Source organism: Eschscholzia californica, unplaced genomic scaffold (genome assembly GCF_041429995.1).
Source record: "Eschscholzia californica isolate CP2 unplaced genomic scaffold, dmEscCali1.0.p SCAF_5, whole genome shotgun sequence".
Lineage (NCBI taxonomy): Eukaryota > Viridiplantae > Streptophyta > Magnoliopsida > Ranunculales > Papaveraceae > Eschscholzia > Eschscholzia californica.
This window is the reverse complement of record NW_028238472.1, coordinates 31,591,983-31,664,071: the sequence shown is the minus strand read 5'-3', so window position 1 is coordinate 31,664,071 and position 72,089 is coordinate 31,591,983. Positions and strand designations below refer to the sequence as shown.

General features: G+C 38.5%; 2 protein-coding genes and 1 pseudogene across 2 annotated transcripts; all 3 read right to left on the bottom strand.

Moving 5' to 3' along the window:
• Positions 1-48,153: 48,153 nt before the first annotated feature.
• LOC147538603 (uncharacterized) lies at positions 48,154-48,672 on the bottom strand. Its single transcript, XM_086642981.1, has one exon. The coding sequence runs from the start codon at positions 48,670-48,672 to the stop codon at positions 48,154-48,156; it is 519 nt and encodes a 172-aa protein (XP_086499107.1).
• A 2,772-nt stretch (positions 48,673-51,444) lies between these two features.
• On the bottom strand, positions 51,445-53,076 carry LOC147538602 (uncharacterized). Its single transcript, XM_086642980.1, has one exon. The coding sequence runs from the start codon at positions 53,074-53,076 to the stop codon at positions 51,445-51,447; it is 1,632 nt and encodes a 543-aa protein (XP_086499106.1).
• A 14,453-nt stretch (positions 53,077-67,529) lies between these two features.
• LOC147538601 (auxin-induced protein 10A5 pseudogene) lies at positions 67,530-68,606 on the bottom strand (annotated as a pseudogene).
• Between the last annotated feature and the right edge of the window lie 3,483 nt (positions 68,607-72,089).

The window sequence follows — 72,089 nt, the reverse complement described above, 5'->3', positions numbered from 1 at the left end:
TGCTGGTAGACCTATGGCAGAGGTCTGCACGTCTAAATGGTTTTACTCAAAGAATCATCAAAAGAGTTTTTGATTTTGAGCCAAAAGGTGGATCGACACATAACGTGTGATTCATCAACCAAGAATCATAAGAGTATGATCAATAAAGGTGTTACTTACCCATAACAACGGGTTACGGGTGTGGCCTTAGTTCGCTTAACTTCAAAGGAATGCGATCTTGGAATCATATTATTCAACCAAAGACGGTTTTCATTGAATAATGTGGTGAAAAATTGGTTTTCGCATTGATAACAAGTTTTACAATTTTGCATCTTTTTTTAATGTATTGTTTGTATGATTATATGTTAGACATTTGTTTTTCCAACCTTCTTTTGATCCTTTAGAAGTAGTTGAGCGAAAGTAATTTCCTTAATTGGAAAAGAAATCCGAGAAAGGTTCTCGGATTCAAATTAAAGAAATCGTCCGAGAACGCTCAATCATAGTATTCACTGCTACCTCTCTAGCCGATGGTAAAAACAGGATATGACTAGTCGAGAAAAGGTCAAGTTACGCCTTTTGTAAGCAATCATAGATTTTTCTTAAGAGATATGAAAATGGATGCATAACAACCATTCAACAACTAAGGAATAGGTTTCTGTAAAAGTCGTGAATGGAGAGGTATGAAACCTCTAAGCGATTCTAAGAGTCGTCTTGAAAACATGGAGCAACTCGAATGGTCCCATTATCAAGATAAGACGACTCGAATGATGATACACAAAATAGTCAACCGTTGACTAACGTCAAGAAGTCAAGAAAAGACCAGAAGCCCAACGGGTCAACCCATCTCAAGGCAACATGACCGCTTGGCCCGAAGGATCCGCCACCTAATCCCAGAATTGGGAGGTCGGCAAGATCAACTAAGGAGCTCTAGCCCTGTTCTGCCTAAAACACAATCAGGTATGCCCTGGGATTCCTAAGAAGTATAGGGGGTCTACGTAAGCAAGGCCGATGCCTTACACCCGGAACATGGAAAGGCATAATCGCGCCGCTCGCTTACCAACTTAATCCTGAATCTTCCTTAAGATCTCAGTCGCCTAAATTTCTTAAATATTTAATCAACTTGGGCTTCAAGAGTCTAAGGAGGAAATATCTCCTCAAAGATCTATCAACTCGGCAGGATATCTACGAAATATCCTTGAACAGAGGAACTTATAATTATCCTAGATATGAGATAAACTCAAAAGGAAACCTTAACAACGAAATACTTGTTTCACTACAACACGGTGGATCTCAACCGCCTCAATCTCACCATCTATCATAGTCGGTCTAAAGCAGCCTATAAAAAGGCACCTCATCGCCTTCCCAAAGGTAAGCTCAATACGTTCCACAAGGATCACTCAATACTGAATACTTTAACTGCAAAGGGCAATCTTGCTGTCTTGAGCGTCAAAGAGGTTTCCGAACTCTTTTCAGGTTTTCCCCCAGGTTTCCAAGAACAAAGAGCGGGGATCGAAGGAAGAAATTGAAGGAGATATCTTTCGACCAAAGATGCAATGGGAGCAATTTGTCGGATAGGACAATGGATTAAGAAGATCATCAAGTCAGGCCGATTTAGGGATCGTAATGTTTAGCTAGAAACCAACTACGATCGTCGAATCACGGGATGATTTGCGGCTAACTTCAACCGGATCCTGCATCGGGTTACACCAAAGAGTATCTACTTAATCCGAATATATGACTAGAGGGATGAGACATATAAGCATCGGTTAGACCCATAAATACATCCAAAAGGCCAAAGGAAAGCTAAGACATAGAAAAAAAACGGCCGGAACAAAAGGGGAGTTTTGGGCCGGTCTTAAAGCCCATTAGTGGGCCAGCCACACTAAACGGGCCGTCTAGACCTAGCCCATTAGGGCATAGGGTGGTCGACTAGAGTAAAGGAAGAAATAGAAAGCAGTTTCAATTTTTTTGTGAAATCTATATTCTGCTTCTATTTTGGTTTCTAGGAAACCTAATTAGGTTTGGACTGTAACTTTGGGATTCTATATAAGGCCCCCATTAGAACAGAATAAGATGTGGAAAATTCTGAAAGAGATTTCTGACTATACAACATCAAGTAGAAAAAGAAAGAGAGAATAGTTTCCAACTATCTATCTAGTCTAAAGAAGAAGACGTTTTTCATCTAACAACCATAAAGTATTAGCTAACTTGAATGTGGGAGATAAAGTTGATTACTCGGGTGTCTCAAGTAGAGGAGCTACAATTGCAACTCTTGATCTTCTTATATTCAACCGTTTAAGTACGTGGGTAATAACGATTAAGGTAATCTCTAAACTACTTGTTTCATCTTTAGCTTATGCATGAGATCTCGGAGATACTAATGTTAGACATTAGATGTTTAAGATTCCGCTTAGAACACTAGGAGACACCATAATCCAACAGTGGCGTCAAAGCCTCTTGCACCTAGCTAATTATGACTAAGTTTCAGACTAAATTTATGTTTGTTTAGATATTAAGATGAGTCTAAAAAGAGTTTTAGACATCAATTTGTTTAGTTTTTAATTAGATTTATAAGTTATTCAAATTGATTTCAAGATTGATGATTGAAAATAGTTTCAAAAGAGTTCGATTTTGAAAATTTTCGGTTTTCAAAAGTATCAAAAGATGGTGATTTTAATGATTTTAGGAGATTTTTTGAAAACCAAAATTTCGGTTTTGGAAGTTTCTAGAAGGTTAGGGGACAGCAGCCCGAAAGAAAAAAAGAGGAAGTTTGGAATTTTAGAAGTTCCTGAACGCGTGTGCTGGACTTCCTGGACGCGTCTGGGACACGTCCCAGAAAATCTGAGTGCGTCTAGAACTTGGTCCGAGACGCATGGGACTTCACCAGACGCGTCTGGGATGTCCTAGGCATCTCGGTGGATCATGTCCAAGCGTCTCCGTTTAGGAAACCGAAACAACCTAGGACGTGCCCTAGGCTAGACGCGTGTCTAGCACGGGCCAAGTTGCTGGTCTAGAGCCGAGTTATTCTTGGCCCATGCCGAGGCACTTCCATGCCCTTTGGTCGGATCAAGCCCATGGGCCTTGGCAGAGTGGGTCTTGGGCCTTGGCAGAGGCTTGTCGCGGGCAATTCCGAGATAGGTCTTGGACCGCGGGCTGAGATTTTTTGGGCCTTGAACCGAGTTGGACTTTTTCCGTCTACAATCCAGTTTTTCTCCCGATTCCACCCAAATTTTACCGAAATTGTTCCGGGCAACCCGGAGGCCCAAAACAAGTTTTCGTTAAGATTAATTTTGGAAATCATTAAAAGTCAAACCAATTTTTTTCGAAATTGACCCAGGGCATCCGAAGGCCTAAACAGAGTTTTCTTAAAAATTGATTTTGGAAATCATTAAAGATAAAACAGAAACGGACCATTAGTCAAAATTCTTCGAATATAGACTTAAGGTCCGTGTGTGACGCAGAGATGTCAACAAAGTATCTCCCGCATTAGTCATGCATATATAATTATTGCTTTGAATATTATATGAATGGATGTGACGTGAATGCGGAAACTAGTATGGCCATAGAAAGTATTTTTCTTTCATTCTTGTTTTAAGCACGAGTGAGTGCACATTGTAATAATTTTAGTTTCAAGTTTATACGATCTGCGTATCGTTCGAGTCTTGTAATTAGAGTTTAGGGTCTATGAGTCCATTGAAGAAGCTCAAGGATGGGATCCTGATTCGAGTGGGAGAATTCAATGCAGATTCAAGGATGGCGATCCAGGCGAACTAAGGCAAAAACAAGAAGAATCCTGAGAAGATTAGATCTTTTAAGACTAGAGGGCATATTAGGATCCATATGTACTTGATTTACTTTCTTGCGCACATTTACTTATTAATTTAGTTTTTCTGTCGTGGATGGTTAGTTTAAAAGTTCACTATAATGCATACTAGACAAAACGTAAAAGTCCTTACAAGTAATTTTGAGTAAAATGCCTACCCAGACTAAGATACCCCTTGCGCCCTTAATCATCAATGGTGGGTCTGCCTCCGCAGAGTGCCGTCTTTTATCTTGGGACAATGCAAGTAGACCTACGGCAGAGATCTACGCGTCTAAATGGTTTTACTCAAGGAGATCAGCAAAAGATATTTGGATTCTCGAGGCAAAAGGATGGATGTGGCATTTATTAATGCAATCCATCAACCAAGAGTCATAAGAGTATGATCAATGAAGGAGTTCACTCACCCAGGCCGAAGGGGTTAAGGGCAAGGGCCCTAGTCCGCTTAACTCCGAAAAAAGTGGGATCTTGGAATCACGTTATTCAATTAGGGATGATTTTATATTGAATAATGTGGGGAAACTGAATTTTTCCAAAAGGATAACAAGTTTTAACTTTGCAATTCTTTCATATAGTTTTAAAATGACAAAAAAATAGCATTTTCAACTTTCTTTCACTCTTGGACAAGGATAAGCCGAATGAGAACAACTTGCTCGAATGAGAGAGGAATCTCGAAATAGTTCTTAGATTAGAAAAAAAAGGTGAATGTCCTAGACACTCCAATTCTGAAATTGGATGCTACTTCTTGTGCTGAAGAAAAAGAACATGAAAAGTCCGTTCGGGAAGAGGTAGAACTTGTAACGTGTTTGATGTTGGCACCCACGGAACCTACTCTTCAGGAGCAGTTCATTGACATGTATGCCTACACCAAGATTTGAAAACATTGGGAATTGTTCCAAAAGAAGTCGAGATTGCAGAGGTTTGAGACCTCAAAGACATGACTAAGCTTGCGCCTCGAGAAAGGAAAACCGGTAGGACCTCATGTTCGGCTAGTGCTTAGACTCTTTGCGAAATTGGAGAAGCTGGGTTTTCCATATAGCCAAGAGTCGGCTACCGACACTATCCTTCATCCCTTCATAGTGGTTTCAATCAGTTCAAGATGAACTACAACATGAATGGATGGGATAAAACCTTGGATGAACTTCATTAGATGCTTTAGACAACCGAACATAATGTAGCAATAGTGGAACCAAAGAAGGAGGTTTTTATGGTGCAGGATGACAAGGGGCTCAAGAAGGCTGGAAAACAGAAGAAGAAACCATTGTCCAAAGGAAAAGGCAAACGAGTTGTCAAAGCCAAGGACAAAGGTCCTCATTCTGATACCAAATGTTTCTACTGCGATGGCAAGGGCCATTGAAAAAGAAACTGCCTTAAGTTCCAGGAGGACAAGAAGAACGGAATAGTGGTTTCCGGTTCAGGTGTACACATCGGCTGTAAATTTAACAAATATTATGAATTCCCTTTTCGGTATTGGATACCTAATGCTCTTATCATCGTGAATGAACAGAAGTGGCTGGGAACTGGGTATTTGGCTGAAGGAGAAAAGATCCAAGAGGGAGCAGAGGCAATGGTTGCTGAGGATGTTGAAAAGGATCGAAGTCTTCTTTAGGCACTAATCTAGATTAACTTTTTTTTTCTAGTAAACATCATCTCTGTAATAGTATTATCAGAGAATCAATAAAGAAGTTTAGTTCTATATCGAGATGTTATAATAGTGTTAAATTAACGAATCAACAGTACCAACTGATTCCAAACATGGATTATCCCTATAAGATGAGACACATTAATAAATCAAATGATTTATAATCATGAGATACATGTGGCTCATAAAAAATCATCCCCAATAAAAAGGGATGAGGGATTAAGTGTCCAGAATAACCAAGATTGCGTCACAGATGAAATGGATGAACTACCAGTTTTCACAACCGAAATAGAGAATCATATTGACAAGAAAGTAGAATCATCCAGAAGGATCGATGACAATTGAGTCAAACACAGAGGTTGATCGTCATGAAATTTTATAACTGCGCTTCAGATCTGTCTAGTTGGAACTGTCCAATAGGATAAAATTGAAGACTGTTAGACAAAATTTAGTGAAATCATACCATGTCCTCCAAACCACTATTAAAAGATGTCTAGATACAACTTCCCACATAAAACCTATTCCGTCTAAAGTTGAAAAGGCTACATATGGATAAGTTATTGGAAGAATTCCAATGTTGTTCCTTTATAGCGTCCGAGAAAGCCGAACCTATGTAAAATAGTTTACATGGCACAAAATTAGCAAGTGTGACACAATTTCCTTCAGAAGAAACTTGAGGCTTCTCCACAACCAATTAGAGAACAAAGTTGTTGTTGGTCTTGGTGGTATCCTCCTTATAATTGGATTTATTCAAGGAGGTTAAGTGGGAGAAAAGTGCACATCGAATAACTCGATGAAGAGCAACAAAACTGTTCGGAATAGTAAATTGTGATTCTTAGAGGGAGGAATAAATTCCAAGAAGGAATAAAAGGTAAAGTTAGACTAAATCTAAATACCTAACGCACCAGACGAATTTGATTCACAAGAAATGGAGAACTTTCAAGTAGTTGAGAAAATCCCTTAGTTGTTACAACCCCTCTTAAGTCATAGTGGCTTATCTATCTATCTCAGAAGAATGAGATCTTGCTGATAAAAGATAAAAGCCATAGACCTGGACAGAGCTATGACGGAACCCAACTCTAAAATTGGATTGGAGCCAGTAGATCAGAAATGGAATCCATATCTCATCAAGTTTGGAACTTAAAATTTTGGTCAATGGAGTAAAACCTAATAGACGCAAATTAGTTTTCTAAAGATGAAAACAGAAAAGGATGGAATCATTAATATTTCCTAACGAGTCATAAAAATGTCCCATCTAAGTCTCTTAACTTGGCCTAGTTAGCCAATTTTGAGCAGTTACTCTGATGAATTGCTTGTTTATCCTATAGAGGTGTCTTCTACAGAATTGAGCACGAAAAATAGATAAAAATCGGAGAAAGACACACAAAATGGAATTTTGGTTTTGTGGAGATTCTGGTGATTCTGAAAAATATTGATATTCAGATGAAAAGTAGAGGCCAAGACGAACACAACGGCGAAAGCGAAAGTCAAATCGGAGTCAAGATGGGGAAAATGGAGAGGGTCAAAGTTTTGGTCCAAGGCGGTTGATTAAAGAGCATCTAGAGGCACGTGGCGTGCAAGTGGAGGAGGATCTGACGGGTTAGATGGGGTTCGGGCTAGTCTCAGTCACATGAAGTTGTACTTTGGGATGACCAATATCTCAAGATCCCTTGTACCTGAGCGCAATATATTACCGTGAACCCGGGGTTCATCTGGAAAACCCAACGGCTAGACGTGTTTCTAGCCCCACATCAGGGAGCGCGTTGCAATATCTTTCACTCACCCGCATTGCACTATAACAGTATCACTTGAACGGCCAAAAAGATTTAAGAGATTCGTGGAAATTATATTCCTTCCTTCTTCATCTCTCTATCTGGTTTTAAACAGTAGAGAGAGCGGGAAAGGAAAGAAAGAGAGCTGGAGATTTGTAGAGAGAGAATGAAGGTGCGATGAGATTGTCATTAGCTATTACAAGGAAATGATTTTCGTTTTAAAGAAACAAAGAGAAAGAAGGAAAGAAAGAGAGTTGGAGATGTTATTTACTTATTTTAGGAAAGAGAGAGAGGCTCGACTTCATTTTCTCACCATAGTCAAAGGGATCGTGAGAGGGATGGATGGAATCAACTGGTTGTTGCTTATAAAATAACAGTGACACCTTCTCATTCATCATCTCACCTTGGACAGGAACAAAGGGAGTTCAACTAAAACAAAAAGTAAATGAGGCTTTGTTCTTTTTCTTCTCGGGCTTCAGTACAATATTAGAGATAGGGGAAGGAGAAGAACAGAAAGAGATTCTCTGGTCTTTATCATCATCATCATCATCTGTCTTTTCTTCTTCCTCTATTTTCTTTTCTTTTTACGAGAGAAAGTGAGAGACATAGTAGAGAGTGGGAGAAATTGAGAGGGCAACAGAGAGTATTTGTAAGGAGAGAGAGATAAAAGGAATAAATAGAGATCATTATTTATCATTCAATTCTGATTTTTTTCTTTTGAGATAAACCAGAGCTTTCATTCATTTGTAGGAATTAGATCCAATACATTACATGGTTTGGAGACTTTTGACTCCTTTGAGTACAACATGGATTTACTGTCGTAAATTACAACACGAAACTTACAAAAGTAAAGACAACATGAAGGTAAAGGAGTACAATATTGCAAAAACAAAATAAAAAGACCCTAAAGGTCGCAAAATAAAAAGATCCTAAAGATCACAGATGAGAGAACCCTAAAGGTCGTGAACTTTATTATACTTAATTATATGAAATCAGGATGAAACAAGTAGAGAGGAATTATGGTTTCATCAAGAACACCACAAGGTTTCTCGGAGAAGAATTTATGAATGTCACCGGACACATTGACATTTGATTTCAAAGATGAAGGTTGAGTGATTCCATAACTTTATCTTCTTGTTGTTTATGTAAAATCTTCCTTCCTCCATTGATAGAAACTTCTTATCATCTCCCATTATGTTATTTTCTTCTATTTCTTCCTCGATGTTTGTCGATCCCATTTTTTCGCACCGATCCTTCTTCTGTTTCTATCTTTACTCTCTTGCTCTCTTCTAGTTTCATCTCCTTCTTTCACGTTGTCTTGAAATTCTTTTCAAAACTACTAACGGAGTCCGCCATTCTCTTCTTTATTTATCTCCCAGAATCGCTCTTGCTTGAAACTGCCGTTTACCTAATATCTATAATTATTCCCTCAAAATCTGGTTTATCTAATTTCCCAAATCATTATAGATCAGTAGTGTAGGCATGGGTTGTAATTGAAAGAGGCCGCTTAGAGATATGTGATCTCATTACAGAGAGAAGAAGAAGAAGAGATGATGAAAATCGAAGAACTGAAAAACTAATTGCTCTCTATTCCCAAAATGATTATTATAGAATAAAATAAAAATATATACATAACAAAAGGAAATTCCAGAGAAAGACACCCTCCTCCGGAATATATGAAATTAAACTAAAACAGTAGAGATAGAGAGAAGGATAAAGAGCTGAGAAGAAGACCCTGTTTGGTTCGGAAGTGCTGCTAGAAAATAATTTGGGAGATTTTGACATAGACCCCCACTCTTATATCAATATTAGGACTACACCCCCGTTTTTAAAAAACTTTTGATTTACACCCCCAAGTCGACGGAAACTGTTAACTCGAAGTTAAAATTCAAGTGTGTGAATTGCACATGCGACTAAATACAAATCTGTCCTTGTTAAATTACAATTTCCACTCAAATCCATCTTCTTCTTTCTTAACCATCTGTACTCACCTCCATCACCAAGAACCAAGGGTGGTGATAATGACGATGAGGATAATGATTGTGTAGTATCCTTGAACCTCGTCAGAAGAAGGTAAGTATTAGTAGTAACAAAATGACCCGACTCTTTTCAAGTAACAAGGGAACGCAAAATCATCAAACCTTCCTCTGTCTCTTCTTTTTCGTTACAATGGATTTTAGCTAAAATGGATGTGAAGAAGAAGAAGAAAAAGAAGAGACGGAGGAAGGTTTGATGATTTTGCGTTCCTTGTTACTTGAAAGGAGTCGGGTCATTTTGTTACTACTAATACTTACCTTTTGATGATGAGGTTCAAGGATACTACACAATCATTATCATCATCGTCATCATCACCACCCTTGGTTCTTGGTGATGGAGGTGAGTACAGATGGTTAAGAAAGAAGAAGATGGATTTGAGTGAAATTGTAATTTAACAAGGACAGATTTGTATTTAGTCGCATGTGCAATTCACACACTTGAATTTTAACTTCGAGTTAACAGTTTCCGTCGACTTGGGGGTGTAAATCAAAAGTTTTAAAAAAACGGGGGTGTAGTCCTAATATTGATATAAGAGTGGGGCTTTATGTCAAAATCTCCCAAATAATTTTCTACTATTGGTGGAAAACTATTTTCTCCAGGGGAGCGTTTGGCGGCTAGAGGGAAAATCAGTGAAAAAAGTTTAGTTCTTCTTCCTTTTTTCTCTCTTGTTCTTCATACTTATTAGTTTAATCTCGTTCATTATGAGTAGCTAATTTTTCTGAGTTTAGAGTTTTGATGGTACTATAATTTCACATGAGGTATTGACTTAATATCTTACTAGTTTGATAAGCATCTCATATGCATTGATTTTCGATATTATTCGTGATTTCTTCATGTATTATTTCCGAGTTGATTTGTCATATTTAGAATATCATCTTTAATGGCCAATACTTCTTAGTTAATAGTCGAATGTTGAGATGTGTTTAGTCTTTTATTACTTATGCTTCTTGAATCTTATCGACCATGTTTAGGTTAGATTCCTTAATGGTGGATAATTGATAGTTGATAGGAAATTGTTAGAGTCATTAGAAATTGATCATAGTGAGTCAGAAAAGATATGAGATTTGAGTCGATCCTTATGCATGTTTAGAGTGGATTCGAAACCCTAGACTTAGTGCTTATTAATCCTTTAACCATTATTATTCATCTCCGTTATTTGTTTTCCATAATTTTAATATTTTATTATTTTATCACCAAAACCACTTTTAAAGAAAAATCATACTAGTTCTAAATTTACTAACAAGTTTGACTAAGTCTTTGGGGATCGATCCTGGTCTCACCAGATCTTACTACTTGACGTACGTATACCTGCGGTCGAGACCTTTTAGGGTGTTATGCCAATCGAGGTTTAATGTGATCAATACGAGTAATCCAAGACAAGCAATAGGAATAGTAAAGAACAATCAAGAACAGAACACAAAGATTTACGTGGTTCGGTTGGTGAGACCTACTCCACGGCGACCACGGCGACAACGGCGCGATGATTTCCACTATGATAAGCAAACAAGTTTATACAAGAGATTCGTGAGATTGTGCTACTGATATCTCTTTAGGGTTTAGTTTATATAGCCACTAAACTCTAATCCCACCGCCTCACCGACTCTCTACAATCGACTCTCTACAGCCGACATTATACACGGATACGTTAATACTAATAACCGACATAAGCCTAGCTTCGTATTCCAGCTCTACCTCGGACTCCAGCCCCGCCTCAGAGCACTGCTTCGCATACCAGCCCTGTCTCAGCAATCAGCTCCGCTAACGGGTCCAAAATTTGGCTTGTAAGCGGGTTGGCGGGTCGTAAACCGGGTTCGATACCAATCCATATTCGAGTCACTTCTAACTTAAGGTAACCTTTTAGGTCCATCAAGTTTTTGACGCCGCTGTCGGGGACTAAGTTAAAAATTTGTTCTGATCTTGAATTAGGTAGTTTTTGGGTTTTTTATTTTTGGTAATTTTTGACAACTTTGACTTGTTTTTCTATTTTTGGTGTGTAGACCACTAAGGAGCAAAGGACAAGGCGTAACAAGAAGGAGGAGTCGAAAAGATGAAATTTACATTTTTATTTTATCTTATTTTATTTTTGGTGAGAGAGAGACTTTAAATTTTTTAATACTTTGTTCTGTTTTAAGTTTTGACCCTAATTTAAAGGGCTTAATTGTAATCGAAACGAAAAAAGAAGCCTCGGGTTCGATTACTTGAGGGAAGAGTGGCCCGAGTCGTCTGCAAAGGTGTGTGTTTTGTGTGCCTAATTGATTTGACGAATTGTTTAGTTTAATCGTCTTTAGTGAGGGCACTAACCCCATTATAAGATAGGAGAAGGATTTCATCATCGGTCTCTTGCCCATCAAGGAAACAACATAGCGATCTTAAACCTCAAATATTAAAATTTGGCTTAGACATTGACCCTGGGGATCGAACTCATAGGACCTTTGCAACAACTCTAGAACTTGATTATTATTTGGGCATTCCCAGAAGGAACTTGTCGAGCATGTAATTCTTTTCAAAGGCCGCCTCCAGAAGAAGGAAACGTTGCCCAAGGTTTGACGGTTATTTACAGCTTTCATAACTAGCTATCTTCTGGAGAATTGCTAGACCGTTGTACTTTGACGTAGTAACCCTCATAACAATCATAGTTAAGTTTTGGTACGAAGTAGGAGCTGTCTAGACTTTTAAGTGAAATTGACCAGTCTGTATGTCGTCTAAACCTTGTTTAGGTTGCTTCTTGGTTAATTCATCTTGATTATGGTTATTTTCCTTCCATCTATGATCTTCGTAGTGCTTCCTTTTTAAAAAAAAAATGAAAGAGAGATGGATAGATTGTGGTCCCAAAATAATGATAGAAGGGACGAGAGTTATTCAAATCTACCATGGTGGTACTTAGCAAATGGTCAAAATCGTGATAATCAGTCTTTCTACAGTTTGCATAATGATCGTAGGGATTATTGTCAACCTCAAGAAGGTTATGAGCCACATTATAGATATCCTGATAGATCATCTTACATGCATTATAATGGAGAGTTTTATGCTCCAAACGTGTCCCAACCTCAATGGGATAACGGTGAAATAGTCGACTCTTCATCTTTATTGCACGGAGCTATTAGTATGCTAGCTGGGAGTAATTAAGAGTCTTATACGCCACACGTGTCTCAACCTTAATGGGATAGCGGTGAAACTGTTGTCTCTTCATCTTTATTGGCCCAAACTATTAGTATGCTAGTAAACATTAATTTAGAGTTTGGTCTGGTAAGTGAACGTATTGAAGAAAATGAAGAGCTCCACACAAAATACTAGGTAGGAGAACTAGTATTATAGAAGAGGATTACCATGAGAATGTAGAGTACGGTACACAATATCATGTGTATGATGATGATGATGATGATATGATTCCAGAGGAGTATAGTTCTCCTGCAAACATCGTTATTGAAACTAAAATCTTAAGAACGATGGAGCCCAATATCGAGATACCCTCTCATTGTACCGAACTTGAAATCCCTTCAGAACAAAATGAAGAGTGTTTTAGAGTTTTAGATGTTGAGAAGTCTAAACTCCCAACTGAGGATAATGAATCATGGTTGACCAGTTTGTTAAATGAGAGCGGTAACTCGCCAGACTTAGGCGAAGATTTAGAATTCTTTAAGGACGCCGATGATAATATGATAAAAGAGATTATAGAAGGACTATCTAAACCAACTTCTAGGGAGTGTGAGTGTTATAGCAGGGTTACTTCATTGAAGGAACCCGAAATACCTGTTAAAGATACTTCTAATTTAAGTCTGGTTATCTCTGATAGTCCTCTAGATAATTTTGCATTTTTATCCCTCTGATACATGTGTAGATTTTGAAGCACTCTCTCCCTCTGTCTATCACCCATATAAAGACCCATTATATGCGGTATGTACTCTATCTGGTGCATTTCCAAACTTAATGACCTTATTGTCGTCTAAGTTTGGGGATTGCCCTTCTTTCTTGATAATCTCATCTACAATATCACCGAATTACTCAAGTGTGAGACTATCGTTCACTGAAAATTTTGTTTTTTGTGTGGACCCACATATGTTTTAATTATTGGTTTACAGTTAGTCACACATCCGTAATCTAGTAGGTATAATTCTTTCTATTTTTTCAAGTCATCTGTTTTGTCTGGCTGAAGACGATAAACTTAGCGTTTTTTGGGGAGGCAACCCACGCTTAGGATGTTGGAATCTAGTAATATCTTTCCCTTCACCCTATTACTTTTTCGCATAGTCTTCAGATCATTGAACACAATGTTTGGTTTAAGTTTGGGGATATGGGATTGCACGAGATCTTTACATCTGTCTGAGTTTAAGTTCATAAAGATCAAACAAACACATGGAGGTCAAAAACCATCATCCCTATTCTGGAAGAAGATATGTACTAGACACAGTCCGATGGATTGAAGCAAGCAAGTAAGAGTTGGAATCTTCGATTCAACAAGGTAACCAAAGGTGTTTGATTCCTAAAAGAATGAAGAAAACTCTTGAATCTCGGGAATTTTAAGAAGGTTAGTGTGGATGACCCAGTTTACTATGTCTGGTACGTAAAGGACATACTGAAGTTTGAGAACAACATTAGATGTTGAAAACAGTTCAGAACTAACTCAATAAGGGATCACACAAAAGCGTGAAATGCTTTCTAGGCATCAAAGATCTATGGGAGTAGATTGAATGGTTGTCAAAGGTCATGTATTGCAAACTTCAAGACATGGAAGAAGAGTAGGTCGAGTTGAGTTACAGGCTGGGTACTGTTGCAAACTCTACAAACGAAAAAAAATAAATAAAGCTTTAGAAGCCTTAATTTAGGATGGAAAAACTAAAGATTATCGTAAAAAGATTTAAGGAGGCGTCCTCCGATCTGGATGTTAATCAACAAATTCACGCAGATTGGATCCATGAACTGAACTGTCACCTTAGACAAGGTATGAAAAGTCATACAAGGTTCATAAGAATTAAGCACGTTTGAGGATGTCTTATACTCGTAAAATTTAGTGCGTAGAGAAGTTTACATGGGAAACCTCAAGATTTACAAACTCTTGTTATCAGAAATAAAAGTTTTATTTCGTCGTTAAAATCTTGGTTTAGTATTTAAACGATAGTCCATATATAATGAAATATTCCAAATAGGTATATCGGATGCGTGATCTGATAAATGAAACCTATATTAAATGAATTTGGAATTGTTTCATTTTCAGCTCCTTAGTCCAAGTCATTAAATGGACAATAATGACTTATGAAGACTAGCATGTGAGATCGACTGATAGCGTTGTTTCATGGGCTATTGGAATATAAGTATTCAAGTCAACTACATGGGTCTATCATTGGGAATATAAACTGGATAATCCACCATCGGAGTACTTCCAAGCATTGAACGTCAGAATTCTCATTGACAAGATTGAAGAGATTCCTTAAAACATGAGTGCTCCACTCATCTTATGTAAGGAATGCCTTGTTAGTTATGTTAAACACTGCACCATAAAAGGAGGTTGTAAATGCAGATATTAAGTAAGGCAGGCATGTTTGACATGAAGTTGAGTGAGAGGCTAGAATTGATTATGTCCTATTAAGTTAGGAATAGTATTTCCTACCCACTTGATAAGTAGCAACTAGAAAATGCATGGTCATGCTCAAATGGATTAAATTATATTTAGTCATTTGGTTGACAGTTCAACTCAAGATCAAGAAAGTCTGAAAGAGTTGTCGTATCAGGTGAGATACGAAGCGACATGGGAAACGAGCATTGCACTTGTTCTAGGACAAGTGGGAGATTGAAAGAGGTATCATTTGATCAAGCTACCAATGCGATCAATTTGTCGGATAGGAAAAATGGCGACGAAGATCATCAAGACTGGTCAATTAGGGATTGTGACATTTAGCTGGAAATCAACCACGACCGACAAATCGCTTAAGTAATTCACGACTAATTACGATTGGATCCTAAAACTGGTTACACCAAAGAGTTTCTATTCGATCGGTAGATAAGACTAGAGGGATATGGGCTACTTGTATGGATTAGATCCATAAATATGGCCAAAAGGTCTGGCGAGAAGCCAGAACAAAGATAGCATAAGCCTGAACCGGGTGGGAATGGACCGGGCATAAGGCCTGCCACGGGAGGGTCAGCATGGCCTACCATACTAATGGGTTCTGCCAGGCCCAACCCATTAAGGGAAGATCTAGCCAGCTGCACTATTATCTTCAATGGTTCAAATTAAGAGAAAAATAAATGATGGAGAAATTGGATGAAAAATGTAGAGACTTAAAACGAAATTTTGTTTAAGTTAACTTTGGTCATTTTTTATTGCCTCGTAAATATGACCCCTAAATGAATATTTCTTAGTTACAAGTACGTTTGCTAAATGTTCATTTGCTTATTCCATGTACAATATGTACTGGAAGGAAATAGAAATAAAACAGGAATGTCATTGAATCGCCTTTTTTTGACCTTGAAGTTGATGCATAAGAGTCTTATAATCTCCTTCTATGATCAGATTATTGAAGTTATAATGTCTTGTCCATTGTATTTCATTGAGAATAACTTTTGCTTTACTTTCTTCACCATTCGGCTTTATCACAAAGGATTTAAATCGCAAAGGTTCTAAACACCGTGAAATCAGAGTTTGGATCATGTACAATAATACCTATTTGATATCCTTTACCAGAGAGGTTAATGAAGCATTAATATTTAGTTCATAAAAAAAATAAGGTGGCAGAGCCTACTGATTTTGAACTTAAAGAGATAAAATAAAGGCATATCCAATTAATAGTATCCTAGGGTTACTGTACTATTGAACGAAAACATCTGTGACACTTAGCGTTCCAAATGAACCATAATAGTACCAAAGAAAGAGATATGGTCAACAGAAGATCTCTGTAGCTTTCTCCATTGAAGTAACCAATGAGATGGAGAGTCAATAGAAGTAGAGATAATATTGAAGTAAACCAGATATTACTTTCAAAAATACAATGCAGAAGAGTACGTTCAATAGATTTTGTTTTTAAAAGTAGGGTCTAACGTTGATAAATATCAAAGACATTAGAATTTAACTACTGAAAATGACTATTTGGGAATAAAAAGTTATCATAAAGCTATAAAAGCCAACAACTTTTACTATTAGTTATTAGTTATCAAAATATTAGGGTTAATAACAGGTTAAGGTTAAAATAGTTTAGTTAATTATTATTAAGGTCAAAATCATAAAAGAATATTTATTGTTATTCCAAGAATACCCTTTTATATTTCTTTCCTTTATCTCCCTCTCTACCTTAGTTCGATAGAAACCCTAGGGGATTTCTCCTAGATGAAGATTGGCAGCTGAGAAGATGATGTTGTCCATCGTGGTATCATCCTCCACTGATTCGTATGTTATTCTAGGTTTTCGTCTTCTCTTGTTATTTTATACCAAGAGTTAGAGTTTTTTTAGACTGCCGAAGTTCTGTCGATTCCTCTCCCTTATTCGTCGTTCATCATCTAACCGTCATATTAACATTCGTTTCACATGCACCTTCTTTACCGTTAACCTAGTAAGTTAGTTTTCTTCATCTTTAACCTGGCTTTATTTATGTAATTGATTATTATTCATCCTGATGTTGTTGTCAGTTTATTATTCCTAGATTTAATTGATGAATCTTCAAACCGAAACCTAAATTGATTATTTAATGTTAATCTAGCTTTATGTTTTTGTTTTGATGAATTTTTGTACATGTTTATTTGGTTCTGATGAATGTATTATTTTTAGTTTCTGATGAATGTGTTATTTTTTATTTCTCATGAATGTGTTCTGCAAATTGTTTTTGCAAAGTTGGTTGAAAATTGTGTTTGTACTTGTATCATTCTTAACAAATCTTTTTTAATGTTTAGGAAATGGATTTAGTCGAGTCGTCTAGTGCTTCATCATATTTTACTCAAGTTAGTTCTTCATCTAAGTTATTCCAACATCTTCTTTGGTCTGAATCTTGGGGATCTGTTTTACTGGTGTTGGTCAGAAGTTTGAAGGAGGTGATGATGAATTCAGGAATGCATCGAATGGGTATACAATTTGGTTTTCGTTATCGAATGAAGAGGAATCATGTTCATCGGGTCGTAGCAGTATGTCTGATTGACGGTTGTGGGTAGAAGGTTCATGGTTTCAAAGTTTAGTATTTCATCGTTATTTTATCTAAAGAGTATGTTCCTGAGCACACTTGCGATGGGGTTTTACTGATTTAAATAAGCCAACAATATATTCGAAGGTTGTATCTAATTTGATAGAAAGTGAAGTAAAGGTTGATCAGAAAAAAGAAAAACAAAGCTATTAAGACTTCTTTTCAGTCAGATTATGATATTGAACTCCCGTACCATATTGTTTACAAGACAAAGCGAAGAGCGTTTGATTCTGCATTTAGTGACGATGAATATAGATTAGCTAAACTTGATTGGTATACTAGGTCCATTCTGAAGTGGAATCCTAGTAATTATGTGCAGCTTGTATTCATGGCTATAAGTATGTGACACTTATCAGTATCTTTTATAAATAGTTGTTTGTTTTTGCAAACTTCAATTTGCAATCTTATATGTAACTACATTAGTTTGCTATCTTTTCATGATTTTTTACTATTGCGTTAGCTATTGTTAGTGTTGAAAATAACTCAAATTAGAGTTGGTTTTTGGAGAGTTTATCTCGTGTCATCAATCGAAGTCGTATATATACTATCATGTCTGATCGTCATCCTAGTATTCTTAAAGGAGTTAGAGATGTCTTTTCAGATGCACACCATAGTTACAATGTGTGGCATATCAGGAATAACTTAATCATTGTTACTGGTTATGTCTCTCAAAGAGCTGATTATATTGAGTCATTATTATATCGATTTGTCCGTGCATTGACTAAGGAAGAATTTTTGTTTCATTTTAAAGAGATGGAATTAGTCGGTGGTAGACGGTTAACTGAATACTCTAAGAATTGCCCAGCTGAAAAATGGGCAAACTTTTACTTTGTTGGTAGAAGATACAGTAAAGTTTGTTCATCATTATATGAGAGTTACAATACATGGATTAGTGAGAAAAGGGGGTATGTCTGTAATCTTAATGTTGGAAATGATTCGTATTCGAATGATGGAGATGATGCAAACCAGATTAGAACTAGCTGAAAAGTAGAGTAGTGTGGTGTGTCCAGAGATTAATAAAATAATAAAAGATCATTGTAAGTTTGCTTGTACATAGAAAGCTATTAAATCATCGAAGTTTGTATATGAAACATTTTCTACAACAACTCAGTTAGTTGATTTGAATTCATTTTATTGTTCTTGTTTGAGATGGAAAGTTGAGTGTATGCTATGTGAGCATACTGTTATTGCTATACATTATGATGGACAATCAATGGTTGAATTTTTTGAACCATATTTTATACTGAGAGCTTTAAGAATACTTACGCACATGGCATTATCCTCATCCCAAATAGTGATGAACCGAAAGAGTTTTCCGTAAATGAACTAATCAATCAATCCGCCATGAAATAAGAGACAACCTTGCAGGCGAAGGAGTTTGAGAATTGAAAGTGCTGGCAAAACCAAGTGTAAGAAAAAGAGAAAGTGTGGACGTCGTGGAAAGTTATCGTACCACAACGAGAGAGCATGCACAAAATATTGAGTTTAGTTTAATATCTACATCTCTTTACTTTATTGTTACTCGATAAACGATTATTTGATATTATATTGAACATTTTTTATGGTTAAATGTATACGAAGATACTATTTGCAAGAAACTATTGGAGGGATTCACATTTTGTTCTGAATGTTTTGCAAATCCCTGTTTGCAACAATGTGTTCTGCATACTAGTTTGCAGACAATATTTTGCAATTGGTTGTTTGCAACAATTGTTCGCAAACAGGTGTTTGCATCAAATATTTTGCAAATTGTGTTTGCATAAACATTTTGTTTCATAAATTTTGATGGGGTTCGGGTGCGTAGCCTCCTTTTTTTTCGCAAGTTCAATAATTTTGACGGGGTTCGGGGTCGTACCCCATTTTTTAAAAACATTTTTATTAAGTTCTCAAATATTGATTTTGGTTTGGGGTATATCCTTAATTTTATGAACATTTCCTTAGTAAGTTCAATAATAATAACAGGGGTTCGGGGGCGTAACCCCCGATTTTATAAACATTTTTCTTAATAAGTTCACGAATTTTTATTGTGGTTTGGAGGCGTAGCGCCTAGTTTTAACATTTTTTTAACTTGCTAAAGAAAATGTTTATAAAATCAAGCTATATACCAGATTACTTTTTATGCATACAGAATTCAGTTACATAATAATTTTTCAAAACAAAGTGTCAGTTGTATGTTTTGCAAACGAAGTTTCAGTTGCATGTTTTGCAAACTGAGTTTGGATCATTTGTTCTACAACGTAGTTTTCAATGTATGTTCTGCAATCGTTGTTTGCAAAGTAGTTCAGTAGCTTGTATTATTTTTGTTAGCAATTCATGGTTGCAGTGTTGTTCTCAGTTCACTATCTATAAACATCAGTCAAACTAAGATAATATATACTACAATTAGTATTAAAATTCTGTTGTTCACATACATAACGATCATCATTTAAACGTAACTCTTGAAATGAAAATGGATGATTTGATTTAAAAGTTAAAAATATTAAGCAGTTTTTCATCATCACTAATGGTTCCTTCAGCCCAAGGTTTCTGGGAAGAATCATTCAAAATGGAAGATGCGATTTCAACTCTCTTTCTTGATGCCTTCTCTACCATTTCTTAAGGCCAATCCAACTTCACCAATGGATAATCTCCATTTTTTACATTATAAACTAATTAGCATTCATCATTTTTATGCCAAGCACAAGGAAATCAGAACAAATCTATAGGCAAGCTTCTACGAGTCAACTCTCTCCGATCAAGCTACCACTCTTTGGTGTAACCTGTTGTAGGATCTGGTGTATGTTAGTCGCAGATTACTGAAGTGATCCGACGATCGTAAGCGGCTTCTAGCTAAGCATTACGATCCTTAATTGGACCAGCCTAGACGATCTTCCGGATAAAGTCATCGTCATCCTAACTGACAAATTGTACGTATTGCCACCTTGGTTGAAGGACACTCTTTCAGAAGGACATCTCCTTCAGACCGTAGGACAATATCCTTCAACACTTGTGCTTAAAAACAAGAATAGAAACTTCAATAGGCATACTAGTCTCCGCATTCACATTCATACATACACAATAATATGGCATTCATTAATATGATAAATCATGTAGGAGATCCGTCTTTTAAGTTTGAATCTAGATTCGATATGATCTAGATAGCTATTCGGGAGACAATATTGGCATCTCTATGCCAAACGGGCCCTTAGGTTTATTTTCGTAAAATTTGGACTAATGGCGCATTTAGGTTTCTTCCTTAATGCTTTCTAAAATCGTTTCAGGAAAATCTTTGTTTGGGCTCACAGTTGGGCCGGGTCAGTTTCGAAAAAACTTCTGTAGAACCGGGAGAAAAATCAGAAAAGGACGAAAAACTCCCACTCGGGTCAAGGCCCGAGTCAAACTCTAAATACACAAGTCAAACCTTGGTCAAAGCTCATGGACCAGTCTCAGGCAAGCCCAAGACATATCACGGCATGACCTGGTCATAGGCCGGACAAGGGACAGCACGTTCCAAACGTGCTCAGTCCCTTGGTCCAGACACTTCCTAGCCCTAGCTTGGACGCGTCCTACTGTTCCAGACGCGTCCTAGACGTGTCTGACCAAGGGCAGTATCATAGGCCATCTCGGACATGGAGTCTGAGATGCCTTGGAGCGTGCCAGGCGCGTCCATACGCGTCCTCAGGACAGGCATATGCCATCTCTGACATAAAGTCCGAGATGCGTTGGGACGTGCCAGAGGCATCTCATACACGTCTGGACTCTCTATCTAAGTCTCGGCCCTAGGTCGAGACGTGTTGGGATCCCAAACGCGTCCGGATGCGTCTGGTATGTCCGAGACCTACATGTCTCAGACTGGGATTCCCAGTCGCGTCTCGGACTCTTAGTCCAACTTGGACTAGGAACTCTAGTTTGATTCGGACTAGGATATCCCCTGATCGCTACTCCCGCGTCTCGGGATATACCCGAGATATGCTAGCTGGACCGGTCCAGACGCGTCCTGGCCGGTCCGGGCAGTTCCTAAAACTGTTTTAGAAGCAGTCGACCGCCCTTGTCTCTTTTACCCCCTTTTTTTTATTGTTCGAGCTGTTGTTTTTGATGATTCAATCATAAAAAACTGTTGATTTTAAAATCTCTTTTCAAAATCAAAACCCTATAAATCTTGTTTTCAAAAAACCGAAAAACTAAGGTTTTAAACAATTGAAACTCTTTAAATTTCTATTTGATTAAGCCTAAATCAAATTCAAACTAATCAAATATATGTCTGAATCTATATTTAAACTAATCTATCTAATAAATCAAGTCCGAATCTAATTCTTCTAGTCAAAGTTAGTTTGTGCAATAGGCTCTGGCGCCACTATTGAGTTTAGGTGTCACCTAGTGTTGTTAGCGAAATCACAAACATGTAGTATGTCTAACATTAGTTTCCAAGATCAGATACATGAATTAATGATGAATTATAATGAGAAGAAGAATACCTTATTCGCTTTCCCTCTAACTTAGATTTTGACGCCTTTTCGGAAGATAAAATGCTCCAGAAAGTAGTTCCTCTACTTGAGACATCGAGTAAGTTGACTTGAACTCCCTTCCTTCAGTCAGCTAGGACCTTGATGAAGGTTAAGATGAAGAACTCCTTCTTCTTGACTAGATAGATAGACCGAAAGCTTTTTCTCTAAAATCCCTTTCGCTCTCTCTCTCTCTCTCTAGTTGTCAGATAGATTGATTTTCTCTTGAGAAAATTTCACATTTTTTCTGTTCTCCAATTGGTCTTTAAATAGAAAGCCTAGAACCAGAGTTGTACTCAAACTAGGATTCAATATGGGCCACAGAAAAGATATTACTCTAAATACCCTTTTAAGAGTAATCAGAGTTTCCTTCTTAAGTGGCCGCCCAGATTAACCCATTAATGGATTTGGCTTGGCCAGCCCAATACCCTTACGTGGCCGGCTAGATCAACCCATTATTGGGCTTGGTCTGACTGGCCCAAAGCTTCCCTTTTTAGCCTTTTCGGGCCCGGTTCTTTTTATCTTTTGGGCCTATCAAACTGGATCTAATTCATCTATTGCCAAGCTCCGACTAGTCAAATTCTCTTCGTTCAAGCCAACACTCTTCGTTCAAGCCACCCACAGGCCTCTTAGTAGTGTCACCACTAATTGTGAACCTGTCATGTACGAATAAAAGGGTTTTAGGTCCAATAAGACGATCGTAAAAGTCTTTATATGATATCAACAATTTACAATGTGTTTGATAATTGCAATTATAGGGTGTATTCAATTCATGATGTATCTACATATTATATATTCGCAGCATATCTATACCACGTAATAATGTACTGGAGTCCATGTCAAAATAAAATGAACGCGTCTTTAGATATTAAAGTTCTTAATGTCTCCAAAAAGACAAATTTTCATATTCAGATATCTGACGGATTAAAGTCGCGGTTACTTGTTTTATGGTTTCGTTCTCTTTCTTCAACTTGGAAAATTTGAACTTTTTCCTAAAAATAAAAGAACCAATAACGAAGAAGACAAATGAAAGAACTAGCAATATAAACGAATAATTATCCAAATATTTTACGTATTAATTTCGTTTTGGCCCACAATTTGTGATCAACTGACCGATTTGGCTCCTAATTGTGTTTGGGCTTCCTGTTTTGCCTCAAATTTTGTCAAGCCTTCTAATTAAACCCTCATATCACAAAGTGTGTCCGAACATGAATTAATCCATATTTTAACGTCACCGAAAAGACAAATTGTCACATTCGGATGTCCGACTGGTTGGAGGTGGGGCTACTTATGGTGTGCTTTCTTCAACTTGGAATTTTGAAAAAGTCACAATCAATCTATTCGCCTTTTTCTTGAAAAATGAAAGAACCAGTAACGAAGAAGACATATAAAAGAATTAACAATGTAAACTGATATGAACAATAGGGAATGGTTAAACTTGAATTCAAAATTCTCCCAGCAGGGCCAACCCAGACATTTGGGAGGCTCCAAGCAGAGTTCAAACTTGAGGGTCTGTATGATGCATATCTATATAACAAATGGCATAGGTTTATTTTTCATGTCATAACTTGCATCTATAAATCTCGGGCGTTCATTTCTTATTTATGAATCTTAACTATTAGTCTTTAAAAGATAGATAATTCAAAGTCCAAATAACTGCCCACTTCTTATAACTTCTCACATTATTCTCTCTCTCTTAAAAAGTAAGATTATATTTCTCTTTCTTTTTCTCTTCAAACAACTCAATATAATCTCTATTATTATCCTTTTAAAAATTACAATTTATTACTTCTAATATCAGGACCGTGTCGGGCCCGTGCGGGCAAGGCGCTCGCACAGGACCCCCCCCCCCCCCCCCCCCCCACCGCTAAGGGCCCATTTTTAGTAATGGTATGAAACTAACGTTATATATATACGTTTAGAAACATAATTAAACATAAATTGTCCCTCAGCTCAGATGGCAAGGAGTTCAGGATTCCAACTGGGTGGCAGCATATCTTTTCTTCTCTGGTTTTGGGTGATGTTGGCAGTACCATTGCTAAATAAATCCCTATTTCTGCTCCGCTACACTTTTTCTTGCCCATTTTGTTATTTTGGGTAAATTTCTTTCCTCTTTTGAAATGTTTTTCAGAAATAAAATTTTTGAAGTTGTAAAAAGAATTCAAAAATATGTAATTACATATGTGAAAACCATCACACAAATTCAAAAACTCGTTTTTAGATTCTAAACAATACTTTCACGAAGAAATCATACCTTGTTGAATTCTTATGTGTAATTTTTTTAATTCTTCAAAAAAACCAAATTCAAATTTCGCACGGGAGCCCCAGATTCTCAGTCACGGCCCTGTCTAATATATATTTCCACTACTTGAATATATGTAAATAACCAAAGTATTCGACGATAACCGCGTAACATGCATCTAGAAATTTTTGTGCCCTAACGGGTTATACCCTAATTAATATAAATATTTGTAGGTTAGAACAAATTACTGAAGGTGAGAGAGTAACTCAAGTCTTTTTAGATATTACTTCTTATCATGTCAAAGGAACAAATAAGATACTAGTTCAAGTCCTTTTCAAACTTATTTGTTTTCACAAACAGTTCATATTGTATGACCACCAAAGAAAGACAAATTCGTGGCATTCCACCATTCTTATCCATACGCACTATTTGGAAAAAGTTCAGGTGGAACCATTCATAATGCACCCTCTTAAAAGTTTGAAAGTGACCGAGCTGATTTCTTTACCAAAAATGGCTCCATATACTATTATTTAGAAAGAGATGATAGTTCCTTTTGTAGGGTAAAGGAAAACAAAAAGCAACAGGAAAACAAAAAGCAACAGCAACGTAGATAAGAAAACGATATAGCTCGAACGTAAGAAATACTATTAGTAATAGATATATGTGAACTTCAATCAGCCGGGAAATGTTTATTTGGTCTAAAAATAACTTGGTTCATTGGCATAAAAACGGTTAAAATTTCACAGAAACGAAAATAATTGGAGGGCCAAACTATTATTCTGGTGAAGTTTAAAGACTAAACAACTATTCTGGATTTAAGGATAAAGAGATGTATTATAGTAATGGATATGGATCGGCCACCCAATCATATGCCACACACGACCGACCCGGTCAGACCAAGAGAAGACCGGTCCCACCGGTTCCAACCTCCAGAAGACTTCTTCTTTGTATTTAGATTACGTCAATCTTTTGTATCTTTATCTTAGATTTACCCTAAACTGTATTTCCTCATACTATAAATACATGTAAACCTCAATATAATCAATACAAAAGAACAATTAATCTGTATATCTCTCTTTCCCTCTTTACTAATTCGGCATCTCTCTCTTTGTTTCTCACGTTCGATTTTATCGAACTATCAATTTTTTTGGACTAAGCTTCCATCAATTTTTAAATAATCCACTACGGATCAGCCAAAATAGGTGAAATTTTTCGAGAAAATTAAGCACAAAATATCTTCTTCACTTTTTATTGAAACTGTTCGCTTTCAAGAAAAAAATAGTACGCCATTTATTTTTAATTAATGACATTGTTTTTTCGTAGAAAACATAACAAAACGGCGGATACAAAATCTCTATCATTAATATAGGAGAATAGTGATTTTCTCTTTGATTGTCCACATGCCTTTAAATATTTCAAATATTTAAAGGTCAGCAAAAACTAAGTTTAAAATACTCCATCTTATTTTGTTTATCTCTATCTCAAAATATCTTCTTGGCAACTTAAATAATTCTTTTATGACTTTGAAGTTCACTTCTAGTATATATTACCAATGTTACATTTAACAATAAATGTGTCATTTAAAAAAAAAACAATAAATGTGATTACTATCAATATTACAATATTTCAATATATATATATATATATGAAATACAGTCTTAAAATAGTTGAGAATTTTGTATCTAAATTTTGTATTACATACATAAATTGTGTAAGTTTGGAGTTTCTTTTCTGCTAAAAATGGAAAATTTTGATATAAATAATGGCAAGATGACAAATAGTTAAATGTATATATAAGTTCTTTTTCTTCTAAAGATGACAAAATTTAATAAAAATTGTTTGATGACTATAGCTTTCTTCAATTTCCCTATTGTTAAGAGATTTTTCTACAAAGATTTTGACATTGACCCGTTTTAATATCAAAATTAGGACTATGCTCCTGTTTTTGTTTAAAACAACTGACATAGACTCCCACATCGACCGCAAATGTAAAATTGCCTTTATGTTTGAAATGTCCAAATAACATATGCAAATCTGAAAAATGTAAAAATGCTTGTATGTTTGAAATGTGTAAATGAAGTCTTTGTCCTTCAGATATTGATTCTTATTTCCTTCAAGGGAGAAAGGTGATACTAGTTCAAGAAGTCCCTTTCAAACTTAATTCGTTCCATTCACAATGACAGATTGATAGAGAAGTTTTCCTATCTGCATATGCTGGACTTTTTGAGGTGGAGCCACTTTTTCTGAAAAAAAATGTTTCTTGTGGAGCCATGTATCACTTAAATGGTAGCTTTCAAAATAAATGGCACCAAACCAAAAAAAAAAATAGATGATAATTCCTTTTGTAGGTGAGGAGATCAAAAGGCAAAATTGTCAACAATATGACCCGGTTACCTAAAGAGCTAATGAGATACAGGAATAACTGACAGATCGAGAAGACGGAAATCCGACAATCAACAAGTATTTGAGATATTCCAATATACTGAAGGTCCAGGAAATTTAGTTTCATATATTTAGGATAACTTTTGTAATTTGTCAAATATTATTATTAGATAGATATTATCCACTTTCCTAGTTTAGTTAGAAAGTTAAGAAATTAGGAAACCTAAGTTACTTTATAGATATGAGTCGGTTCCTAGAAATGTATTCATTGAGTTATATCTAACTAACGTAACGAAACAAACCTTCGATTGTGTTGACTATTAACAAATCTGTTATTGATCTCTTTGTGGATGTAAATCGAGATTATAAGAGAAGATCTTCGACTAAACAATTATCAGATAATCGTGAAACTTAACAAGATCGAAACAACGATATGATAAATACCCAAGGTCTACCATTAATAACAGAGAACAATGATCCTTGAGTAATTCCAACAATTACTACACAACAACTAAATTTATCGAAAACCAAATCCATTTTATCTTCTTATTTTCTTTTAAAGAGTTGGTTCACTTTCAAAAGAAATGGTAAGGAAAACGACATTGTTTCTATAGTTGGAGAGAAGAAAAAGCAAGGAGGAAATGCTAAAATCACAAAGGATTTGACAAAAGAAGGTTCCCAGCTGATGTGGCGGTTGTGATTTGAAATTTTGACTAAATCTAGGCCGTTGAGAGATGAATATCACAACCGCCACATCAACTGGGAACCTTCTTTTCTCAGAATCCTTTGCGATTTTAGCATTTCTGAAAGATCAAAAATCTTCATCAAGATAGCCATTTATTGATTTCTTTTTTCATTGTTTGTCATTATGACCATTTATTGAAATGAAATTATACAGGTCAATTCATTGTTCGTCGTTATGACTATTTATTGACTATTCGTTTTTGTGGTTATCGAATACACCACTTCGACTACATCAAAACAATGTGAATGGCCCATTTCCTTCATTATTTACTAACTTTTTTCCTACTTCGACAATGACGTAGGAAAAAAATTCTAGATGACATCGAATCTAGAATTTTTACTAATTTCAATGTACCAGCTTGGCCGCATCCCTCTATTCAAATAACTACATCATATAAGAAAACACATTATCTATTGACCATGAAGAATCATTTCATATAGTGGTAATGATGTGTAAGAAATCTCTCTTTGCTCTATTTTATTTCAATGAATGTTTTCAAGTACATTGATTTGCTTTTATACTAGATTAAAGAGGAAAAACAGAAAATACAAATAACAGAAAAGTTTGTTATGAAATTAGTTGTGTAACTAACTTTCTCTTGTTGTAGAAAGAAGATCTTGAGGCTGCCTTTATAGTAAACTGTCTTCAAGAGTTTGTGGCTGCTTTTAGAGAACGACTGGAGTCAACTTGTGTTGACTGTTATGGGTGCTCTTAGACCAAGTTTAGGTCATATCTGGAATAACATGAAAGAGTACTTCATATGGTGATAACCCTTGAAGTGTTTTAGTGGGTATTTTGTTAATGATATATACTGCAGTGTTGAAAGCATCAAACCATAAGAATTTAGGTAATGAACAATGAAATGATAGAGTATTACCTAGTTCTGTGATATGTCTATGTTTTCTCTCTGCCTTCCCATTTTGTTGTGGTGTATAGGGACATGAACTTCTGAAAATAATACCATTTTTGTCCAAAAAACTTCTGAATTCACCTTTCATGAGTTCTGGAGCACCATCAGATTGAAAATAGACAATTTTTTCCTTAAGAAGATTTTCAGTTGTTGCCTTGAAGTGTGTGAAACACTTAATACTGTCTGACATTACCTTCATAGCATAAATCCAACTAAATTTACTGAAGTCATCAAGGAACAATATATAGTATCTAGCTCCATTAGGTGTGGTGACAGGGGCTGGTCCCCAAACATCACAATGAACTAAGTATAGTGAAGTATTGGTGATTGTAGAGGAATCTTCGAAAGGAAGACATTTGCTTTTGCCTAATTTACAAGAAGAACAAAAAGATTTTTCTTTTGAAGTAGGAAAATGAATTTTATCTTCCTTATGCAATTGTTAAAGTACACCATGATGTGAGTGACCTAATCTTGCATGCCATATGTCATAGTTTGTAGAAGTTTGAGCTAAATTAGCTGAATAAGACCTATTTTGCAGTAGACTGCTATGAACCTCTATAGGATATAGGTTCTGTTTCATAGGTTCTTCTACCAAGAGCTTCTTTGACCAAATGTCCCTAATAGTGTAACCCCAAGGCAGAAATTCAACGGAGCATGAATTGTCTTTAGTGAATTTTGAGATAGACAACAAATTTTTCTTAAGATTTGGAACACATAACACTTTATTTAGCTCAAAAGTATGGGTAGAAGTAGATAATTGAGAGGAACCAGTGCTAGTAATTGGTAAGAACTTACCACTACCCACCATGACAGCCTCTGTGCCTTGATAAGATTGACTAGACATGAGATTTGAAGCAGTGTGTGTCATATGACTGCTGGTTCTTGAATCAGCCAGCCAGGCCTTGTCTTTAACTGAGTCAGCTTCTGTGACTACATGACATTCATCATAGTCTGACATGATTGAGACACAATCTGAGAAAATATCATTATCCTGATCATGTACAATTGCTGTGTGACATTCTTGAAAAACATCATCATCATCATCATTAGACTGTTCAAATTCATATAGAATAACATTGTTGCATTCAAGTACAGACTCATCCTCATATAAGTAAGATTGTGGTTCTGTTATAGGATCATGAGTGTTTTCTATGCTAGAATCATTTGCCTCATGCTGATTTTGAGATTCTGAATGATAGCGCATATGAGGTTTATTTGGTGTATACCTAAAATAACAAACCCCAGCAGAATGTCCCCATCTTTTGCATATACCACAAGGAACAGTGGTGAAATCAAAATCATCAGCCCTAATACCCACTTTGGATTGAGAATTTGATGGTGGTTTGGCTTGAATTTGTGAAATTGTAGCATATTTCTTTACTTGACCTTGATTTCTATAATAAGTAGGTGATAGTTTATACCCTGGCTTTGCATATTGCTTTTGATTATACCTTTTTACATAATAAGCCTCTTGATCAATATCTCTTGATAACAACCATTGCTCATGTTGAACCAATCTTGACTTGAGTAGAGCAAAGGTTAGGTGTTCATTATTTGCTCTAATGGCAATGGTAAAAGGATCATAATCTACACTTAAACCCTGAATTGCAAATCTTATTAACTCAGGTTCACTGACTCTATCATGCACAAACATTAAAGAATCTGAAATTTGTTTCAGTTCTCTGAGATATTCAGTGATGGAAGAATTTCCTTTCTTTATTGTCTGTAGTTTTCTTCTCAATTGGTCTTTTTGGGACTCAAGACCCTCATTATTAGTAAGATAGAGATAATCCCAAATCTCTTTGGCTGAGTTTAGACCATATGTATCATAGTAAACAGATTTAGAGAGAGTATTTGCTTTTATACTAGATTAAAGAGGAAAAACAGAAAATACAAATAACAGAAAAGTTTGTTATGAAATTAGTTGTGTAACTAACTTTCTCTTGTTGTAGGAAGAAGATCTTGAGGCTGCCTTTATAGTAAACTGTCTTCAAGAGTTTGTGACTGCTTTTAGAGAACGACTGGAGTCAACTTGTGTTGACTGTTATGGGTGCTCTTAGACCAAGACTAGGTCATATCTGGTATTCATGACCTAGGTATAAAAGGAATCGAAATCCCTAATTCCCTTCTTTCAGCTTCTTCGAAAATCCCTAATTCCTCTTTCCTGTTTCATCGAAACCCTAGTTTTACATGATGAAAACAAATTAAATATGTTTGCCCCTCTCTCAAAATATCTTCTTAGCAATTTCAATAATTTTTTTTATATATGTTTGTGATACGTCGTAAATCATATCTCTTTTCCGAATAGTTGTCGATATAAATAGTTGTTTCCTCGAGACAAGCAGTGAACCAATGAGACAAACATGTTACTTTGAAAAGAACGAAAAAGAAAAACACAAAAACAAAATAATGAACAAACAACACTTTATTCGAGAAACTACCGTTTCTGCAAGATAAGCAGTTCAAGACTCTAGTTTCCTAGAGAAACAAGTGTTTTTATTAGTACCCGGGGTATAAAATACTTCTTTGTGCAAAACAAAACAAAACAAACGCTTCAAAAAGAATTAGGTAAAAGGGACGACTAAAAACTAACAAAATAAAAAAGAAACATTGCGGACAGAGCAACTCAAAGGGCGATAAAAAAATTAGCAATGAAAAATAAAGAAAGTTTTAGAAATAAGCATTGAAGGAACGCACAAAAAAAAATTCGCTTGAGAAATTTAATTAAAACAACAAAAATAACAGTAAAAAAATGGTATTTCTAAGAAAAAAGAATAGTGAAAATGATAGAGAGAAAAAAATCGTTATGAAAGAAAACAAGGGGAAAAACGATCAAAAAGTCAAAAAAATGAATTATCTTTTTCAGAAACAAAGACTACATTATAAAGACATTTTTGGATATGTTGTCTTTTTTATTATTTAACACCAAGGGGCCTAGACAACCATTAAAAAGAAGATGGTGACTCTTTTTTCATTACAAATAATTTTGTCCCAAAATTGCCCTTTCCTCCACAGTGTTTCTTGTCGATAGCACTAAAGTTCTGTATACCTAAACTTTACTGTTTTTGTGGTACCATTTATCCCTAATTTCTCTATAGTGTAAGTAGATTAAATAGATTAAGAGCATCTCCAATGCAAAACTCATAAAAATCTCTATTCATCCTATGTGTTAAGTTCCAATTGAGATTCTCACTCCTAGGTGGCCTTAATAGAGATCCTCAATTTTTTTTTGTCTCCAATGCAAAACTCTAAACTTATCTTATTTACTTATGTGGCATAGTTATTTTGTCAATAAATAATTAGTTATTTTAGAAAATATAGAAGACTTGATTTCTATTGGTTGAAAATCAAATATTGATGAGTTGGACAATTAGAGATATCTCAAGAGGACACTCTAGAAATAGAGTGTCCTCTTGAGATATCTCTATTCCACCCTCGACACGTCACCTTAGAGATCCAAATAGAGTGTTGCATTGGAGATGAGTTTTAAGAAAAAACTCTAAAAATCTTATGTGGCACTCAGAGTTTCTAAGATTGAGATGCAAAACTCAAAAAAATCTCTATTCGTCCTATTTGTCAAGTTCCAATTTAGATTCTCACTCCTAGGTGTCGAAAATAGAGATCCTTAATTCTTGTATGTCTCCAATGCAACACTCTAAACTTTTTTATTTTACTTACATGTCATGGTTATTTTTGTAAAAAAATAATTAGTTATTTTGGAAATATACGAAGACTTGATTTCTATTGGTTGAAATTTAAATATTGATAAGTTGGACAATTAGAGATATCTCAAGAGGACACTCTGAAAATAGAGTGTCCTCTTGAGATATCTCTATTCCACTCTCGACACATCATCTTTGAGATCTTAGTTGAGTTTTGCATTGGAAAAGATTTTTTAAGAAAAACTCAGAAAATCCTATGTGGCACTCCGAATTTCTAAGATTGAGTTTTGCATTGGAGATGCTCTAAAAGAGGCCCAGTTGGTCCAAATATTTCCGTACAATGACACAAAGACGAATTAAACAGCAAAAAAAGAAATTTTTTCGCAAGTGAACAAAAATAACTGTTAATACGTAGAGAGTAAGACTACTTAGTGTAAGTGAGAAATGAAGACTACAAATATAATGAATTGACAAATATCAAATATAATCTTGAACCTTAGAGGTCAAGGGTCGAGGCACGCTGAACATTTTCAAAAAAAAAAAAAGAATGGTAGATTGTGTACGATAATAGACATTTCATTAAATAAGTTCAATGTTGACTGGACTTTTTAGGTAATAGTGGCAAAATACTAATAGCAAAATATCTTATTTCTTTGTCTCTCTCAAAAGTCCCTTTCTCATACTACTTCAATTAGTTTAAGAGATAATTGAACTGGTCATGTTGCCGATTGAGTGTATCACAATTTTGACTTCTCTTCTGATGTAGGGAGATTTTCAGAAGACATTCGAAAATCTTAAATATCTTAAAATCTAGTAGTTTTAGTAGTTTAATATTTTTGTTAGGAAATAATTATTAGTTTTAAAAGTTTTAAATTTTTAAGAAACTTAGATTCTGTTTTCTTTTTCTTAGAAGTTGTTATTTTGAATTTGATTAGGTTTAAGAAACCTAAGGCTATATCAAGGGAATTGAGTAGTTATTTTATTCATTCAATTTTATCAATAAGAATTAGTATTTTAGTTTAATCTTTTTAGTTCTGGTGCTATAGTCTTTAGACGAAGATCTAAATTCTTTTCAGAGTTTTCCACTGTGTCATCTTCTGATTTTGAAAATTTATACTCGAACTCGATATCCTTCAAACTTGGCAATCCAACAAATGGTTTACTTCAGATATTTGAAGAAAAAAGCACAAAAATAGATTGCTTTAGATATACGTGGGTTAGAACAAATAACCCAAAGAGAGAGTAAACGAAGTCTTTATCCTCTTTAGATACTGATGCAGTGGTGGCATCAAAACTCGTTCACAAACTCTCTGGCATTTATCTTATAGATACTACAACTACTTCATTCAGAACATGGAACTCAAGCATCGTTCCTCCGAAAATCCCTTTCGTTTTATGAGTTTTGTATCTCCAAGCACTTCTTACTCTTGATATCCTTTGGCGAAGAGGGTTCATCTTCATCTTCCCAAACAGATGTAGTATTTGTAAACAGGAGGAAGAAACTCAGGACTATTTTTTTTTCTTCCTCCTCTCGAATCAGGACTGGAAGTCTCTTACTCCGTTTTTCATCAAGCTCACAACCTTGGTAAATCATTTTAAGGACCTGGTTGACTCTAATACTTTCCCAAAGACGCTTGATAGGAAAGTTTTCTTAAGGTATGTAGTGCCTTATACTCAGGGACGGAACTAGAATTTCTGTTGACGGGAGGCCGGCCTATTATAGTCATAAACTAGTTCGACTGCTCCCGCTAGTTATTTCAATTGTACCTAACTAAAATACACTTTATTGAAATTAGTTAAATGATTACTTACAAAAATATACACAATCATGTAATTAACTTGTATCAGAAGAGAAGAGAGATAGAGAGAGGGAGAGGCAGAGAGAGAGATATATAGATAGATAGATAGATAGATACAGAGAGAGAGAGGGAGAAAAAAAGGAAAAAAGACTAGTTCTCTAAAAATTTACCTGTTCTCGAGTTACGATTTGAGAGACAATCGATTTTGGTTAGTGAGAGCTCAAAATTTGGATGACTCGAATTGATTTCGCTTTACAAATGGAATCGATATAGTTAACATATCAAAAAGAAAGTAAAATAAGTTAATAGTTGAAAGTGGAAAACAAAAACTTGTTGTAAGGTTAATTGGTTCATTGGGTAAGTTGATTGGTAGCTATGAATTGTGGGTGGTGAATTGAAACCTTAAATGATAGAACTAATCGGAAGTTAAGGCCATTAGGAACAGGGCATTGACGACTGTGAGTTGTGGCCTGTGGGCGGTGGAGGTCAATTGGCATCTTTGATTAGGTTAAGGTTAGGGTTGGTTTAAGTTTGGAATAAAGGGTGGCCAATAAAGGTTAGGTTGAGTATTTTAGTTGTTTATGAATGATAAACAGTGGGAACATTTAAGGGTCAGGAGGGGGCCATGGCCACTCCTGGCCGTTGCATACCTCCGTCCCTGCTTATGCTATTATTTGGAGATTATGGGAAGAAAAAATACAGAGATTTTTTATGAAAAGTATAACTCGGTAGAAAGATTTATAATTTCGATAAAAACTCTCTTTTTATTGGGAAATGATAAAGTTACAAAAGATTTTGACAAAAAAAGGTTCCCAGCTGATGTGGCGGGTGTGGTTTCAAACTTTGACCAAATCTAGGCCGTTAAGAGATGAAAATCACAACCGCCACATCAGCTGGGAACTTTTTTTTGTCAAAATCTTTTGTGATTCTAGCATCTCTCCTTTTCATTAGAGTACAAATCAAGAATGAAAGAAATCTACCAGTTGTTTGGACTCTATGTTTAAATGGGATTTACTAATTTTTATGTAATTATATTTTGTATTTTCTACTTTTGTTCTCTTTGTAGTTGCACCCTTAACAATCAATGATATCTATTTTACCCCCTTCAAAAAAAAATATGAAGCCCTTATCCTTCAAATTAATTATTATTTGATATAAAGGAGAAAAGAGATACTAGCTCATGAAGACCCTTTCAATCTTCTTTTGTTTTGCCAAACAGTCCATATTGTCCCAAACAAAGACCAAGTTTTGTTTCTCCATGTGCTATCGTATTTGAGATGGAGCCCCTTTTCAGAAAAAAGCTTGGGTTGGAGCCATGTATCACTCTCAAAAGTTTGAAACTAAATAGAGGAAATATGATAATTCCTTTTGTAGGGGAAGAGAACAAAAACCAAAATCGGCCTCATTAAGAGATGAAAATCACAACCGCACCCAGCTGATGTGGTGGGTGTGGTTTCAAACTTTGACCAAATCTAGGCCGTTAAGAGATGAAAATCACAACCGCCACATCAGCTGGGAACTTTTTTTTGTCAAAATCTTTTGTGATTCTAGCATCTCTCCTTTTTATTAGAGTACAAATCAAGAATGAAAGAAATCTACCACTTGTTTGGACTCTATGTTTAAATGGGATTTACTAATTTTTATGTAATTCTATTTTGTATTTTCTACTTTTGTTCTCTTTGTAGTTGCACCCTTAGCAATCAATGATATCTATTTTACCCCCTTCAAAAAAAAAATATGAAGCCCTTATCCTTCAAATTAATTATTATTTGATATAAAGGAGAAAAGAGATACTAGCTCATGAAGTCCCTTTCAATCTTCTTTTGTTTTGCCAAACAGTCCATATTGTCCCAAACAAAGACCAAGTTTTGTTTCTCCATGTGCTATCCTATTTGAGATGGAGCCCCTTTTCGGAAAAAAAGCTTGGGTTGGAGCCATGTATCACTCTCAAAAGTTTGAAACCAAATAGAGGAAATATGATAATTCCTTTTGTAGGGGAAGAGAACAAAAACCAAAATCGGCCTCATTAAATGAAAATATGCCTGGTTTTGAAGGAGAGACAATATCCAAAAGTAACGGACTGGCAATATACCTAAGGTTTACCATCTAAATTTGACCATGAAGTAAATAGTTTGAAACAAACTTTGAGAGTTAAAAAATTTCAATCACTAAGGACCGAGAGCTTCTCTAATGGGACACTCGCAATCTAAATTTTAGATTGTCCCTCAAAAATATTTTTAAAATTTTTGTTAAGAAACATTTTTCCAATAGTACACACTCCATGATGATGTGAGACTAATTATAATAGAGACTCTCAAGAGGAGCACTCTAAAATTGGATTGTTTTTTGAATTTGTGTAAATGCCACCACATCAAGTGTTAAAATTTATTTCAATATAAAATATTATAATAAAATAGAAATTGATGGAGAGAAAAGATAGAAACTATAATGTCATTAGAGTTATTATACTCTCTGGTTATAATCACTAAAAGATCATAAGAGAGTTGACAATTACAAGGTAAACGTGAGAAGAGAGAGAGAGAGATTCAACCCAAAGTTCTCTAACCGGATTGTACAAAGATGAATGAGATATGGGTTCTATATACCTAGTAGTTAATCTATGGGAGAAAAGACCCCATTTAGGGACACGTTGAGGAGTTTGTAATGCATGGGAGTAAAGATTTCATAGAGGGACTCGTTGAAGAGGGAATTCAAACATTTCATCCCTAAATTTATCTATGGACAGCCAACATAACTTATAACAAAACTTTCTTTTTCAACTGTTTTTTCTTGTTAAACTTATGAGTGACATGTGTATTAAACAGTGTTATTTTAGAGATTTTTATTAAAGACACATAGAATTTGAGTGTCTCTGTTTTGCCACTTAAAAGAGAATTTTAATTGAAACTTAACAATTAGAAACTTTCAGAGTTTATTTAATGTCCTATTGGAGATGATCTAAATAAAGAAGAAGACAGATATAGAGAATACGAAGACAAATTTTTTTACAGGTAAGTAGAACAAAACTAAACATTTGTAGGTTGCAAACAAAACAACTTAGTGCCAAGTAGGAAAAAAAAGTAGAACTATAAACTGGCAGACTTCATGATGGAGACCATCAAGATGGGCCTCACGGCCGAACTAGTTAGAAGGCCTCATGGCCGAGCCCATTAGGGTTAAAGTTTAGGAGTTTCCATGTTTTAGTATTTCCTACTAAGTCTAGGTTTAGAAGTTTCTATGTTTGAGTATCTTTGATATTTAGGAATCCTAATTTGAGTCTATCTAGAAGTTTCCAAGTTCCTATAAAAGGAAGTCAGGTCTGTCCTTGTTATTCAGATCAGAGAATATTATGAATCAAGTTTATTTTTAATCAAGTTTATCGTTTTGTTCTTTACTTTATCAGTTTATTTACGTATTTTATCAGTTTATTTACGTATTTTATCATTGTTATAATGGTGGATTCCATTACTTTTACGCTTCCGCAACAATCTACATCAGCTGGTATTCAGAGCCTCAAGAATCTGGGAACAGATAAATTTTTTTTAGATACTTCTCATCTTGAATGTTGGAAAAATCTTCCACGTTTAGGTTGGGATCCTTTTCGAGACGCACAACAACTCTATGTTGATCGAAAAGATCAATATAAAATTAATGTCGTTTCCAAAATACCTATATTCGATTGTCAATATCATATAGATTTTTGGATTCAACAGATGGAAGATTGGTTTATAAACCAAGAGGTTTGTGATGAAGATAAGGTTTTTATTCTTGAACAACACTTGTCTACAAGAGTGTACGAAAAATTCAACGAGATGCAACGGAGACTCATTAATCAAGGGAAAAAATTTGTCGATGATTGGACTACATTGAAAAACATCTTTAGGTATGTTTTTCTTCCTTTAGATGAAAATTTTTCATATGTGGAGACAAAGATTGAATCTAGTAGACAGTTCTCGAATGTTATTTCGGTCACCGTGTTCGATGGTATTGAAGAAGAAGTTCTTGACAAAAAGAATAAAATTTTCTCAATGACGGAGGAAAAAGAAGAACAAAGTGAATTATCCTCTTTTAGCTTGAAAAGGTCAGTTCACTCTAGTTTAGATTTGATTAAGCCATATTCGAGTTTGGTTTATAAGCAACACGAAGATGAACGTGGGAAGATCGTTCAAGTGAAGAAATTCAAGGTTGATTTTTCCATAAAGTATTATGTGGTGTTTGTGGTCTTCTTCATCAAATTAAAAGATGACGGGAGATGTTGCAATTTGTTGGAAGTTTCTTTCCTACATTTATTTTTGCAAGATTCTTTGCACTATGAGATTGAAGCTAGTGATTTCGTCCAAGTGAGTGTCCTTCAACCCCAATGCACTATTCGCTCGAAGTGGGAATTAAGGATTGCATTGTTGAGTCTCACTTGAGGGCAAGTTCGTTCTCGGTCGGGGAGTATGATGGAGACCATCAAGATGGGCCTCACGGCCGAACTAGTTAGAGGGCCTCATGGCCGAGCCCATTAGGGTTAAAGTTTAGGATTTTCCATGTTTTAGTATTTCCTACTAAGTCTAGGTTTAGAAGTTTCTATGTTTGAGTATCTTTGATATTTAGGAATCCTAATTTGAGTCTATCTAGAAGTTTCCAAGTTCCTATAAAAGGAAGTCAGGTCTGTCCTTGTTATTCAGATCACAGAATATTATGAATCAAGTTTATTGTTAATCAAGTTTATCGTTTTTTTCTTTAATTTATCAGTTTATTTACGTATTTTATCATTGTTATAATGGTGGATTCCATTACTTTTACGCTTCCGCAACAATCTACATCACTTCAAATACAACCATTAATAGTAGAGAACAGTAAACTGGTATAACTTGTCGACATTTCTTTGAATAACTTCAATACCGTCTGGAACATTTATGTAAAAGTTGCAAAATATCAAGCACAAAATATCTTATTTATTTTCGTTTTTCAGATATCCCCACTACCGACGTATTGCGATAAGTAGAAGAGGTAGGTCAACTAGTAGTAGATTTATTCTGTATTATGAGAACTTTGATTTCTCTTAGAACTTCTCATTATTATCATGGAAGTTAAAATCCTTCAAACTAAACAAGCCAAATGAATTGATTTAGATACTAGTGGTTTAAAACAAAAATAACCAAGGGACTGATGGCTAGAGGAACGGAAGTTTTTGTCCTTACAATTGATTATTATTATTATTATTATTATTATTATTATTATTATTATTATTATTTTATTGAAGGAACAAAGAAGATACCATTGAAGTCCTTTTCAAACTGAATTGTTTTCCCAGCACAGTCCATATAGACACCACCTGAAGTGGGACCATCTCTTTGGGGAAGCTCAGCAAGGAGCCAGTGGTCGCCCTCTTAATAGGTTTGAAAGAGACCCTATCTTTCCAAAAGATGCACTATTTGGGACAGATGGTAGTTTGTTACGTGGTAAAACAAGTAGCAAATGGTTGACCATAGGGCTTTTTTCGTAAGCGTAAGTCGATCAACCATTAACAATAGAGAATATGTATCTTTAAAATTTTCAAACGACAAAGTAATTCTTTAAATGACAGGAAAGTATGCATTATTTTGTGTAGTTAGAGACACCAAAAAGCAAAATTGTCACTAAATTGTGACAATGTTTTTAGGTAAAGAACAACATAGAGAAACAACAAGTTACAGATACGGAAGATCTACCAACAATAATAGAAAACAGTGAATTGCTGCCATTTGTTGTCACATAATTCAGTACCGACTAAAATTTGCCAAAAGTAAGTCTCAAGATATTTTATTTGTATACCCCTCTCTCAAAATAACATTTCAGCAACTTCAGTAATATTGAAGGAGCCACTGTCGTTCAGTTGGTTTCTAGGTAGATTTACTTTTCAACACATATTCGATTTCTTTTATTACCTTTCAAATTTACGTTCGACTTTTACACTTCAATATTCAGTAATTAGTCAAAGAAGATAATTTGTGTATGCTTTGTACTAAATGTTAGTAAAGATAAAAGATAGCCGTTGTCATATTAATAAAAATAATAAAAATAAGTGTTAATAAGATATTAATAAAATGATGGGACAAAGAAAGTGAAGTTGGTATCCTTAAAATTAAGTTTTATTTGGTCGAAGGAACAAAAAGGACACTAGTTAAGACCCTTCTCAAACTTATTTATTTATTTACCAACTTGTTTGTTGTTTTAGGGATGGTACCGTCACCTCCATACACAAATTTGTAACGTTCCAACCTCCACATATGTTCGTACTATTCGGGGTGGAGCCATTTTATTTACCACCTCCCAATTCTTCAACTTTTGTGGGATATGAAAGGGGCCGACTCCATTCACTTTTGAAGTAATGTGGTACTAGGCGACCAATGTGACAACTTCTTTGTTCTTTGTTGAGAAGTCAGGAGTCGCCCAACGAGCAGGGAGGGTAGTGAACTGTTATATTTAAGCACGTCTTCAAATATATTCACCTACCAAGTGCCAAGAGCACAAACGATAAAAATATACTATAGCTCTAGTGTTTCACTTAATCTCTTTTATTGCTAGCTAGAGATTTTTTTTCTATTGTTTTGTAGAATCATTATGTCATAATAGAATGATCCTTGAACTGATACAGTACATTACATATGTGATTTTGACACATCAAAAGGTCATAATAAGAATATAAGTTTCCTTTCTGTTCTTTCTTGTCTAACTCACTAGACCAATTTTTTTTTTTTTTTTGATTTACACCAAAAGGAAGGAGATGAAGACGATGGTGGTTTAATTTTTATCGGAAAGAAGAAGAAACATAATAAAAACCCACATAGTTGGTTATAACTATTTGAGAACAACTTATTAAATCAAGATGACAACATCTTAATCAATCAACAGCCTCTACTTGGTTCATCGTTCCTGAATCCTGCATATACTTAAGTATAATAAAGAGCAGAAAAGCAGTAAAAAAAAAAAGATGATAAGTTTTTAGGTAAATAAGGACTAAGATATATACGTCTTTTATTGATTTGGTGTTGTCCGTTTGGTAATTTCACGCTTAGTGGTGTAAACAACCATTGAGAAAAGATGATGGTTTTTTTTCACTACCGATACTTTTTGGCCCAAAATGTCATCGCCCAAACAGTGCTTCTTGTCAGCGGCACCAAAGATATTCTATGTATTCTAAATTGTATTGTTTTTGTGGAGCCATATGTTGGGTTTTCCTCCTAGTGGGGAAACCTAGCTGGTATTGGTCTAGTAAACCATATCCGGGGCTAAGTCGAGTTTCTTTGGGTTGGTGAATTAGGCCGGTGAAATTAGGGTTAAGGAGAAATTTTATAAATGCTACCTTAATCTTAATTAGAAGTTGAGAATACAATTAGAAACGAACAAGAGAAGTGAGAAGAGAGGAGAGAAAAAGAGGTCTGCGAGAGGAAGCAGTCAGCGGGGATGAGTATTTTCAGCACATACACTCTTCGGTGTTCGGGAAATCCAACGGTGAGATCTTTTCCGATTGAGCTGCAATTTTGCATAGGTATTCCTGACTTGTTCATCTAGTATTTATACTGTTCCATTGGTAATCGGTGGTCGGAATCCTAGTGAATTATGGTCGTTTTGGACTGCATATTTCTAGGTTGTTTTAATCTTTCTTGTGAGGTTTTCTTCGTGTTTGAGATTGATTCCTTTTGGAGTCTGAGTCTCGGGCTTTGTTCTATTGAACAAGGAGTTTGTAGTCTATAACTTAATTGCTTATTATAGTTGATTTGGAGTGGACTACTTGTCCTGCGGTTTTTTACTTCTCATATTGAGGAGGTTTTTCACGTTAAAAATCGTTGTTTTATTTGCTTTCTGTTCTTCGTGTATTGCTACCACTATTCTCTATACTTTTCTCATAACTAACACAAAGAGGGAAAACTTATATTTCCGTTGCCTGACTATCCCGTTTTTCCCAGTAAGTGGTATCAGAGCTTGTGGACGGGTAGAAAGTCACACGGTTAGAGAGATCGTTAGGTGGGCACCAGCAACTAGGCTTCGGGCCTCCAAATAGACAGGTTGGCGGGCAGAAGGTCGGGTCTGGTAGTCGGGTGGATGGGTAGACGATCGTTCGAGTAGAGGACGGCTACTGATAGACCAACGTCTGGGTAGGAATCGGGTACTAGCGACCTGTTGACCTGCACAAGAGAAACAAAACCGTGAAGTCCAAGGGGGCACCGGAGATGGTGTCGGCCAAGGACCCTCCGACGGTCAAGTCAGCAACTTAGTTCGATAATGTAAATGAATAAATCGAAAGTAAATACTAATGATAGTGGAGTCGTTGTAGTACCGGAGGTGGCGCGACTCGTAGAGTGGCCGGAGCTCGGTTCTACGGACAGATGAGTCGGATAACTTCTGGTCTACTCGGGCGGTAGAGTAGACTTCTGGTTAGGCAGAGTAGACTCCTGATCACGGCAGAGTAGACTTCTGATGATGGTAGAACAGACTTCTAGTGATGGCAGAGTAGACTAGAAAGGTAGAAGAGGAACAGAGAGCCTCCAATGAGATCTGGTGAAGTATCGTAGACACTTCTGGCCGGAACCTCCTTCTTTGACTAACTTAGATAAGATGTCACCGGAGTAGGCGGGTTCTAGTTGGAGCTTTAGTGGTGATTGATGTGATCGGAGTAAAAGGGCTTCTGGAACGCCAAGTTGAGAGTAAGTAATTTCGAGTGAGAGCGAGATCCCCCTTCTGAGAAAGAGGCCTCCTCTATTTATAGGACTTAGAGAAGGATAACCGCCCATGGCGCGCGGGTTAGTTAGATCCGGAATAGTGGGATCTCATTAGTGTCTTCGTAGCCGTTGATCTCTAGATGAGGCGCCGTAGCCCTACGATGCCTGTTGTCTTAGTCTGCTTGTTATCGGTAGAAGAGGTCTACTACTCCCTCAAAGTAGCGAAAGACCCGGTCTTCTACCATGACCTCAATGTGTAGCGAAATGTTAGGGATTGAGGTGACTTGTTCTTTAACTGCTAGCCACGTGGTGGCGTGACCCTACTAAGTCTGAGTGAGTTGACAAGTCAGACTAGGGTTGTCACGCTAGAAGAGTGGGCTAGGGCGAGCATGCTAGAGTGATTGGGCCTACTAAGCGTGTTGGGCTCGCTAGTGAGGAACTCTCGACGGGCTTCTATGCCAGGCTCGTTGGGTTGCTAGAGGCGCACATTCCATGTTGCATGAAGGTGGGCGCATGAGGAAGGCCCAACCCGAATTCCGTCTCCTTTGAGCCCAGATGCCGTTTTTGGCCAATACAGTTTGTCCCCCACTCTCTGAGTTAGCATGTGGCTTGCTTAGAGAGTAGTGATTCGAGGTGGAAGAGGTCGGCTCGGGAGCTCGCCTTGTTGCCTTGGGCAGTATGTCGAGATTGAAATTCGAATTATCACGAGAGACGCTTTATTTCCATGCCTCGTACGTATGTCGCAGGGACGTCTGATCGGTGTTTTACCCCGTTGAGCGAGAGTTGCCCTCGAAACAGAGAGAATCGTACTTCAAAAGAAGCGACAGACAATAAGGTACCGAGGTGTGCTCGTGGTTTGCCGCGAAAAGGGAGATGCTCCCGTCGACCGAGGATGTATGCGCAGGGTGCAATGTCCTCCCCTGCACTAGCAGGGCAGAACGGTCTGCCCTGCGAAGGTAGCGGCAGGGCAGGGACGTCATGCCCTGCCTGGGGCGCGGCAGGGCAGGGACGTCCTGCCCTGCCTCGGCGCGGCAGGGCAGGGACGTCCTGCCCTGCCTCGGCGCGGCCGGGCAGGGTCGTCCTGCCCTGGCATGGCGCGGCAGGGCAGGGACGTCCTGCCCTGCCCTGGCCCGGCAGGGCAGGGACGCTCTGCCCAGCCTTGGCAGAGCAGAACTTTCTGCTCTGCCATGCCGCAGCAGGGTAGGGGCGTTCTGCCCTGCCCAGACCTGCTGGGCGCCCCCTTTTTTTTTTTTTTATATATATATATATATATATACGTATATATATATATATGTACGGATACGTTTTTGTGCAAAAAATACGTGTATATAGTAATTTCCGAGGTTACCTTGGCGAGAGATCGACTCTTAGTTTCTTCTCCCGGATTGTTTGGACGAACGAACTCGAGTATTGTTGTGAATTAAGTCCGCCTTGATTTCCACTGCAATAGTAAACCGTTTTGTACGGATGGGGACGCGCCATGTGGCGATGTGATGGGTCGGACGATGTGGTCCGTTCTTTCAGCTTCGCTACCCCTATATAAGGGGGTAAGGGGTCTTGGACCCTCATAACTTGGGAGTGGATTTTGGAGCAAAAATTGGAGGGAAGAGTTGGAGAGAGAAATCTTGAGCTTTCTAAAGGTAAGTTTCGAATTCTCTCATCTGTTTTTCGCGTTCTTCGTTCGTTCTTCGTAGTTTTCTTAAATTTCAATCTTTCATTGCAAGAATCGAAGTGAATTTATATGTTTCTGTGTTTTGATCTTGTTGTAGTAGTAGGGTTCCACCAAATTATGTTTGCCTTACTCGCCATGTTAGCGTAGTGAACTTTTACATTTGCTTCGTGGAAATTCTAGTACGCCTTAGTTGTGGCTAACCTTAGCATTTGCATCGTAGAAATTCTAGCATGCCCTAATTGTAACTAAACTTAGCATTTGCATCGTAGAAACTCTAGCATGCTTCAGTTGTAGCTAACCTTAGCGTTTGCATCGTAGAACTTCTAGCATGCTTCGGTTGTAGCTAACCTTAGAGGTCTGCATCGTAGAAATTCTAGCATGCCTTAGTCGCAGCTAACTTTATTATTTGCATCGTAGAAATTCTAGCATGCTTCAGTTGTAGCTAACCTTAGCGTTTGCATCGTAGAACTTCTAGCATGCTTCGGTTGTAGCTAACCTTAGAGGTCTGCATCGTAGAAATTCTAGCATGCCTTAGTCGCAGCTAACTTTAGCATTTGCATCGTAGAAATCCTAGCATGCCTTAGTTGTAGTGAACCTTGGCATTTGCATCGTAGAAATTCTAGCATGCCTTAGTTGTAGTGAACCTTGGCATTTGCATCGTAGAAATTCTAGCATGCCTTAGTGGGCCGATAACCTCGTGTGGTTGCGCTTGATGTACAAGCCTAGAGTGGCCGAGCATGGTAGGATTTGGCGTCGTACCAGACTAAGGTTGGTCGTGTACGGCGGGCTAGGTTCAGGTCCCTTCTAACCCAGGAATGTCAATTGTAGGATGAGTGATCAGATGTACCCGGTGGCCTTTGTTGACAGCGTCCCTTCGGAGCGAAGCGACGGTAGTTCGAGTGTTCCCGGAGCGCGACCAGAGTTACCTAAAAACCCTTCGTCCACTTTAAGCGATCATTATTTGAATGGAGTGTTTAGGGAGAAGTATGACATACCAGATGATGTAGAGCTTCGGGCGCCTGGTCCGTTGGAGTTCGTAGACGACGACGTGCCGGGTTGGGTGGCTTTTTACGAGCACCACTTTGAGAGCGGCCTAGAGCTCCCTATTCCGTTCACAGTCTACGATGTCCTTAAGGAGTTTGGGATAGTACCGTCGCAACTGACCCCCAATGCTTGGAGACTTCTACTTTGTGTTCAAAGGTTGGGGGATGATGGCCGAGTCAACCGAGTATTTCACTGCAATGACGTAGCTGCTCACTACTCTCTGAAGTTAGACAAGGGGCGCTACCAATACCGCCTTCGTAGGGATAAGACAACTGTGGTTTTGGGTCTGCCCGTCTCCGAGAAGAAGTGGCAGCGTCGTTACTTCTTTGCTAGGGGCCCTAGTTTGTTCGGCCATCGCGATATTTCGTGGTTGCCCTCGGGTTGGAGGCACGCTAGTAAGTTACCTTTCGGCTTGGCCTCGTCGCGGTTGTACAGTTTTGTTGTTGTATGTTTATTACCCCCCTTTGTTTGTTTCTGCAGATTGTGCTCGCGGTAACCGTCGCAGCCTATCTGAGCGCCAAGCCAGTTTTCCTCTTGCTAGTTGTTTGTTGATTCCCAAAGAGGAGAGGACTTGGGAGAGTTTTCTTATCCCTAGCAAACCTACTGGTAAGCCTTTTGACATTTTCCCCTTATGCGTCAAGTTGGTCTAACAGTTCCTACTGTGCTTTGTTGATCGGAAGTGTGTGCATTGCAAAACCTACGATGTCGGCGAAGAGGCAGAAGAGGGCTTTAGTCATACATCCACTCCCTCCGCGCGGAGCGGGGTCAGTACAGGGGGTTGGATCTTCTTCACGTCGAAGTTCGCCTGCTGCTACCGTTCTTCCTGACGCTCTCGTTACTCCTACTGTGTCGGCGCCTGGGTCTACGGCGCCTTCGACGGGTAGCACAAATGTTGTGCACTTCGAGATGCCTTCGTCGTCGTCAATATTCGGGGACGACTCATATGTGCCCCAAGTGCTTTCTCGCACAGCAGGGAGCGGGGACGACACTCGTGTTTACGAGATGGGAGCCGTCCGGGCCTTGGATTGGATCGAGGCTCGCGCATACCAGGTTGGTGTTTGTACTTCCGTTTTACATGGCACGATGCAATTTTTCTTTATACTGATGAATTATTCGAATAACAGGCGGCTGCATGTGCCAATCTCACCAAGGGCTTGATAATCGAGAAAGATAGGCAACTTGCGGAGTTGGGGGAGAAACACGCAGCTCTGCAGTCTTCCTACGATGCGATGGCCGTGAAGATGGCGGAGTTGGATTTGGAACATGGCAAATGTCCTGCTGAGGCCGAATCATACGCGAAGCGATCGGCGATGTTAGCACGGGGCCAGGTTATCAACGAGGTAGCTCAAGGGATGCACCATACTTGGGATCTGGCTGGAGAGCTTGCTCGTTGGGAGGAGTTTAAGAGGGAGGAGGGAATAAGCGATGAAGAGGGACCTGGCGATGCTGCTTGAGTCTGCACAGGTTTGCTAAAGGAGTGAGTTGCCTAAATTTGTTCGCCTGTCAGGCTTGGCGGGAACTCTCTTTGCCTTTGGCTCCTTAGTACTTGTATTAATTCTGGTTTATGAGACATATGTGCGCTTTAGTTGCCCGTGGGGCGTGTTAGACTTGCTGCGGAGTGAATCCCGTAGCACTTGAACTACTTTGGTTTTGTTGAAACTGACAACTTAATGATTGCTCTTTATTTGCTAATTTGGTATTTGTTAGTTCTTTGAGAACTTAGTACATAACATGCTCATATAAAATGTAACAAGTGCTTGGTAGATTAAACTGAGGAAAGGCGTGCCAGGGTAGCCCAGGAGTGCCAAAATTACAATATCATGTCTAGTGCCCCATTGTTTTTAGGGGTAAAGAGTGGTATGTCAGAATAACCCGAGTCGCTAGGACTGTCCTTGGTCTTCTTTGTAGCTTATCTTGTGCCTCGTTGAGTGGAGGGTGAGTAAAATGAGATTGCGCCGTCAGTTCGTCTTGGCTTGGGCAGAAGTGTGCCCCGTCTGTTCGTCTTGCTTGGGCAGAAGTGTGCCAGTTAGGAGGGAGGAAGCGTTGTCAAGGCGGAGGTATCTCGTCGCCAGCTTGAGCTCTCTGCAGAGGCGTCGTCTGGGCAGAGGTGTCGATTTGCCAATGCTAGTTGTCCTTTGTCCCCCCAGCCTAAGTGCGGAGTTAGTTCACTCTGGACTTAGGTTGTTGTTTTGGTTGGGGTCGTAGGATGTGGGAAACGTGTCTTTCTCCAGCTTGTCCAAGTCCGCCCTTAGGTGGTTGATCCTGCACACTGAGATGTAGGTGGTCGATGGCATCGCCATCGACCTTCCGATGCCCGAGTTTAGTGAGAGTTCAGAGATGACAATGAAGAACAGACGAAGGAGGTAATGGTACGTTACTCTCCCTTATTTAAAGAGTCGAACTAGGACTTATCTGCAATTAGGTGTTATTCTGGTTGGCATTGTAGGATGGGAGAAGGGTGGCTTCTCTTCCGCTTGTCTGTGTCTGGCATTAGATAGCTGGTCCTGCACGCCCAAAAGATAGGTGGTCGATGGCTATGCCATCGACCCTCCGACGCCCAAGTCAGTAAGGTTTTTAGACAACAAAGAAGATTCATGAAAGAGGTGAGATCATGTGTTACTCCTTTTCAGACTAAGTGCTGAGGTAGGCTTGTCCCAGCCTTATATCGTTATCTTGGTTGACGTCGTAGGACAGAAGATGGTGTCTTGTTCCCAGCTTGTCCGAGTCTACTGTCTGATAGCCAGCCTGTTTGCAAAAAAGGAGAGATGGTCGATGGCTTGGCCATCGACCCTCCGACGCCCAAGTTAGTAATGATCAAGGGGGAAAAATTTAAATGGATAAAGGAGTTAAAAGTTCATGATACTTCCTGTTCCCCTTCGAGGGGTCAGATTTTGGCAAGTTGTGTGCTGCCAAGTGGCTCGGATGGCAGACTTTAGTATACTGAGGTTGTTTCTGCCCTTCTTTTCATTGGTTTGGGGCGTGTCCCATTTTATTTTCTAAGTGGTCTGTCAGAGAATGAGTAAGAGGGCCAGTCGGTGGTCTAGCCACCAACTCTTCGATGCCTAAGTCAGTATAAGCGTCAGTGAGAAGAATAAGTAAAGTAAGAAGTAGGGTCTAGAAATGGTACAACTTTAGATGAGTGGCATTCCAACTGTTGTTAATGTTGAGCCCATCTTTTGCTTGAAGTTTGTATGCTCCCTGACCTACCACCTTGGTGATTAGGTAGGGACCTTCCCAGTTCGGTGCCAGCTTGCCTGCCCCAGCTTCTCTGGTGTTCTGAAAAACCTTGCGGAGCACCCAGTCACCCACTTTGAAGGCTCGAGCCCTGATGTTCCTGTTGTAGTGACGGGCTACCTTTTGTTGGTATGCCGCGTTTCTGATTACCGCCATGTCTCGGAGTTCGTCAACAGTATCGAGATTATGGTTGAGTTGCTCCCAGTTTGACTCTTCGGTTGTCCATTGGCAGCGTACCGATGGTATCCCAGCTTCTGCTGGTAGGACCGCTTCAGAACCGTAGGCTAGGGAGAAAGGAGTCTCACCAGTTGGCGTTCTAGCAGTAGTGCGATATGACCAGAGAACTCCTGGCAGCTCGTCTGCCCAAGCCCCTTTAGCCTTTTTGAGCCTTTTCTTCATGGTTTTTATGATGGTTTTATTGGAAGATTCTGCTTGGCCGTTGGATTGGGGGTAGCGTGGGGTAGAAAAGCTAAGCTTGATCCCCTAATCCTTGCAGAAGTCTTGGAAATCGAAGCTAATGAACTGGGAACCGTTGTCGGTAACGATCTCCTTGGGTACTCCGAACCTGCAAATGACATTTTTCCAAATAAAATTTTTTACCTCGCGATCTCTGATTTGGTGGAATGCCTCAGCCTCGATCCACTTGGTGAAGTAATCTGTTACGGCTAGCATATAGACTCGCTGCCCTGGAGCAGTGGGCAACTTTCCTACGATGTCCATACCCCACTTCATGAACGGCCATGGTGAGAGTATGGAGTTGAGTTTCTCTGGAGGTAAATGAGAAGAGTTGGCGAACCTCTGGCAACTGTAGCAACTTCTGACATGACTTATGCAATCAGCTCGCATGGTAGGCCAGTAGTAGCCAGCTGTGAGAACTCGACTGGCCAGACTACGACCCCCTGAGTGATTTCCACACTCCCCTTCATGAAGCTCAGCTAACACGTATTTGGCTTCTTCTGGAGTCACACATTTGAGATACGGTCCAGAGTAGGACCTTTTGAGTAACTGACCTTCCAACATAGTGAACCTGGCTGCCTTTGCCCTTAGTCTGCGAGCCTCATTCTTGTCTTCTGGTAGTTGGTCAGTTGTCAGGTAGCTTATTATGGGTGTCATCCAGTTACCGGTGGAGTCTACAGTTGTTACTTCTAATGTGGAGTTCTTCCACGTAGCTGGCCATTGGAGGATGACAAGTGGAATTGTCTGTTCTGCCTTGGCCTGGATTGACGAGCCTAGGTTGGCCAAGGCGTCAGCGTGCCGGTTCTCTAGTCTGGGTACCTGCGTTATATCAGCTTCTTCGAATTCAGCTAGCATTTCTTTTACCTTGGTCAAATAAGCGGTCATCCTGGCATCTCTGGCTTGATATGCTCCTTGCGTCTGGTTGACTATCAGTTGGGAGTCAGACTTTATTTCTATCTTTCGGACGCCCAAGTCTTTGGCAAGAGCTAGTCCAGCGATTAGGGATTCGTACTCTGCTTCGTTATTCGTAGCTTTGAATTCACATCTGATGGCACGCTGGATTTGGTCTCCCTCGGGGGATTGGAGGACTATACCTAGTCCAACTCCATTCATGTTACTGGACCCGTCAACCGACAACGTCCATTTCAACTTCTTCTGCTCTGCAAGGCACAACAACTCCTTCTCGGCTTGAATTAGAGTACCAGGTGTAAAATCGGCTATGAAATCAGCCAGCACTTGAGACTTAATTGCAGTACGAGGTTGGTAGGATATATCATGCTCACTAAGTTCGACTGCCCACTTGGTTAGTCTACCAGATAGTTCTGGTTTGTGAAGTACATTCTTTAATGGAAATGTGGTAACTACAACGATCGGGTGGCACTGGAAGTAAGGTCTTAGCTTCCTGGCAGCCATTACTAAGGCCAGGGCAAGCTTTTCCAGTTGGCTATAACGTGTCTCTGCATCGAGTAGAGACTTCCTAACATAATAGACGGGTAGTTGCTTACCTTGTTCTTCCCGTACTAGTACTGCACTTACTGCCGTTTCAGAGACTGCTAGATAAACATACAAGTTTTCGCCTTCTTGAGGCTTAGACAGTAAGGGTGGAGAGGTTAGGTACTCTTTCAGCTGCTGGAGTGCCTCTTCACATGCTGGAGTCCACGCAAATTCTTTGGCCTTCCGCAGAGTAGAGAAGAAATGGTGGCACTTCTCAGAGGAGCGTGAGATGAAACGGCTAAGGGCTGCTACCCGACCAGCTAACTTCTGCACATCTTTGATGCATGTGGGGGAAGGGATGTTTATCACTGATTGGATCTGGTCTGGGTTGGCTTCCACTCCTCTGTGAGTCACCATGTAGCCCAAGAACTTCCCTGAAGAGACACCGAAGGAACACTTAGTAGGATTGAGTTTCATATTGTACCTTTCTAGCACGTCAAATGCTTGTTCGAGATGTTTTAGATGCTCGTCGGCCACCAGAGACTTGACCAGCATGTCGTCGATGTAGACTTCCATGGTGTCTCCTAGAATACCAGCGAACATTTTGTTTACCAATCTCTGGTAAGTTGCTCCAGCGTTCTTCAACCCGAACGGCATAACCTTGTAGCAGAAGATGCCTCTTTCTGTGACGAAGGCAGTCTTCTCCTGGTCTGCCGGGTGCATTAGTATCTGGTTGTGTCCAGAGAATGCGTCCATAAAACTGAGTAGTCGGTGGCCTGCAGTGGCATCGACTAGCATGTCGATGTGGGGCAGCGGGAATGAATCCTTGGGGCAAGCCTTATTTAGATCGGTGAAGTCGATACAGACTCTCCATTTTCCGTTCTTCTTCTTCACCACGACAACGTTAGCTAACCAGTCGGGGTAATTGACTTCTCGGACAGACCCTGCTTCAATCAGCTTCTGGACTTCCTCATTTATCACTCTGTTGCGTTCTGGAGCAAACTTTCTACGCTTCTGTCTTACTGGAGGATGGCTAGGATCTACCTGTAATTTGTGTACTATTACCTCGGGGTCGATTCCTGTCATGTCAGCATGAGACCAGGCGAAGCAATCATGATGGGCAGTAAGGAATTCGACCAACTTGCTCCGCAACATAGGACTAAGCTTAGAGCCAATCTGCACTTTATGATCTGGGAAGTCTGGGTGGATCTGTACTTCATCTAATTCTTCTATGCTTGGGTGGTCTGGATCGGTGCTACCGAGCATTTCCTTCTGTAATTGCTATAAGGTCGACTTTGGCGCTTTCATCGCATTTTTGTAGCAATTTCTAGAGGAGCTCTGCTCCCCTCTGACCTCTCGTACGCCCCATGGAGTTGGAAATCTGAGCACTTGATGGAAAGTAGATGGTACTGCCCTCATGCTATGAATCCATGGCCTACCAAGTATGATATTATAGGCAGAAGGACAGTCTAGCACAACGAACACAGTACTAAGGTTGACTCCTCCTGCGAAGACGGGAAGGGTGACTTCCCCTAATGTGTGCTTTTGCTCTCCACTGAAGCCTACCAGGACGGTAGATCGTCGGCAGATGCAAGATTCGTCTAAGCCCATACCTTGCAAAGCATTCAAGAAAAGAACGTTAGTAGACGAACCATTATCGATTAAAATACGTTTAACTAAAACATTTGCGATATTAAGAGAGATGACAAGAGCGTCATGATGAGGGTTGACGAGCCCTGTTGCTTCATTGTCTACGAAGCTTATTGTCTGGTTGGTGTAAGCATGAGGAGTGGTTTCTGTAGAGTGGGCTAGAGGGTTTGCTACAATTCTAGCACTCCTCTTGGCGGCAGAGTGGCTGACTCCACTCACTTCAGAACCTCCTGAGATTACTAGACATGTCTTCGTAGGAATCGGCTGCTCTGGTTCCTTGACTTGGGTGTCTTGACGTGCCAATGTATTCTTCCCTTTGTCTGTCAACAAGTCAGTAAGGTGACCTCTTTTCAGCAACTCTGCAACTTCTAGTCTAAGGGCTATGCAATCTGCAGTGTTGTGGCCGTGATCTCCATGGAACTCGCACCACTTGGTAGTGTCCCTTTTCTCGCTAGGAGTCTTCGTCTTTCCTGGCCATCTTACTGTACTTCCCATGCCCTTCATAACTGCTACTAGTTCCACTGGTTCAATGCTTAGGTTGTAATCTGGAATTCTGGTGCGAATAGGTCCTTGAGGCTTCTCTGTTGGGCGACCTGATGGAGGGTCAAGTGGCCTTCTGTTCTCCCTAGGGGGGCCGCGTCTGGAAGTCAGGTAGGGCTCCCCTGGTCTGCTATCCGTTCTCCGATCTGGTCGCCTGGGGCGACGGTCCCTATTCCTGTCATCATAAGAATAATATTTGTTTCGGTGGGCTTCGTCTTCCTCCCACCGAATTTCTACCCAAGCGCGGGCCAAGGCATCTTCCATGGTAGTGCAGTTGAATTTAGTAAGCTCCTTGTACAGCTCCCCTTCTGGTAGCAAACCTTTTCGGAACGCGTCAACTGCCGTCTCCTGGTTGCAGTAGGGAATCGACACTTTCTCTCGATTGAACCTCCCCACAAAGTCCCTGAGTGGCTCGCCTCTTCTCTGGTGGACTCGGTAGAGGTCGCCAGATAGTTTTTCTAGCTTTTTGCTGCTGGCGAACTGCTCTACAAATGTGTCTGTGAGTTGGGCAAAGGAAGCGATCGAGTTGTTGGGCAGGTTCGTGTACCACTGCAAAGCTGGACCTACGAGACTTGAACCGAAGCTTTTGCACATGCACGCCTCCCTGAGATCTCTGGGTATTGCAGCGGTGAACATCCTCTGCTTATATGAAGCGATGTGATCGTCTGGATCGGACGTTCCATCGTACATTTTCATGTTGGGGAATGAAAATTTCTTGGGCATTTCTACCAAGGCAATAGCATCCACGAAAGGTGAGTCTGCGTAGCTCTAGGGCAGACTCTTCCTTAGTGGGGCTGGAACTCCAGGGATCCTAGTGATCATCGCCTCCATCTCTGCGAGTTTCCTCGCCATGATCTGCTCCAGAGGAGTACCTGTAAGAGACAAGTTCAGAATGTCAGCTTGTGAGTTAAGGGTTGTCCCCCCTGCCACAGTGTGGGAGGAGGGAATGGTAAACATTGAAGAGGAAAAAAGAGGAGCAGTAGTAGAATGTAGGGGAAGAGTAGAGTGTAGGGGCAGAGCAGAGCTCTGGAATGAAGGTAGAGTCGTTATGAAAGGTGTTGCAGAGCCAGCTTGAGTAGCAGGTAGTGTCGTAGAACCGCTGACGGTAGTCGATTGCATGATAGGTTGACAAGAAGAACTTCCTGGCTCCGGAGTTGATAAAGGTTGCATTGAAGTAACTGGAGCTCGGAACCTCGTTCCTGTTGTTCTTGGTACAGATAGCTCAGTGATCTTCTCTTGAAGCAGTTGGTTTTCTGCTCTCATCAGAGAATTCTCTTCTTCCAGAGCTTTGAACTTTTGGGCATTCTCCTGTACTTGGGCTGTGAGAGCGGCTATCTGGGCTGAAATATCGATCGGGGTGGCTACCATGTCATCTGCCATTGCAAAGGTCGTCTTTGATAGTTGTTGCTGAGGCCCCACGGTGGGCGCCAAACTGTGGACAGGTAGAAAGTCACACGGTTAGAGAGATCGTTAGGTGGGCACCAGCAACTAGGCTTCGGGCCTCCAAATAGACAGGTTGGCGGGCAGAAGGTCGGGTCTGGTAGTCGGGTGAATGGGTAGACGATCGTCCGAGTAGAGGACGGCTACTGATAGACCAACGTCTGGGTAGGAATCGGGTACTAGCGACCTGTTGACCTGCACAAGAGAAACAAAACCGTGAAGTCCAAGGGGGCACCGGAGATGGTGTCGGCCAAGGACCCTCCGACGGTCAAGTCAGCAACTTAGTTCGATAATGTAAATGAATAAATCGAAAGTAGTTACTAATGATAGTGGAGTCGTTGTAGTATCGGAGGTGGCGCGACTCGTAGAGTGGCCGGAGCTCGGTTCTACGGACAGATGAGTCGGATAGCTTCTGGTCTACTCGGGCGGTAGAGTAGACTTCTGGTTAGGCAGAGTAGACTCCTGATCACGGCAGAGTAGACTTCTGATGATGGTAGAACAGACTTCTGGTGATGGCAGAGTAGACTAGAAAGGTAGAAGAGGAACAGAGAGCCTCCAATGAGATCTGGTGAAGTATCGTAGACACTTCTGGCCGGAACCTCCTTCTTTGACTAACTTAGATAAGATGTCACCGGAGTAGGCGGGTTCTAGTTGGAGCTTTAGTGGTGATTGATGTGATCGGAGTAAAAGGGTTTCTGGAACGCCAAGTTGAGAGTAAGTAATTTCGAGTGAGAGCGAGATCCCCCTTCTGAGAAAGAGGCCTCCCTCTATTTATAGGACTTAGAGAAGGATAACCGCCCATGGCGCGCGGGTTAGTTAGATCCGGAATAGTGGGATCTCATTAGTGTCTTCGTAGCCGTTGATCTCTAGATGAGGCGCCGTAGCCCTACGATGCATGTTGTCTTAGTCTACTTGTTATCGGTAGAAGAGGTCTACTACTCCCTCAAAGTAGCGCAAGACCCGGTCTTCTACCATGACCTCAATGTGTAGCGAAATGTTAGGGATTGAGGTGACTTGTTCTTTAACTGCTAGCCACGTGGTGGCGTGACCCTACTAAGTCTGAGTGAATTGACAAGTCAGACTAGGGTTGTCACGCTAGAAGAGTGGGCTAGGGCGAGCATGCTAGAGTGATTGGGCCTACTAAGCGTGTTGGGCTCGCTAGTGAGGAACTCTCGACGGGCTTCTATGCCAGGCTCGTTGGGTTGCTAGAGGCGCACATTCCATGTTGCATGAAGGTGGGCGCATGAGGAAGGCCCAACCCGAATTCCGTCTCCTTTGAGCCCAGATGCCGTTTTTGGCCAATACAGAGCTCCAGGTTAGAGAGTTTTTTGGATTGTGATAACTTTGGTTATTGGTTTGTTTGTGTTAGTGATGAAAAATATGGGTAGAATGATAAGTTTGAATGGTGCAAATTTTCATTTATGGAAGGGTAAGATGGAAGATTTGCTCTTTGTGAAGGAATTTTACGTTTCGGTGTTTCATGAGAAGAAACTCGATGAGAAGACTGATGATCAGGGGAGTTTGTTACATCGCCAAATGCGTGGTTTGATGAGAAAATCGGTAGATGATAACCTGTTGCATCATATTGAGAATGAGACTAATGCTCATTCTGTGTGGTTGAAGTTGGAGCAGTTATTTGCTCGAAAGACGGTAAACAATAAGATGTATATGATGAAAAAATTGCTCGAGTTGAGATATCAGGAGGGAACTCCGATGACTAATCACTTGAATGCATTCCAGGGGTTGCTCAATAAACTATCTGACATAGGAGTAAACTTTGATGAGGAGATTCATGGTTTATGGCTTCTTGGTACATTACTAGATTCTTAGGAGGTGTTTAGGATATCTCTTTGTAACTTTACTTCCGAAGGAGTTATATCAACGGACTTAGTGAAGAACAATGTCTTGAATAAGGAAACTAGGAGGCAGTCAAATCCTATTTACTTGCATTCAAATGTGGTAATTAATGAATCGCGGGGGATAAGTTCACATAGAGAGTCCAAGAAGAATAGAAGCAAGAGAAAATCTAACAAATTTGCGAATGTGGAGTCATTATTGTCATAAGAAATGACACTTAAAGAAGATTTGTTGGTTGTTGAAGAGAGAAGGTAGGAAAAAAACAAAAAGATAGTGAAGAGAGAGTGCATGTTACTGAAGATGAGTTTCTTATTCTCTGTGAGACTGATGTTATTAATGTTGCATGTCATGAATCCAGTTAGGTTATTGATAGTGGAGCGACTACTCATGCTACATTGCAGCGGGATTTGTTCTGTTCCTATAATTCGGGTAGTTATGGTTCTGTGAAGATGGGTAATGATGGTTTGGCCTAGGTTGTTGGCATTGGCGATATTTGCTTGTAGACTAGTATTGGTACTAGGTTGTTCCTTAAGGGAATCAAGCATGTTCCAGATATCTTGTTAAATTTGATATTTACAAGGAGACTTGATAATGAAGGTTTCTATAGCTTACTCGGAGGGGTAAGTGGAAACTTTCACGAGGTGCTATGGTTGTGGCTCGAGGTGATAAGTTTTCATCTTTCTACTGGATGAAATCTAAGGTCTCCATGGATGTTGTTACTACAGTGGAGAATGATGATGCCATGGAGTTATAGCATAAGAGACTCGGTCACATCAGTGAGAAGGTTGTCTGTGTTATCCAAGAGGGATGCTATTACAGGTATCTCTAGTTTGCAATTACAAAAGTGTGAACATTGTTTTGTAGGGAAACTACACAGGATTTCGCTCAAGTCTTTTGGATCTTTTAGGAAACCCGAGATTCTTGATCTGGTGCATTTAGATCTGTGTGGTCCAATGAAGACAAAATCTTTTGGTGGTGCATCACATTTTGTCACATTCATCGATGATCACTCCAGAAAGTTGTGGGTTTAACTTATGAAAACCAAAGATCAGGTTTTGGGATATTTGAAGCATTTTGTGGCATTGGTTGAGAGGCAGACAGTTAAGAAGCTGAAATGCATTAACAGTAATAATGGTGGAGAGTATTTTGGATCATTTGATGCTTACTGTAGGTAAAACGATATTTTGCATCATAAGACGCCACACAAGACTCCACAATTGAATGGGTTGGCTGAAAGGATGAAAAGGACGATTGTAAGAGAGTTAGATGTTTGACTTCACAATCACGTTTGGCGCAGACTTTCTGGGGAAACGCTTTGAGCTCGGTTGTTCATGTATTGAACTTGTCACCAAGTGCTCCATTTGAGAGTGATATTCCAGAGAGATTATGGACAAGTAAGGATGCTTCTTATGGTCATCTGAAGGTCTTTGGGTGTAAGGCATATGTGCACATTTCCAAAGATGAAAGGTCAAAGCTGGTGATGAAGTCGCGACAATGTGTGTTCGTCGGTTATGGTCAAGATGATTTTGGGTATAGATTCTATGATCCAGTGGAGAAGAAGCTTGTTAGGAGCAGAGATGTTATGTTCATGGAAGATCAAACGATTAAGGACATTAACAAGTCCGGAAATCCAACTCAGGGTTATGAAGGTTTGATTAATTTGGAGGTTGCTCCTTCTACAACGATTGATGGTCATGTCGAGGTTGAGGTTCAAGTTTATACACCACCTGGTGCAAATGCTCCCGCACAAGAAGATAGTCGTATTGGTGGTCATGGTGACGATCATGATGGAACACCAACTACCGAGAACATCCTTACTGTTAGAAGATCTAAGAGGGGTCTGAGACGTTCGATTATGTATGATTCTTGTGAGTATGTGTTACTTACTGATGGGGGGAACCTGAAAGCTTTGATGAAGCTTCGGGAGATGAACACAAACATAATGGTGGAATGCCATGAGAGACGAGAAGGATTCTCTGGAGGAGAACCATACGTTTTAGCTGGTGAAGTAACCTAAGGGTAAGAAGGCGTTGCTTAACTGGTGGGTGTATAGAGTTAAGCATGAAGAAACCAGTTTGCTATCTCGATACAAGGCTAGGTTGGTTGTGAAAGGATTCAGCCAAAGGAAGGGAATTGATTTCGATGAAATATTCTCTCCTGTTGTAAAGATGTCATCCATTCGGGTTGGAATTGGATTGACAGCAAGCCTTCATCTAGAGGTTGAACAAATGGATGTAAAGACTGTTTTTCTCCATGGTGATTTGGAGGAAGAGATTTACATGATGCAACCAGAAGGCTTTGTGAAGAAAGGGAAATAGGACTACGTTTGCCGCTTGAAGAAAAACCTTTATGGATTGAAGCAGGCACCTTGACAGTGGTATAAGAAGTTTGAGTCAGTTATGAGGGAGCATGATTAGATGAAGACTACTTCCGATCATTGTGTGTTTGTTCAGAAATTTGGTGAAGATGATTTTATCATCTTGTTGTTGTATGTTGACGATATGTTGATTGTGGGCATGAACTTTGGGAAAACCAGGAGTTGAAGAAACAACTAAGCGAGTTCTTCGCATGAAAGATTTGAGTCCAACGAAGCAGATTCTTGGTATAAGAATTGCTTGAGATAGAGAGAAGAAGTTGATTCACTTATCTGAGGAGAAGTACATTGAGAAGATACTTCAAAGGTGTCATATGGACAAATCTAAAGCTGTCAGCACGCCTCTTGCTGAACACTTTAGATTGAGCAGTCAACAGAGTCCAAGTACAGACTCAGAGAAGGAAGGTATGGAAAGGATTCCATATGCTTCTACTGTTGGTAGTTTGATATATGTTATGGTGTGTACCAGACCAGACATAGCTTATGCGGTTAGTACAGTTAGTCGCTTTCTTTCTAATCCGGGGAAGGAACATTGGAATGCAGTGAAGTGGATTTTGAGATACGTGATGTGGTTCTTCCAAAGAGTTAGAGTTGGTTAAAGTTCATACAGACGATAATGGACCTGATATAATGACGAAGGCTCCGCCGAAGAGGAAGCTGGAGGTTTGTTGAGGGATAGCAGGGCTGGTTGTTTAAGTCCGCCGAGGGACAACAGGGCTAGTTATTTCTCCCACCTACTCGGAGGGGGAGTTTGTCGGATTTTCCTCCTAGTGGGAAAACCTGTTGGGTTTGGTCTAGTAAACCAAATCCGGGCCCAAGTCCTGTTTCTTTGGGCCGGTGAATTAGGTCAGTGGAATTAGGGTTAAGGGAAAATTCTATAAATACTACCTTAATCTTATTTAGAATTTGAGAACGCAATTAGAAACGCACAAGAGAATAGAGGAGAGAGAAAGAGGTCAGCCGAGAGGAAGCAGTCAGCGGGTCAGAGTATTTTCAGCACGTACAGTCTTTGGTGTTCGGGAAAACCGATGGTGAGATCTTCTCCGGTTGACCTGAAATTTTGTAGAGGTATTTCTGACTTGTTCATCTAGGATTTGTATGGTTGGATCGGTAATTGGTGGTCGAAATCCTAGTGAACTTATAGTCGTTTTGGACTGCATATTTCTAGGTTGTTTTAATCTTTCTTGTGAGGTTTTCTTCGTGTTTGAGATTGATTCCTTTTGAAGTCTGAGTCTTGGGTTTAGTTCTATTAAACAAGGAGGGCGTAGCCTGTAACTCAATTGCTTATTATAGTTGATTTGGAGTGGACTACTTGTCCCATGGTTTTTACTTCTCATATTTAGGAGGTTTTCTACGTTAAAAATCACTGTCTTATTTACTTTCAGTTCTTCGTGTATCGCTACCACTATTCTCTATATTTTTCTCATAACTAATACTATATTTTCGCTGCGCCGACTATCCCATTTTTCCCAACACCACATATCCCTAATCTGTCTGTAGCATAAATCGTTTTGAAGGGACCAACTCGGTTCAAATATTTCCTTACACAGATGGACTTACAGTAAAGCTTTTGACGAGTGAACGAAAAGTAAGTGTTAATACGTAGCAAATAAGGTAAGTTGGTGTAAGTAGGAAAAAAAAAGATTACAAATATAATGAATTGATATCAAGTATCAACCATTAATAATACCTTTCAACAAAAAATAAAAGCCATTAATAATAGAGAACATTAAAATGTTACCGATAATAGACATTTCATTAAACTTAATCATTTAGGTAATAGTTACAAAATACTAAGCACAAAATATCTTATATAGTTGGTCTGTGACACCGGCCCTTTTTCGGGCTTCTTCAATAATACTAAGAGGCCGTTGAATTAGTCGGGCATGTAGCAGATTGATTCTTTGTTATCACAATTTTGACTTCTCTTCGGATACTTGAAATTTATATCTAGGCTCAATATCGTTCAATACAATCCAACCGAATTGATTACATCAGACATATGGTGGTTGAACAAATGACCTGGGGGGGGGGGGGGGGGGGGGGGCGTCAATCAAGTCTTTGTCCTTAAAATTAATTATTATATGGCTAAAGAGAGAAAAAAAGATACTGGTTCATGAAGTCCCTTTCAAACTTATTTTGTTTTGCCGAAAATCCCATATTGTCACAAGGAAAGACAAATTTGTGTATCTGAAAATGCTGTCCTATTTTTGATGGAGCCCTTTTCAGATAATAGTTTGAGGTGCATCCATCTATCACCTTTAAAAATATGGCACAAAATAGAGAAAGATGATCATTCCTTTTGTAGGTATAGAAAACAAAAAACTATGCCCCATTTTTTTGTAAAGAGACAAATTGATCTGACAATGACCCAAGATCTACCAATAATAATACAAAATAGGGATCTTTTAAGTAAATTCAATATGTTTTCTTTTGATGAGTTGGTTCATTTTCAAAATAAATTATTTTCACATTTAAAGTGAACAAAGACTAAATATGAAATATACCTGGTTTTTAAGTAAAGAGTTCAATAATTTTAGGTAATATAAGAGATATTCTAACTCGTCTTGTGACAGATTTACTCTCTATTGTCACAATTATGATTTTTTTGTGACTACTGAAGATTTACATTCATCAGTTTACCCTCCGATATTCAGTAAATTGTCAAAGAGATAGTTCATCTCTAGTTTAGTTAGAGATTGAAGATATGATATGATTAATATCACTATTTCTGTGAAACATATGAATTAGTAAGAAGTTTTGTCTCCAAAAATGTTGAGTAAATTTGCATTATTTATTTATCAACAACCCTTAGTTGGAGTGGTAAGAAGCATAGTCTTTCATTCTAGAGGTCAGAGGTTCGAGACACGGTGCACAATTCATAAAAAAAAATATTTGCACTATTTTTTTCTTATGAGTAAATTTGCATTATATTTTTCTTATTTCTTTTAGAAACTAGAAAAATTGTATTGACATAAATGACGTCAATACAACAACTAATAAGATACATGAATAAATTTTGACAAAGATTAATAAGAATGTCAACATCTAAATTCTTATAGACCACGTTATCTACGTGTTCACGTAAAGAAACAAAAAACTACAGATACGGGAGATCTATCAATTCATAATAATATAAAACAGTGATATGTCTTCACATATTTACGTACCGACTAGAACTTGTCCCAACTACATTCAAAATATCATATTTATTTGCTTTTCTCTTAAAATATCGTTTAGAAGAGTCAGCAAACCTTCACGTATCAGAAAACAAACTGATTTAGCTATGTGGGGGTTAAAACAAATAGTTCAAGTCTTTGTCCTTAAAATTGATTATTATTATTATTATTATTACGTATTCCATTGAAGAAACAAATAAGACACTAGTTGAAGACTTGAAGTCCTTTTCAAGCTGAATTGTTTTCCCCTAACAGTCCATTAGTCCCATATGGTCACCACCTGCATCCATGTTGTACTACTTCAAGTGGGGCCATTTTTTCGTGAAGCTCACAAAGGAGCCAGTAGTAGTCCCCCTCCTAAGAGGTCTCTATGTCTTTCCAAAAGTTGCACTATTTGGGACAGATTAGAATTTGTAATGTAGGTAAATGAAATAGTAAATTGTCGACGATATGACTTTTTTTTTGTAAGCACAGAGTGACACGTAGAGAAATAACAACCTAGAACTTTCGAGGATACACTATTAATAATAGAAAATACAGATCTTAAAATTTTCAATACGACAAAGTAATTTGCCAAAAACTTAGTCCGAACTTTCTGTTTTTCTTTCTATTGAGTCGGTTCACTTTCAAAGTGAACGCCAGGAAGTCTTCTATTGAGTCGGTTCACTTTCAATAAAAATCTGCATTCCTTTTTGTAGTTAGAGACATCAAAAGGAAGTCTGCGTTCCTTTTTGTAGTTAGAGACACCAAAAAGAAAATTTGTCACTTATTCAGTATCCATTTGTTGCCTCGTATTTCAGTACCGACTAAAATTTGCCAAAACTAAAATATCTTATCTGTTTGCCCTCTCGCAAAATAACATTTGAGCAACTTCATCAGTAATCTAAGGAGTCAAAGAGGCTGTGCATCTGGTCTTTTGACAGATTTATATCTAGCACAACTATGATTTCTTTTATGACTTTTTAAATTTACTATTTACACTTCAATATTAAAGGGAATTTAGTACTTAGTTCACTATTTCATGTTAATAAAAAGGTTGTCATGTTAATAAAAATGATGGGGCAACTGAGGTGATATCGATATCCTTAAAATTAATTGTGATTTGGTTGAAGGAACAAAAAGGACACTAGTTAAAGTCCTTTTCAAACTTATTTATTTACCAACTTGTTTGTTATTTTGGAAACGGTACTCCATGCCATCACCACCATAGACAAATTTGTAACGTTCCAATCTCCACATATGCTAGTACTATTTGGGGTGGAGCCATTTTATTCACCACCTCTCAATTCTTCAACTTGTGGGATATGAAAGAAGCCGAGTCCATTCACTTTCGAAGTAATGTGATACTAGGCGTCGAATACGACGACTTCTTTCTGCAAGTAGAGAGAAAACTTTGTATTAATACGAAAGATCTGTTATTAATGTTGAGAATACGGGTCAGAGTTGCTTAGCAGGGAGGGGTAATGAACTGTTATATAATTATGCATGTCTTTAAATATATTCCATCTACCAAGTCCAAGAGCACAACAAATAAAAAATTCTATAGCCCTAGGGTTTTCACCTATTGTTCTGTAGAATCATTATGTCATAATAGAATGATCCTTGAACTGATACAGTACATTACATATGTGATTTTGACACATCATAAGGTCACAATAAGAATATAAACTAAAAAGTGTTGATATAATATACATACATATATATATATATATATACACACACACATTAGTTTATGTTCTTATTGTGACCTTATATTGTGTCAAAATCACATACGTAATGTATTATATTTGTTGAAGGATTATTCGATTATGACGTAACGATTCTACAGAACAATAGAAAAAATGACCAGCTAGCAATTAAAAAGATTAAGTGAAAACCATAGAGCTATAGTATTTCTTATATATGTACATACTTATGTTTGTATAAACACATTCTCTATCTAAATCGTTTCGAGACACAAATCCCTACCATGCAGAATATCGCGACCGTAAAAATAATCCTAAAAGCCATGATAAGAATAATAATCTTCCCAACAATAATAACATTTTTATAACTACTAATACATGATATATAATTGTATATGTGTGATCATAGGCAGGGACGGAACTACAGCTAGGCCGAAGGGGGCCATGGCCCCCTCGACCTAGCCGTAGCGGTTTACATTACAGCCCCAAGTCACAAAAGTTATGCTATTATTTCAGGTAATACGCATCATGAAATAGCAAATTTTAATTGGCTCGCTGGTAGAACTATTTGCTTACCACCTAATTGACTCAGGTTCAATCCCTTAGGAGCAGCAATTTTTTTTTATGTGTAATCTTTGTTTGAAAACTTTTCTGTAATTCCAATTACATTGGCCCCCCTAGATCATTAATCCTAGTTTCGTCCCTGATCATAGGTCTGTTCATCTTTGTCTAAACAAAAGTCTAGCGAAGTAAGAAATTGGCCTTCTAGCTCGTTTGGTTAATTTTTTGTCAGATTCCGTTCTGTTAGTTGGCCCGAACGATTTAATTTCTTATAATATTTTCAAAACCTATAACTTTTCTAAAATATATACGAGTGCCTTGAATATTTTCTATTTACATATTTTTTACAAAAATAACATATTGGCAAAACATGTAAATAACTTAGTTCTAGGATAAAACTTATTACCTACTCAAATAATTGTATAGTCTTAAATGGTTATCAATTCATCCAGGGACCCTCTGGGTCCTCCCAAAAAAATTTAATAGTAGTCTATACGAAAATGAAGGACTTTTGTGACGTCCCGCGTACGTAGCAAATGAACAAAATCCGTAATAAATGAATTTTAGTTACAACAAATAGCCCGCAACCGATAGTGACGTCGCAATGGCTTTTAGATACAAATTTTCGGTTATGAGATAGTTCGTAACTGAAAAAAAAACTCTTTGGTTAATGGCTTTTGTCGTAGCAAAAGAGCATAAGCATCTCATTAATTTTATCGAAATAACTTTGTTGCATATAGAGCTTTGTCGCTTGCAACAGTCTCTTTTGAAAGATTTTTTCAGCTATGAAGTTAGTCAAGACACACTTAACAAACAAGATGAATGATTCTGGTTGAATGATAAATTAATTAGTAATCTTTATTGAAAAGAAATTTTTTAGTGAAATTGACAATGCGTCGATTATGCGAACATTTCAAAACATAAACTCTCGTAGAGGTCAATTATGTGTTGTAATCCTTGATGTATTTGTGAAATTATGTTTCGAGCATATAATTTTGCACCCCTTAAATCGAAATCATGAATCCATCCTAATTTTAGCGTAACAATAATAAACTTTGAAGAGAACATATAAAATTGTACATCAAAGTGGACAAGTAACCTAATACTTTTATCATTATGAGAGATGTGTCATAAATTTAAAGATTAAATTTTTAGGGTTCCAAAACCCTAACAATACTAGCCTTATTTAACCTTCTTTCTTGTTAACATTAGACAAATCTGATTAATACTCCCTAATGCAATCTTTCTTGAACTTTTGTTGATCATCTGATCTCGTCTCTCAATCCGGCACGTGAATTCCTCACATATCTCATTAGTAAGGTTTACAAAGAGTTGGGTGAGGTTGTATTAGCGTTGTTGTGGAGTTTTTGTGGGGTTGTGTTGGGGTTTTGATAGATTTGCATTGGGTTGCATTAGAATTAAAGAACATTTAAAAAAATATATGTGGGGTCAAACCCAAACAAATTCATGAGTTTTCAGAAGACAACCATGGCCCCAATCTCTAATTAACATTAACTATAAGGCCCAATTTCTAATTAACATTAATTATCAAATATTAGTGTACTTATAGTTGGGTTGGTTGTCTACTTTTCGACCTTGTATGTTTCATATCAAGTCAGTTTGGTACTGGTGTTGAATGAGAGTACGTGGTGACATATGAGATCTGTTGTACAAGTGTTGGAAGACAAAGTAGAGTTGTAAGGAAATCCTGTCTTATACATTGAGTGGGGATGAGTACATAATTTGCGTGCTTATAAAATCCGTACCTGGTTTAATTGCAAGGCGTGGAGGAACAAACGTAAGTCCAAGCCCATTGGAACTAACTTAAAGCCCATGAAGACTAACTTGGCCCACTACTAAAGCCATTAGTATTAAACGAGGGAGCATCTAAAGGCACCCGGAGAAATTTCTATTCACGCCGCGTACGGCCTGGGTCAGGCACCCAGGAGCCCACTTTAACTGATCATCTTTGTCTTATCATCATCATCATCACTTCAAGGAACCATGAAACCTCAAACATCAAATCGAGTATGGCAGAATCAAATTTCACCATCATCTTCTTCTTCTCCTTCGTAACATCACCATCTTCTATTCTACTCCATGAAAATATGCAATAGAAAAGCTCCAAAATAAGTAATTTCAAAGCATCAAACCCGAAAACATAAATTTATTCAGATCTAACATTGAAGGATCAAATTCAGATGTAATATTGAACAATCAAATTAAGTTAGAATTTATCTTGAGTAAAGTTAAGGTTGAATATGATTCCCATATGATTACAACCGCAAAAAAACACAAGATGGCAACTCGAGCTAGCCAGTCTGAGGAGTTTGAACTGGCCAGTCTGAGGGGTTCGGACTGGTCAGTCCGAGCGTTTTCTCTTGGTCTCAGACTTGTCAGGTCGAGAACTTAAGCAAGGGTTCGGATTGACAAATCTGAACTCCAAATCAAAGGCTCGGATTAGACTGGTCAGTTTGAACTTCTCGGACTGGTCAGAGTCTGAACCTTTGCTTAAATTTTCGGACGGATCGATCAGTGTACTTCATAACCGGATGCCAACGATGTTTGTGATCAAAAGAAATTAACCTTGGGAAATCTTCTCCCCTGAGTGCTAACAACAATTTTTCGAGTGTTTTTAACCGCTCCCACTAAACTAACAATCTACTAACTAGAGCCGAGGAACATGACACTTCTCTTTTGAACATAATTCATATATCGTTTAATTAGTAACACTTACCCTTGATCAACTGATATTAACTTTTTCGTTAACACAAAATCTCCTTTTTAAGATTATGCATTCGATCTCAACAAGGGCCACTTCTTAGTAATGGAGGTAATTTAGTTAGTTCTGCAACCATCCATCGACTGAAATTTACCTCTCACATTTATAAACTGATTAAATCCCTTTTCTACTAGCTATGTGGATTAACTAAAAATTAATATCTCTTCCAACAACCCTTGACCACCAAAGTATCATTTCTCAAACTTTACCACCCTTCTTTTCTAAAACTTGACCTGCCATCAACTAAATGGCCTCCATTGATAGGCTACAATCAATATAAAAAGGAATTAGGAATGACTTCCATAAATAATTCAAGAGATTACATCAAGGGAGAAAGAGAACAATTTTCCCATGACTTCTTTCACATGGTCTGGGACCCTTTCTCTCAGTGGCGTGGCCGAGAATTTGGGGGCCCGGTGCGAAAAAAATATTTGGGGCCCTTTCTCCACTGATATCAAAACGTAAACTCTTTTCACACATTATACGTTTAGTAATTATCTCTTAAGAAACTAAGTTCGATAAGAAAAAAAGTTTAACTCCTTCCGTGAAGTTGAATACTTATTCTAAGTTGTGTATTTTTTCATCCCAAATACTTCTATGCAAAAACCATACACATTTGACAACACTCCTTCCACGAAAAGATAGAACAATAAGTATTCGACTTCATAAACATACAAACTAAACTAATAGTTTATCACTTTATCCATAACTTAATACCATAACTAATAGTTGTTATTTTTTTGTGAAGAAAATAGTTGTTGTTAGAAACAGTTGGAGATAATAACGAGTTCATAAAATAAACAAAAAAGTGATTATTGGGTGGATTGAACTTGAGACCTCTTTGTTAACACTCAAGAGGTTTACCAATTCAGCTACATCACCATCTTTTTTCATTGTGTACTGCTAAATTAATATAACTAATCGGAATTTAGGGGCCCCTATTTATATAAGAAAATTATGTGGTTTGAGGGGGGGCCGGTGCGACGGCACCGGTCGCACCCCCTCAAACACGCCCCTGCTTTCTCTAATGTTGATATCTTTTTCAAATTTATGAAACATTATTTATTTAGATGGTCATAATATTTCTACCGTCATATACCAAATTGTTTTTTTTACCTCTAGGTCATTTCGGAGCGTGGGTAAAGGTGTGAGCTCACGTTTTGTGTGTTAAAGGTTTTTCGGTCGAACATGTATTACGTCCTAAATAAAACTCCGTGCTCTTTAGACTTAGATGATACATGTTGAGACAAAAATACGTTACAACTTCCATTGTCACAGGTGAACAAATCAGAATTGGATTGTGGCAAGGGAATGTGAGGTTGTGCTATCGAATGTGTAAACAATATTAATCCCCATTCTAACTTCTCCAGTTTCTTTCTATTATATCTCAATTATTTGATTGGAATTCAAAATTAATAATAAATTAGAGAATTACATTAAATCTCAAATTTTATGGGTCTCCTCCGATTCAAACTCGGACGACTCGGTTGTGAAAACCCACTTTTGCCATCTCCAAATATTCCATCGAGCAAAGTCAGAACTCCCCCTATTCTCCTCCACCTTTAATTATGTCTTAATTAACAAAAAAACCCGAAAATGGGACTAAAAGAAAAATCAAATCCGTGTTAACTCACCAGTCCCAACGATTCACCATCCACAATCCAACTCACTCAATTCTTTAACCCGAGTCATACAAAATTGCCCATGGAAGGTTCAAAATCAAACCCCCCATTTTGCTCTACACTCAATCTTCACGAGTCGACTCAATTCTTCAAGACCCATTCAGCTGAGTTAATAAGAATCGGTATTTTTTTAAATGACGAATTAGTCATCAGTCTAAATTTATTTACCAAATGGATTTCTCAGAGAGTCCATTATGAAGAAGAGGTCTAGATTCAGTCCAAAACTCAAAACTTTGCCTTAAACCAACATGACAATATCTCTGAAAATCCTCGAGATTCACAAACTTATTAGACTCGGGTCGTGAGATGTACCGAATAATTTCTTCAAAAACCGATTCATCACATGGAATCGATAACGGACCATGATGATTACTAAAACCGAACTCTTCTTCGGTTTGGATTAGAAGTTTCTTGATTACCGGATGGTTAAGGTGAGTCGCGCGTACAACAAATCTCCTACAACTCGTTCCTACGTTGACTGCCACGTGTCCTGCAGGTATATCGGAAGGTACTCTAGTTGTTGATCCTCCAGTTAAGCGGGAAGCAGCGGCGGCTTTTTGACGCCACCGTCGGAGCATTTGTTTGAGTTTGACAATGTGACGGATTTTGCGGCACTTTCCGATTCCGGTTGACATTCTTTTGGAAGTTTTTGTGTTTGGTTTTGTAGAGAGATAGAGAGAAGAGAGAGAAAGTGTTGAGAATGAGGAGTGGGGTTTGGAGGGAAGAGATAGAAGGGTGGTTTTATAAAGCTTGGGTTACTAAAATACCCTTAGAGTTTGGAGATAATAACGAAACTAAAGAGAAAACCGAAAGAACAATATAGTACAGTAGAGAAATAGTATTAGTTTTAGAGATAGTTGGATCTAATCCTGGAATTTGGTGTCAGTGTTACAGTGAACCAGAATAAAGTGACGAACCGGGTTGAAGTAATCCAGTTCTGGTCTCATATAAGTCATTAGAGATGAGAGATGCAAAAGAAAAATTCCGGATATTAAGTTTTGGTCAAAAAAAAAAAAAAAAAAAAGAGATAAGCCCACAATCATCTTGGAGTTCATTGAAGATCGTCAAGTCAGTGTTTTGTCAATTTTATAGGTCTGCTGCGTATATTTGCACATTGAAAGGTGTGATGTAAATTTTTCTCTATGTTTTAGCATTTTCTTTTTTATTTCTCTCTTTCTGGGTGCGCCCCTCTCTCTATTTTCTATCTCTTTTGTATTTTTTCTTTTTACTACTCGATTTACGTTTTCTATCTGAAATTACTTGATTGACAATTATAGATATATTTTATATATAAGCCACAATTAAACATATTAAACATAATAAACATGACACTTGATTCGTTTAACTAGTGTTTTTGCTTATTGCGCATGATATTTTGATTTAAATAACTATTTTCTGTAATTAAAGTTTGCAACTCGTAAATAGGATGGGGCTATGTGTAGAGTACATAGGGCTCGAGCCTTAGGTAATATATTTGTTTTTCGCAACAGACTAGCAGCGAAGTCTTCTATGGGCTGGTGGTGAGAGGGATGTTGTTATGTGTTGATGACCAGGGTTTGACTCTTCTACGACCTGAAGTCATATTTCTTCGTGAGTTAATGTGTTTACTTTCCGTTTTCTTAAAAGCATTTTTTCCCGATCTTTCCTTTTTTCCTATCGCAACGGATATCGAACATACGCTGAAGATTTTCTTAAACTTTTATGTTTCAATACTCTCTTTTTGTCCCTAACCAAATTTGAAATATAATCCAACAATGATATTTTCTATTCTGTGATGAATTGTGTTCCTTACATTTTTTCATTCTTTTTTTTTTTTTGTTGAAAAGAAGCACTACACCAACTAGAGAACCTTCAGCTCAAATGTCATTTTCTCCTTCGAATGCCAGGTACGACTGACCCCCTGATTTCTCCCCCACTTTGCTAAGGCATCCGCGAGAATATTGGTCTGTCTCGGGCTGTAGTGAAATTGGATGTTCTCGAAGTGGAGACGACAGGCTTTTATACTCTTCATGTGTTGAAGTGACTGCCAATTTATAGAAGTATTGTCGTTCTTGATGTGGTGAATGAGATTGTAATTGTCACTCTCTATGAGGAGGTGTTGGATTTTGAGATCCATCGCCCATTGAATCGCCTTCAGAATAGCCAGACATTCGCATTCCTCCGCCGTCTGTCCCCGAACAGGCTCTGCTTTTGCCATAATGAAATCTCCGTTTACGTCGTGAATGATGCAACCTATACCAGCCGGATCTGAGAGTCTGATGAAGGAGGCGTCAACATTTATTTTGAGGAAGGGGTTGGGTGGAGGCTGCCAAATCGCCGGGGGGGCCTTGCCTGTAGTTGTTTGCTCTTCCTGGAGGCTGGTAGAGTAACAAAGGATCTGCCTGATCACCTGTTGAGGCGAATTGTCAGTTCTAGCAAAACATTTGTTACATCTCGTCTTCCAGATAAACCACATTATTTTGGCGAGGAGCGCCGTAGTAGAATCATCCAAGAACTTCCAAGACTTTATCCATTCGAGAACTGAGATCACAGCATCCGAGCGAACGTTGAAGTGAAACCAAATAGATCTCGCAAAAGTGCAGTGGAGAAACAAATGAGACAAGGATTCCCGCTCCTCGCAGAAAGCACATTGATAGCTGTTACCGATGAATTTACCGATTTTGTCTTTCACCGGGATACTGTTGGTGCAACACTTCCAAAGGAAAAGTTTAATTCTGGGTATAGTTTTAATGGTCCAGATGAAAGACCAATCAATCGTGTCGTTTTCCTCGTTGTCGTTACTCAAAAATTTGTACATGGATTTAACCGTGAAATTTCCTGAGTTGGTGAGAGTCCATACCATTGTATCCTCTGCCCCTAAGTGCAGGTTGATACTAAGGATGGCCTTACAAATATCGTCATTAAAGTAAAGATGTAGCAAACTCTCATTCCACTTGTTATCTGTAATCAGATGGTTTCCCGTGTCGAAAGGACAGTTGTTGAAATTAGGAATAGGCGGTTTATGATTGGGAATCCAGAAGTCATCCCAGATACTAACATTGGTGCCCTGGTTGACATCCCAGAAGATGAGGTCCGCCGTCTTACCCAGAGGGGCCGCCAGCGATTTCCAGACCCACGAGTGGTGTTGTTTCGGGACAGTGGGTTTGGAGGATTTGGGGAAGTATTTGGCTTTAAGGAGTTGAGCCCAGGGCGCTAGAGGAAATTTATGGAGACGCCATCCCAGTTTACAAAGAAAGGCTTCATTGTCAATGAGGGGGTTCCGAAGGCCAAGACCACCCATTTTCCGAGACCGGCAGATGTCTGCCCACTTGATGGTGTGAATGGATTTAGTTTTTCCCCACCAGAATGACCGTTGAATGGTCTCTATGCGAGAGCTTATGCCTTTTGGGATGGCAAAGCATTGCATCTGATATCGGGGAACCGCCGCAGAAATAGTCGATATGACTACAGTGCGGCCTGCTTGAGAGAGGAGATTTGTTTGCCACTTAGAAAGTTTTCGATTGATTTGATCAATCAGCGACTCGAAGGCTTGATTTTTCTTAGCTCCAATGAAAAGTTTAGTGCCCAAATACTTGTCAAGGGAAGAGGCTTGGTGAACTTTGAGGGATTTGGTAATCAGACGCTTGAACTTGGGATGGGTGTTTTTGGAAAAGAAGATGGTGGATTTGGTGTAGTTAATGATTTGGCCCGATTCTGTCCCGAATAAGGTAAGGATGTTGATGAGATTTGTAATGTTATCAAGGGTGTTACGCCCAAAGATGATACAGTCATCAGCGAACAGTAAGTGATTAATGGTGAGAGAGGAACGAGGGATAGTGAAACCAGTGAATTTGTGAGGGGTTTCAGGGGAATCAAACAACCTGCTGAGGCCTTCCATGGCCAGAGCAAAGAGGAATGGGGAAAGCGGGTCTCCTTGTCTTAAGCCTATAGAAACATTGAAGGACGGACCAGGTCTACCATTGATAAGCACAGCCAAAGAAGAGGAGGAAATGCAGGTATGTATCATTCTGATCCAATGATTGTCGAAACCCAAGTTTACCATGATGTCCTCAAGGTAATGCCATTCTACACGATCGAAGGCTTTTGACATGTCTAGTTTTAAGCCAAAAAAACCTTTAGATCCTTTCTTGCTTTTGAAAGAGTGGGCAATCTCTTGGCTCATGATTATATTGTCAG

Coding starts and splice junctions, on each gene's coding strand:
- LOC147538603 (XM_086642981.1), bottom strand. CDS start 48,672: ATGAAGAAAAGGCTCAAAAAGGCTAAAGGGGCTTGGGCAGACGAGCTG.
- LOC147538602 (XM_086642980.1), bottom strand. CDS start 53,076: ATGCCCAAGAAATTTTCATTCCCCAACATGAAAATGTACGATGGAACG.